The sequence below is a fragment of the Jaculus jaculus genome, chromosome 14 (assembly GCF_020740685.1).
Source record: "Jaculus jaculus isolate mJacJac1 chromosome 14, mJacJac1.mat.Y.cur, whole genome shotgun sequence".
Lineage (NCBI taxonomy): Eukaryota > Metazoa > Chordata > Mammalia > Rodentia > Dipodidae > Jaculus > Jaculus jaculus.
Genome location: NC_059115.1, coordinates 48,165,474 through 48,237,562, shown reverse-complemented (window position 1 = coordinate 48,237,562; position 72,089 = coordinate 48,165,474). Strand labels below are relative to the sequence as shown.

Below are 72,089 nucleotides of genomic sequence, written 5' to 3'. Positions count from 1 at the left end.
TAGATATTCTGTGCATTTCAAAATGGCAGCTGGGAGAAATAAATGCTGTGAAAATTATAATAAACCATTTCCTGAGGTCTAAATATTCATGTTTTTTCTTTTTCTTTCTTTCTTTCTTTTTTTTTTTTTTTTTTTTTGAGGTAGGGACTTGCTTTAGCCCAGTCTGACCTAGAATTCACGAGTCTCAGGCTGACCTCAAACTCACACAATCCTTCTACCTCTGCCTCCCAATAAATATTCACTTTCTATTAGGTTTCTTTTCCAGACAGTCACATGAAATTAAAGCTACTAGTTTGTTTGTTTTTAATGCAGGTGTGTGCATGTGTGTGTGCATGCCCATGTGTTCATGAGAAAGTCAGATAATCTCCAGTGTTGTTTCTCGAGAATGTCATCTACCTTGTTTTGAGACAGGGTCTCCAATTGGTCTGGAAGCTACCAAATAGACTAGTGATCCCCAGGGACTCACTTATCTCTGCCTCCCCAACACTGTGGTTACAAGCGTTTGACACCCAGCACTTTTATATGGGTTCTGAGAATCAAACTCAAGTCCTCATGATTGAAAGGTAAGCACTTTACCAGCTGAGGTGTCTCCCCAGCCTGAGGTCCCCGTTTTATGATGCTCAGAAATGTGTGCATGTGGAAACATATCTTTCCCTTGAGTTTTCCAACTTCATGTACCACAGTCTATTTTCCACCACCACAGCGCATGGTGCTGTGGACCTGTGAACTCGTGTGTACTCTCTACCTAGTCTTTGAACTTCCACTGAGCATCACCTGAGATCACTGTGGACCAGAGAGCAAAGGTTGAGTACTAGATGGGGTCCATTGCAATTTCTTGTTTAAGAAAATAAATCATCCTGGAAACTTTTATTATGTTGAAGGTAAAATGGAGGCACATCAGCACTTGTTACCTTTTCCTCTCCTGAGCTGGTTTGGCAGGGCGCCTTGAGCTGCAGAGAACAGCAAGGGGCTGCCAAGCAAGGACTGCTTGGTTCTGTGCCCATTCCTCTAGGGGATGTAAACATCCTGTCCTGGAAGCCTTCGCCAACCTGTAGCTAGAGAACTCCCATGTGCATGGGCATGGGCATTGGAAACCATGAGTCACTACAGAGCAGGGCCTGTCAGGTCCTGAGAGGGTCAGGTGCTGAGGCCTCAGGTAGTTACCCAGTCCTGCTGGGGACAGCACTGATGCTCAGGGAGAAAGAACTGCATAGCATTCAACTGAAAGGCAGGGCAACAGTATCAGAGGTTTACTGAGTGTCCAGCAAGCCAAGGCTGAGTACACTCAGGTATTGCCACACATAATGCCCCAATTCACTGAGTTCGACTGTTCAGTGGCTCATGACATCTTCTCCAGTGGGAGATACATCTGGGTCCTACTAGGTACTCGAGCAATTTGCTTAATTCTTGGTTATGTCAATAGCAAACTATGGATATACTAGTTGAAATTTTAAAATCCTACAGACCAAGTATAGTGACACACACTTGTTATACCAGTATGTAAGATTAGAGTCTGGGTTAATAGAGAGATCCTGTCTCAAAACATTTAAAAGTAGGGCAGGAGAGATGGCTTAGTGGTTAAGGCACTTGCCTGCAAAACCTAAGTACTCATGTTCAACTTTCCAGGTCCCATGTAAGCCAGAGTAATGGTGCTGCAAACACACAAGGTCACACATGCTCACAAGAGGGCACACTTGTATGGAGTTCATTTGCAGTGGATAAAGGACCTGGTGTGCCAATTCTCTCTCTTTCTCAATTTCACATTAAAAAAGGCAATCCAGGCTGGAGAGACGGCTTAGCAGTTAAGCGCTTGCCTGTGAAGCTTAAGTACCCCAATTCGATGCTCGATTCCCCAGGTCCTATGTTAGCCAGATGCACAACAGGGCACATGCATCTGGAGTTCGTTTGCAGTGGCTGGAGGCCCTGGCATGCCCATTCTCTCTCTCTATCTGCCTCTTTCTGTCTGTCTCTCAAATAAATAAAAATTAAAAACAAAACAAAGAGGCAACCTATTGGGCTTGCCTAAGTAAATAAATAATACCAGTGCTTGCAAGATGGCTCAGTGGGCAAAAAGACTTGCTGTGCAAGCCTGATGACTTAAGTTCAGATCCCAAGGACCACATAGAGCCAGAAGGCAGAGACAGGAAAATGCCAGAAACTCACAAACCAGCTACCCTAGTACATGCGGCCGTGAACAAGACACCCTGCCTCTAACAAGGCGATGGATGATGACTGACCCCCTAAATTATTATTGGACCTCCACAGGTACACTGTGATGCATGTGTGACCCCCCAACACACAAGATAAAAACAAAACTAAAAAGCATGTAAGGGTTTGGGTAATAACTCAGTGAAGAAAGTGCTTGACTTGCAAGCATGAACAGTGAATTGGATCCCCAGTATCCATTTAAAATGCCGGATCTGGAGGCATGTACCTGTAATCCCAGCACTGAGGAGGCAGAAACAAGAGGATCCCTGGAGCACACTGGTCAGCCAGTCTAGCCTAACTGGTGAGCTCCAGACCAATGAGAGACCCCCATCTCAGAAAGGGGTTGGCAGCTGAGGTTGTCCTCTGACCTCATACACACAGGCACAAGCACATTGAATCCACATATACACACTTGCACCCACCTATGGATGAACTGGCAAGAGAGAGAGAGAGAGAGAGATTTAAAAACTGAAACATATATTCTTTCATATCACATAGGAAGAGCAGGTATCCTGAGAATAGACTCTTCCTGCAGTCTGGACTGAGCCAGCTCCTCCCTCACAGCCACCCCATCCTTTGTGGATCCTGCCACAATCCAAGGGCATAGGATTGTCCAGCCCAGATAACCCCCAAAGACTCACCTAGGGCAGGAGCTAGGGTGCTCTCTTTGACGGGTTCCCAGGCTGCACCAGCTTTGTGGGGGCTGATGTAGGCATAGGAGAGGGCTGTGATGCCTACCATGCGACAGATCCCAACTACCACTACACAGGTGGGCAAAGGAAACTGCAGGTGATTAAGCATCAAGGTGAAGCCATGTTAGGCTACAGGCACCTTGGACACACCAACACCTATCTGTCAACCACGATGTGATGAGGAACGGGTGACAGCACACTTAATGACAATACAAAGACCATCAACCCTCTCACAGGGTGCCACTTCATCACACAGATGTCACAGCTGGGCTCAGCTTGAATGCCACCCACAAGGTTTTGTGATGAGGCAAGCACAGACCCCATGTTGGAAACAAAAGTTCTAATCATGTTATTGGAGCCATTGCATGGACGTGACCTTGCTCAGCTCTCAATGGAACCAGTCTGGTCTCAACTGCAGGACTGAGTGAGAAAGGGGCACAGCTCACCTTCTTGGAGGTAAGCTGACATGATGCTATTCTTAGGTCTGGGCAGTCTGTGAACTCTGAAGGTAGGGAAGGAAATGAGTGAAAAGCTGCAATACCTAATTTCACAGGACCAGCAACATCTTTAAAATCTCTTCTTGGGATGGACTACTGCCAAGGATAGATTACAAACAATGGCCCAACCACTAGACATGTAATTCTCATGTTGAGATCACAGCCCAGATCCTGTGCCTAAGCCTCTCAGATGGTCCTCTGATTGCATTGCTTCTCTGTCAGCTACAGGCACTTGGGGCAAGAAAGGCTTGTATAGGAATATAGCCTAAGGCAGTTGTGTGAGGAGAAATGGGAAGAGATGAGAGACTTTACTGGGGGAGGACAGACTGTAGGTGATGCCAAAAGTTAACCTAGCACTTTGCATCGGCTGTGTGGCTCACAGACCAACATCAGCATGCACGGTGGAACCTGCCAGAAATCCGACACCGAGGCCTGCTCAATGCTGAAGATCAGACATTATATTTTAAAGAGATTTTCAGGCAATTTGTATGCACACTGCCCTTGGAGAAACTCATGTGCTCACACCTGGGGGTGGGTAGGGGCTGATGGGGATGGTGTGAGCAGAAAATGACATTGCAAGACACAGGAATGGACCCAAACATTTGCCTAAGAGGCTGTCCTATCTGAATTGGCTAGGGGACGAAAATACTGTCTCAAAAGATAAGCCAGATGTGATTCCAGATGCATACCCTGTACTGACCATCTGTGGCTAGACAGTGAAGTTGAAAAAACAAAAACCACAAGAAAGTAACGCAACACTATGCAGGTGATGACTGCGGGGGGGGGGGGAGGGGCAGTAGGGGGAGCTTGTGGCCAGGTGTGTGAGGGGTCAAGTGCAAGAGACAATATCTTGCCCCCCAAAATCTCTGAGTAGAAGAGCGTGCCTTCTAACAGAACAGACCAGATCACACAAGGAAGCCCTGGCCTAAATGATTCTCTGACACACAAACTCTTCATCTCTCAGGCCCACTCCGAACACGAATGCCCTGCCATGCAGAATTGAAAGAAACCTGCTGAGACTGTAGGAATCTTCTGTCCCTGGGGTCAAATAACTATCAGGCAGGTGCTGATGTCCCCAAAGTGAGGTCTGTACCAGGAGTTGTGGGTTTTGGAAAGTCTTGTGTGAGTGCTTCCTGGTGATTAGTCCTGGGTAGTGACCCTTGCAGGCGCCACAGGGTTCTTTTTCCTTTTTTTTTTTTTTTTTTTTCCATGCAAAGCAAAGGGTCCTCTAGCTTGAAGCTTCTATGGGCTCCACACCTGTAGCACCTGTGCTTTCTTCCGGGACACCATCACTGCCACTCCGCCCGCCACCCAGTAGAGTTGGATACAGTTGCCTCTCCAACTTGTGCATTTTCCACAAGTACAAGCTGGTCTTCTTTTAATTGCCCCCACAGAGATTTTCATAAATACTTTTAAATGTAATAATTGTTATTGTTGCTTTCCTTTGTTCTTCTAGACGCCATGTCTCCTGCAAGCAGCTCAAAGAACTATTCTGAAATTATCCAATTAATCTTTACAAAATTGCTGTCAGGAAGATGGGTGGTATTTTTTCAAAGTTCCTGAAGGAGAGGGAAAGGAAGGGTGAGGCTAGGGGAACTGTAATAACATGAGGATGGCCTCATGTAATACCATGAGGAAGTTGTCATCCCAGGTTCATGACCACATGGACCTGTGCCCTAAGTATAGCACTGCTCACCTCTAGGAGACACAGGACTTAGTACAGTGATTTAGCCTCCCTGGGCCTCCAGTTTCCAATCTGACAAGAGCTAAATATACTCTATATGTACTAAATATACTAACATATACTAAATATAAACGAGAGGTGGTGGCTCCACAGGCAGGTTCTAAGCAGTAGAGAGACTTCTTTACCAAGCCCTTCTGTACTGGGCAGTGCCATCTCTGATCCAGTCCCCAGTGGGCTCTTAGGCAATTTATTGCAAGGCAGTTTCATGTATTGCATTAGAAACGGCACATTTTGGCATGATACAGAACAAGAGGGTTTAAGGACAGGCAAGGCAGCTAGGTTCAGGTCTGGGGTTCAACCCTCTTTAGGTCTTCTAGGGTTGGGTATGTCCCCCAAACTCGCTGAGCCTCTCTCCTCACCTGTAAAACTACCATAGCAATTACAAATGAGATAGTGCACAACAGGGTCTGGCATCAGGTCGGTGAGTAACCAGAGATCAGCTCAAGGGAGGAAGCTGGGGTTGGGATATCTGCATTTGAATCCTGCCTCGCTGCTTCTCAGATATGTCACCTCCTCTCACTTCTTTACAGAAGGTTCCTATGAGGATACTGCAGAGAAATACAAATAATTCATAGTGGGATTTGACACCGAATCTGTGCTTGGTAAATGTTACCATTAATTGCATTTTTTTTTGTTTATATGTAGTATAAGAGGGATGGTGTATGCACGTGTGTATGCAGATGCATGCGCCCCAATATGCAGGCACAGAAGCCAGAGGAGAACACTGGGCATCCTTCTGTCATTCATTTGCATGTGTCCTCGATACCAAGTCTCTCACGGCCCCACTATTGCCTCTGCAGGTGATCCTTGCATCTCCACCCCCCACAGGACTAGGGTTGCAGACATGTGTGGCCATGACCAGCTGTTCACATGGGAGCTGGGGTGTCAAACTGAAACGCGCCCTCTCAGGTCCTTGCGCTCTTACTCACTGAGCTATCTCCCCAGCCCTCTACGAGCTGAATTTCAACCAGCGCATAATTTCTTGCTTCCATTTTGTCTGGTACAGCTATGGAAAGTAGCCCATGTACACTGAAGCTGTGCAATAACTACTGCCCAGCGTGAGGGTGATGAGGTGAAACAGCTCAGCACAGGCCCACCGTGCCCCAGGAAATCGGAAGTGTCTTATAGCTAAAAAGCACCTCAAATCAGACCCGAGATCATTCACTCAAAAGCTCAGTGAGGAATGGAGAGATGGCTCAGCAGTTAAGATACTTGCCTGTGAAGTCTAACTACCTGGATTTAATTGCCCAGTGCCCACGGAAAGTTACGTACAAAATGGCACATGTGTCTGGAGTTCATTCTTAGTGGCTAGAGGCCCTGGCATATATATTTTTTCTCTCTCTCTCTCCCTTTTGCTCTCTCTCTCTCTCTCTCTCCCTTTCGCTCTCTTTCTCTTTCTCTCTCTCTGCTCACAAATAAATAAATAAATATTTTTTTAAACCTCAAGATTCAGTGGATACAGTCTAGCATGGGCAGGGAGACATGGAGTCCACAGCAGCTCAGTCTGTTGGTAGGAACTTGCCTTCTTCCCATCTTGGCAGGTCAGGAAGCAGAGCGTTCCGGCCGAAGCAGGGCTGTATTATATAACTCCTCATGACTCATCTCTGCCAGCCTTGCCTCCCACAACACACGTTCCTCAGCCTCGCAAAACGGCGCCCCCAGCTGCGTTCCACGGTCAAACACGTGAGCGTATGCGGAGTGTTTCACGTTTAAGCCACTGCAAAAAGAAAACCAAGTTCTCTGCTTTGTTGGAAAGGCCACATGGGCCAGCGCACATTGAGACACGATGTGAGCGCCCAGCACTGTGAGTGTGCAAGTGCTGTGTGTCTGGAAACACACACGTGTGCTGGGAGAACAAGGGAGAACAAGACATTTATTTTTTATGCTTACGTCTATTTTTCCTTCCTTTGGATTACAGGAAAAACATCAAAAGCCCCTGTTTTCCAGGTAGGAGACAAATGAAGGCACTTTAATTTCCGGTGGTGCTGGTACCCGGAGGTTCCTTCTGGATCTACCACCAGCTGCTGTAACAAGAAACCGAGCAAACAATGTATCCATCTGCCCAGAAACAGTGGATTTCTCTTCGCTGGAGTTTCCTGTGGACACTTCAAAGCCTGGAAACTCCGCAGATGTCCTGGTGATTTCCCTCCAGCAAACACATGTGAAGTCCTTCAATGAGAGAGACAGCAGCCCCGGGAAAGGAAGATTGGGAACAGAAAGAGGGGAAAGATGGCTTGAAAGCTAAGCCAGGTGGGCACAGCAACTCAGTCTTTATTTCTCAGGAGCTAGGCACTCATTTGCGCACTGGACTCTGAGATCCTGAACTCCCTCCGGCATTGACACTTAAAAGGTGCATCACCAGCTCTGGGCCAGTGATGCCACCACGCCACAGCAGATGATGATAGAACTGTCACGGTGGCCTAGACTTCCTTGCTAGCCACTGCTCGCAGGCCAGTCGAGCAGGACTGTTTCTGCTTGTGGTAAGGGCAGAAGTGAGCTAAGGCTGACCCAACAACCCAGTTTCCCAACTTAACACTGCTTTTACAGCTTTGATGCTCCTCCCACAGCAAACTTCCTTGATGATGTAGTTGGGGAAATTTTTACTTTGAGCAACTTCTGGGGCTCAAACATAAGACAGGAAATCTCTGCTTGTAGGCAAGTTCATTCGTGGATTAAAATCTGTTTCACAGAATTAAAAAAAAACAAACAAACAAAAAAACAGCCCAGCCTTGCAGAATAAGGATTTATAACAAGTATCCACAAACCTACACTGAAGAAGGGCCAGGAGACTAGGTAGTTGGCAAAGCATGCCCAAAGGAAGGGCCTGGGGGCTTGTGCTAGTGATGAGGATGGTGTCTTGGACATTCGCCCAGGACCAGCTCCTTCAGCATCGGAAGGGTCTGCAAGGCAGTGGCCTCAACCTAGGGCATGACAGCCCCAGGGACTCCGGAGTTGAGCACTTTCATCCACAGATGGCATGCCCCTTGGTTTTTCTTATGAGAATCTTCCTTGCTTTCTTTGGGAGGGGGTCGCTTGCAATAAAAGGCTATTGTAATAGTGCTCCCAGTGACCCACACTTACTTTATACCTAATATCACAAGCTAGTAAAATTGATATGATGTTTTGTTAAATTCTTCTATTAAAAAAATCCATCTCAGTGACGATATCAACCATAGACTATGTTGAGTTCTGAAAATAAAAGCAGAATCCCACATTCAGAGATGACTTCTTAGGCAGTGATAAAAGTACAGCTGTGTAGGGAGAAGGGAGGCGGCAGAGAAGTGAGAGACAGAGGTCCTGTGCTGCGCTGGGGCTCACCTAACATTGTGACTTTAGATAAGGGTCCTTTCTTCTCTAGTCCTAAACTACAAAAGAAGGGACCCTGATCAGGGTCCATGACCCCTTCCCAGGCTGATTTTGAATAAGTCAAAGGTGGGTCATAGTGTCTGAAAGCCCCATATAGATGAAGGTGAATAGACAGTTAGCTTAGAGCTGCAGGTGTTCTGAGAAAGACTCACTGGGCCTGCGCCAGGATAATGGAATCACATAAAAGACACTCAGAGGGCCAACTTAGGCTGGGTCATAGATATCTCTTATGGTAACCCCTGGAGAGGATGGCAGGGAGGGGGGGAAAGTCTCCTGCTGAGACCCACACAGAGAGAAAGAGAGAGCAAGTGAGAGAGAACTAACTTCAGATCACTCAGCTCAGAACTGTAATATGCAAATTCTTAGCACAAGTCTCCAGGGCTAGGCTGGGCTTGAGTCTCCCTTGACCAAGTCAATGAATACGCTGGAAAACAGCCCTGGATGACCTGTATACCACACTGCTGAGGTCATCTATGTGGACCCTAAGAATAGGCACATAAGGGCTGAGGGTGTTATTTACTTCTTCTGCTAAAAATGAATCTGAGCATTGCTACAACTTTAAAAATAGGCATATTTCACCCACTGTGAACTCTTTACAAAGAAGAATCAGAGATAGGAAATCTGTCACTGTGATACACATTCAATGGGATCTGCTTTACAAAACCTGCATTGTCACAGAGAAATCAATTCTGTTCTCCAACAGTTCAGTCTTTCAAAAAATTCGGTGTTTTTTGCCTGCAACACATGAGATTTTGAACTGTGTTAAAATTAAAATATATACCATGTCTACATGAAGTGGTTACCAAGACTTCCTCGAATCTAGGGTGTTAAAATCAAAAGTCAATAATCAAAAGGTCAATAATGCTGCAGGACATCAATCCCACTGACTCAGACTTGAGGAAGTTCTGACACAGGTCAGTTTTTGTTCTTTCATGCTGACTGACACTCTTGGGAACCTCTGCCCACCCTCCCCCACACGTGCTTCCAGGCAAAGATTCACAGCAGATTACTTAGCAGAACAAAACTGGGGAAGATCAACATCATGAACCTTGTGTGTGCTATAGTGTTGGATTCCGAAACATTCAAAACCAAGCAAATTTTTGAGTGAAAACTATGAATCATGTGCATACAACTCTTGCGCACTGACGACCATTCTGCTATACCAGCACAAGCCACACATGCAGCTTGCAGGAAAAGACCCGACACTGACAAGGAATTGGATTTAAACCCACAAACCCCCACTGACCTACAACTCCTGCCTCTTGGTGACATGAGGAATAGCCATTGATCATGGTGACTGGTGACTGACTTCCTCACTCATAGGGAGTTTTTCTCTCTACAAACCTCCGTGCCCAGAGCCCAGGAAGCCCAACTGGTGCAGAACAGAGCCCCTCCCCCACCACTGCAGGAACTACAACGGCTGCCTTTCTGGTAAAGCACGACTTAAATGCAGGGAAAAGAAAGGTGTTGCTAATAAATTATTTTTGAAGTCTCACCTGGGATAAAGCAGCTGCCTTGTCACCACCTTACCCTAATTCTTTTGTTCCTCCTGCTTGTCTTTATCATCCTTCCTCAGTCTCTTTTGCCTTGTTCCCCGCCCTCACCCCTACCCTGGCCCCAAGCAGCTCATTTTGTTTTCTTCCAAGTCTTTGCAAACCCACAAACCTTGTCATTCCCGACAAGTATCACTTAAGAATTTTTTTTTTAAATGAACTTTATTTTAATTTTTGAGACAGGGTTTTGTTATATAGAGCAGGCTGCCTCAAGTTCTCAAGCCTCCAGTCACAGTCTCCTTAGTCTGGGATTCCAGACATGTACCATCACAACAGCCTAGGAATGATTTTTTTTTTTTTTAAGTGTTTGGGAATAAAATGGAGAAGGTGTTAGCTCTTATGATCGTTTTCATTAGCTAAAATGAGCATGTATTACTTATTATTCCAAAGGGGGGAAAAAGATATTTGTGAACATAAAAAAAGGGTTCTGAACTCTGCTTTAGAATATGAGTTTTAAACAACTAGCCAAGTCTTTAGCATTCAAGTGGACAGATGACTGCAGTGCCAGGAAGGAGTGATACCGAAAGCAGCTATGAACAGCTGCTCAAAGGCCATCACTAGTTTTCTCTCTTCCCTTTCCACACTCACTGACGACAGTGTCCCTTGCCTCTGTTACCCAGAAATACAAGCTCAGCTCACTAAGTTGGTCAGTCCACTTGAGGTCTTAGCACTAACAAGTTATGATGCCAGGGGGAGGAAGCTAGAGTCCTCACTGAGAACTTGGGGCTCCTCCTGCCCCCAGAAGCACATAGTAGGTTTCTTAAGGTGGATCTAGAGGAGTGGGTGGAAAACCCTGTTCCCCACCAGCCAGACTCAGGGGAAGTGCTGTGAGGCAGGGGTGTAAGAAGGCCTGAGAACTGTCCCTTAGTGTCACACTGAAAAGTGACCCTACATGTTGTGTAGAATCAGCCCCAAGGCCGCAGGGACGACCACAGGGAAACCTCCCACACCGCACTGAAAGCAAGGACAGCTGTTTCCCCGCCACCACAGTGCAGCACAGACTTCAGGCAGGACAGGTCACGGCTTGCCCCAGGGCTGCCTAAGAGGGTGCAGGAGGGAATCCGGGCTGGGGATTATAGAAAGATGCAGGGCTCAGGGGACACAGCATGGAGCATCCATGCGAGAGAGAATGGAGTGAGATGGCTCTGGAGCCAGTTCACGGGGGAGGGAGGACGAACTTAAGTGTATTTTGCTCATTGACTCAAATTTAAAATACAGCTTGAAATGACTGAACATCCTGGAAGGCCACAAACATCTTGAACACTGCCCACCAGGCTGAGAACGATACTTGGGAAATGGATCTTCAACCCAAGTGTCAGCAATGACAGTTGGGCCCTTGTGACCCCATTGCCCTGGGAGAGATCATCAACCATCCCTGAAGCATGACCCAAGCTTCATTGCAAAATTGTGCCATGCAGGTAAGAACCCCCTTTATGGGAAAGTCTTTTGAAGGGTCAGAAGCAGCCTGAGCAGAGTCAGGGGACCATATTTTGTGCAACTGCGATTCTTCTAAATATAGAGCACGGAGGAGCCACCACAAGGATGCAGGCGATGTCCTCGGATGCTCCACAGAGCAGCCGAAGCCAAAGCTGCTAAGGGGGTACTGCGGTGAGATCCTGCACTCCCCGACTTGGCAGAAGGCTTCTTCCCTCGGCTTGCACGTGAGTGGGCTGTGCGGCAGGCCCACAGCGGCTGCGTTTCCAGGCGCGTTCCTTCACCTTGTCCTAGACCTCACTCCACAGGTACATAAATCCTCTGAACTCTGGGAATATCTCCTTCTTCTTTTTTTTTGAAACTGCATGGAAGTAAATTTACTTATCCAAACTGTGGTTACCTCTAACATTTGCCAGATCTCACAGGCCCATGGTGTGTCCTTTCTAAACTCATCTTTTGCAGCAGGCACATAAAAGGGGAGAGCTCTATAAACATTTCAGGCTCATAATCTACGGCTTCCTCCAGGTTGTTCTAAGCGGAAATGCTGGACTTAGAGAAGGTGGGCATCTCGCAGTCATTCAGGAGGGTTCTTGGTGCACTTGGCCACAGCTGAAATGTGTTTTAATTAAGCCCCACTCCTTTACAAGCTCTCTGGCTTTCAGCTCCAACCCTCAGCCCCAAGCAGGGGAGGAAGATGGCGTCCAGATATCCTTTTGTTATTCTAATCAGGGCCAGAAGGGACGTATTGACTTTCTGGCCTTGTGGAGTTAACAGTCCTTTTGTCTCCATCTCATCCAAGAAATCAACTTTGATTAAATTGTTATCAAGGAAAATGTGTGATCTGCTCAGAGCCAGGTGTCTGAAGTGGAAGGGTGAGCTTGGGCTACAGAAGTTCATGTGGGCAAGGAGAGGCAGTGCGGGGTAACCCACCCCCATGGAACAAGTTCTTCCTCCACAGAACCTCCTGCTCTTACTCAAATTTTACAAACCCTTTCTACACAAGGGTCCTGAGCTGTGTCCTCCCTGGCGAGGAGCCCCTTTTGTTTTCTTTAATTGTTACAACGGAGCTTTCAGGGCCACAAAGCAAGAAAGAGCTGGGGATCATTGAGCCACTCACTCCACATAGCACGGGGGGGGGGGGGGGGGGGGGGAGGAAGTGCCCTCTCGCCAATCTTAAAAGACCACTGTGAGTGGGAGAGCAGGGGAGGCCTGAACCGGGTGTCACACGTGCTTCTGGAATGAATAATCCGAAGGGGTCTCCAGCTGGGTCACGGGACAGATGCTCATTTATGATGCTCTGGTCTTGTTAACCTGCACTTAGTGGAGTTCCCAAACCGATGAAAATGCATGCGGCAGTGCCCCAAGATATTATTTAATCCTAGTCTTAGTGTCGTATTTCTTGTTCAGGTGCTATACATACTTTATAAGGAGTTACAGGGCTTTTAAAAATTACAGAGTAAGCAACGTTTAGACATTCCACAGTGTACGAATCCCCACAGTCAACATGCTGGTGCATGGGTTGTTTTATGATTGTTGCCCCTCAGGTGGAGACATAAAGACACAGTGAATTAAGGAGCGAAAGTCAGGGGCTTGCATGGCTTTTAAAGATGTCTGGAAAGTGCCAACAAATTATAAACAGCCTTTGTGGTTGCTGAACTCAGTGTCTAAACTATTATTAAAGAATTTAAAAATAATAATGAGATTAGTGCAAACACTCAACCTCAGAAATTTAAATTTTACTAAAAAGGAAAAAAAAAAAAAGCTCTGCTTATGACAGCATTCCTCATTCCAAGTGGAGTGGAGTTCATACTGTACACCAAATATGTGAGACTCAAAGATGCTGAAGATCTACTTCTTGCTCTTCGTAGGGTCTACCTGTTCATTGAATCCTCGTGCTTTTCTGAATCCTCGAAATTGTCTACTCTGTGAAGTAGAACCAATATTTATATCTCCAGGGCCTGGCTGAATGAGTCAATTCAGTATGTGGTCCACATCTCAGCTATACAAATGCCCATAAGCTTTTTCTTTTTAAAAAGATATCAGTGATTAAAATAATATGCATGTAATACAGGGAACTCTTAGGGGATTCCAACAGTTATCTCGTGATGACGACTTTGCATGCCTACATTCTACAGTACAGGATATGGGATTTAAGTTTTACCAAGAATTTTGTTCAGCATGGAAAACATTCTTATCCACTGAACATCCTCCTTGTATTCCTTAGGAAGGGTGACTGTGAGGTCCTTAGAAAATAACTAATTGGGGGCTGGAGAGAATGGTTTAGTGGTTAAGGCACTTGCCTGCAAAGCCAAAGGACCCAGGTTCTATTTCCCAGGACCCATGTAAGCCAAATGCACAAGGTGGCGCATGTGTCTGAAGTTCGTTTGCAGTGGCTGGAGGCCCAGGCACACCCGTTGTCTCTCTGTGTCTGCCTCTTTCTCTCTATCCATCTTCTCTTAAATAAATAAATAAGTAAGTAAATAATAAAGAAAGACAGTAACTAATTGGAAACTTCATCCCAGTCTTAACTTGGCTCCTAACAAATGGATACAGAAACCAAATATGCAGAATTGAATAAAAGGGACAATTTGCTTTTCCAAGGATGGCATAAAGAGCACAAGAGTCTGTCAATAAGCAGTCAGGAGACTAGTAGGTTTGACTAGAATATTGCCACCAAAGACCCTTGGTGCCCCAAACAAGGCAAACTGAGTCAATCAATACCTTAGTTAGCATCAATAAAGCGCATTTCCTTGGGCCAGTCCACTCTCTCTACCACAGGGACAAACCACTGGAAGGGGCGGGGGTCAGCTCTCTGCCAGGTGCAGAGAACTGCGCGGGAGGCTTCCTGTGAAACTTGGACTACCTCTGCTTCTCAAGGAAGCTGAGTGCCTTGCTCTAGGCACCAGCTAAAAGGATTTCAACCCAGTAATTAAGCTTGCTGCATCATTTTCTGGATGTTTCCATCCACGGCCAAGGTGGGTATCCCAGGTGGGGTTCAGTTCAGATAGAATTCTCGAGTCTTTCTGTATCTTAGGTAACAGAACCACTAAAACCTTTTACCAGGATACCCGAAGTTTTGGTCAAGAAACCAAGTCCCGTCTTCTCCGCTCTTCTTCCCAATCTCTGGTAAAAAGCATTTGCAAACACAAATAGTTAAAGGTCACTAGTTAGAAGTAGAAGAGGGATTTTTGCATGATCCATCTGTGCTGGGATAATCCAGGATTGGCCGTGAATACGTTACAGGGCCTACACACTACACCAGGAATGCTTTTTCACCTGCCATCCACACCAGTCAAATGTGTTATCTTGTACATTCTTCAGAGAAGAGTGGTAGGCATGTGTGTCTACAGATTGGGCACTCAATAAGAGAGGCATAAAGTAAGCTTCAAATATGAGGGATTTTTTTTTTTTTAATTGCCCACTAAAACCTTGAGGAAATAAGCACATGGGTGTCTTAGCTGGGAGCTGTGTTCAAGACATCTGCTCACAGGGAGCTGCAGCAAAGACGCAGGTTAGAAAACATATATTTGTTTGAAGAAAAGTAGGAGCGAAGACCCTCACTGATGTTAACAGTCAGGGGATTTGGGATTTGGTTGCAACTTTTCCACAAACTGCCCCTGTGACCTTAAACAAATGCTTTTATATTCTCTGGGTCATTAATTCATCTGGAAAAGAAGATGTATTTGGGCTCTGGGTGGTGATCAGCGCCTGAAGTTGGAGTTTATGATGAGGACAGCAGCTTTTCCAACTTTTCTTCGTGCTATAGATCCCTTTCTTTTAAAAAGAGCTCACAAGAAATCTCTACGTTCTTGTCTTTTTGAATCTTCAATTTCCATTTAAGCAGCCTAACATTAGGTCAAGTTAAGGTCACAGAAACTGAATTGTATCTCAGCAGCTGAAAATGACTTCTTGTGTGACATTGGGCAAGTCCTTTCACCTATTTATCCCCAATTCCCCCATCCCCTCCCCACACACCACACATACACATACCACACACACAAATTGGGAACAATACTAGCATTACTCACAAGGTTTGGTGGAGGAATAATCTACATGCTGTGATAACATGTTATTCAATATATGTTAGTGTTATTATTGATATCACAATCATGAATGAACCCTGCCCACACAGTGATTTGTGGAGGGAATGAGTATTAACAGTTCAGCACTGCGTTTATAGGGCTTACAACTTAAAATATATATTTAAGAGAGTCAGAGAGTGTAAGCATGGGGTGCACCAGGGCCTCCTGCCACTGCAAATGAGCCCCTAGACAAAAGCACCGATTTTTGCATCTGGGGAATTGAACCCAGGCCTTTAGGTTTTGCAAGAAAGTGGATTTAACCTCTGAGCCATCTCTCCAGCCCCAGGGCTTACAACTGTTATGAAGCCAATGTTGGCAGGAACTTCTATACATAAAATGGTAAGACAGGTGATTGTTACGTGGTAATACTCGAGGGAAGAACAAGTAGGCAAGTGGTCTCTCCAGGTCAGGATAATGGTTATATGAGGGAGAGGATGTGTGAAGTGGGCTCATAGGGAGTCCGGCAGAGTTTTGTTCCATGACCTTCATATAAAAATTCACTAAGTTATACATTTCTTTTGTGACTTCTGTACCATTAGTTTTCAATTAAAAGGTTTCATTTAGAAAATGTTCCATAAGGTTGTCGAGCATGGCAATGAAATTTACTGGCTACTCGAATGATGGATATAGGTGTGAGGGAGTAGGTGGGAGTGGTCACCATGCTTTTTATTTTTATTAATTTATTTTGTTGTTGTTTTGGGGCTTTTTTTTTTTTTTTTTTCTTTTTGGTAAGGTCTTGCTCTAGGCCAGGCTGACCTGGATTTCACTATGTAGTCTCAGGGTGACCTTGAACTCTCGGCGATCCTCCCACCTCTGCCTCCGGAGTGCTGGGATTAAAGGCGTGCGCCACCATACCCAGCTTGCTTTTGATTTTTAACATGCTTGTCAAAACATGCTACAAGAAGACTTTGCTTGCAGTACCTGAGTATTTCTGTTCTGCCAACCTTCTAGAGAGTGCTTTTTGAAGTCAAGGAAGCTCTGCTAATGATTTGGTTCTATGATGCTGGCTTTGAAAAGCAGATACATGCAGAAGGGCAGTGTCTTGTTCTCTGTAACTTGGCTGCCCACAAGAAGCACCCGGAAGGGAGCGAACACTCACTCTCATCATTATTCAACAGGCAGAAATGGTCACAAAAGCGAAAATGCTGCCTAAGACCTGTAACCTCCCACCAGTCCCATACCTCATCAAATCCTATACGTGCCAAGTGGTTTAGGGCTCCTGAGCTGCAGAGGGGATTGGGGGGTACAAGCCTGTCTGCATCCTTTCTGCCGGGAGGGGCGCACACTCAGCCATACCATCTGTACAAACGGTGCAGAGTTCAACATGCCTACGATTAGAAAAGCTGATGATTTATGCTTGCAAGTTAAATGTACTTACGATTTAAACTTATCTTCTCTAGCAAGAAATGAGCTAGTCAGCACCACAGCCTACCCAGATGATGAAAACAGAGAACATATTCCAACGATACACACTGGAGCTTGCCGCGCCTTGTAAGTGCTACTGTTTTCTTCCTATAACAAAAGCCCTATCAGGCTATAGGAGTCCAGAGATTTAAATTCACTCATTAGTATAATAAAGCAGTTAAAGTTTTGCCGTTGTCTTTAACGGCAACCATGGTCCTGGAAGAAACTACTGAGAAAGAAAAGATACAGGGTTTTAGTCTCTAAAACGTGAAGTGAGAAGGCAGACTGTGGCTCTAGACACCTCATGACATGATCCCCCAAGTCCAGCAGTAACTGCCGGTGATAAAGCACACAGGGAGGCAGTAACAGGACTCAAGCATGAGAAGATGGGCTTATGAAACTTTAAAGCCTTCCCTGCCCCTCGCAGTTTTCATTAAATTTGCCATGTTGAAGTGAATTGATCAGCACGCACATCATCTTGAACTGCTTGTTTCTACAGTGAGAGACGAGAAACAGTACAGATGAACAGGAAGACATCAGAGTTTGCGGGGCTGTTTTTGTTTGCTCTTAAAGGGGTACATTCTACAACTGAAGCAGAATCAACTCACTTTACTTGACTAAATGGGGGACAACTGAATGGCCAAAGTGTAGCACCAAAGGAGCAAGCAGAGAAATTGATTAATTATAAAACAGCCATTTGGGATAAAAGGTTAAATCATTTTTTGAATAAGCAAGCTATGTGCTGTATGAGACAAAAATGAGTGTTACAATCAGCTGAATTCCAGAAAACAGAAACCGAACCACAGAGACCCAACTACATGCCCGATATTAAGTAAGAGCTCCTCTCATTCCCAATAGAGCTGTGTGACAGAAAGTTCCAATACGTGTTACACGGAATAAACAAGGCTCTATGAATCACCACACAGATACCTGGAGCCTAGTTGAGATCAAGGTTCTGCCATATGCTGATACAACTGCATGACATTTTAAACGCAGATGAAAAGGATATTTCTATACTGTAAGACCAATGCTACAGTGAAAATGAGTTACAACAGATGAGCAAAGAGCTCAACATCCTAAACACTAAGAACTCAAACACGATCTGCAGACAGTTTAGCTTGAAAAAGGCAAGGCTACAAATTTATTGCATGAGTCCCAAATTCAAAATGGTAAGAACATTGGCACAAACAGACATTTTTACTAAGCATATAAATTATGGCATTTTCAAGTAAGAAGAGTATAGGCAAGCCTTACCTTATTGCTGCAAAAAAAAAAAAAAAAAAAAAAGGCTGGAATAAAAATTACCAACTTATAGAAGCAACTTTCACATGAATCTCAACATCAAACACAACACATGATATAAAATCAAAAATAACTAGAACAAGAAAGTTTGCAGTCTGACCTTAAAAATCCTGAGCAAATCACTAGATGAAACCAGATCAAAAGGAAGGGCATTTACACCAGCTTGTAGCCAGATGTGAAGGGGTCCCAGACTGCACAGGGCACAGATGGTATAAAATGGGGGTAGTGGGTGGATGGTATGGGGGGAGGGTATAAGCAGATCCAAACATAAGGCAAATAAACCTGGCTCAACTTACACAGGTGAAACTGTTCTAAAGAATGCATAACCTTCAAGGCCACTGATAAGACTTTAAATTTGGGACAAATGGTGCTAGATGTCTCAAGCTGCAGTGTGGCAGTAGTTTGAATTTAAAATTATCTTGTGTAATAATTCAAAGTAAACCAAATCCTCCACGAGGACACATGCAAGGTCATGGTGACTTGGTGTAAGCAAATACTAAGCACAGCATCAACACTTTTCAAAAATACATACAACAGTTGAAACCTCCATTATATGAGTAAGATCTAAAGAATTTGTAGAGAATTTAATGTATGCTCACAAAATCAATCGCCTCACTTGAAAATGGAAAGTCTATATGTTTACTAAAATATTCAAAGTCCTTCATTCATTCTATAAAATGCTAAGACTAAAACGTCTCCCTTCTTACACTTTTGGTAAAAATTGCTTCTTTGTATGCAAAAAGAAAATAGGTACCATTCATTTTTTTTAGCAAACTCTGAAATTTATATTTACTTCATGCTCAATTCTATAGTGCAAAGTTGTCAGCTTAATAAATTTCAAATAAACACTTCTTCCAAAACAAAAGTTCAAGAGAAGTCCTGACTTCAATATTAAGTTGAAACTGCATATTTTCTATGAGTTTCTATGAGTTGATAACTTCTAGGTAGCAACCAAAACAAAAACATTTAGTAGGTTCCTGTAACCTCATGACTTCTGAAAGACATAAAAGCACAGAATATCCAAATGGCAATTAACTGGATATTCTAGTAAACCACATGCAACACACAAATACAATGAGACTCAAAATTTCAGTAGCGATGATGAAAAAAAAGTACTGACTACACATTGACTTCTGCTTACCATTCACATGGTTTGGGGAAAGGCATATTTGATTTTTTTTTGACACTTTGATGTATTAAAGACTCCCTCCAGTTTAGTAACAGCTTGGCTAAGCTACGTTTAGAAAGTGACAATTAATTTTAGTGCAAATTCATTCCCAGGCTACTCTGATAGTCATCTGAACAGTTCTGCGTTATTTTACATGCATTTTTATAGCTCCATAACATTCATTTAATCTTGTTCAATGATGCTCAACCCCAGATGCCATAAGACATTATAGAAAAGCAGTCACTGCCCATATGGAGCAACCACTTCTTCCGAACATTAACGTCCTTTCTCTTAAGAGGGCTGAAATAGTAGTTACAAAAGAGAAAAGCCACTGCTCTGTGTTATCGGTCTGTACTACAGACTTCCAGGGATGGGCTGCTTAAAATTGCTGTGTATCCACCATGTGAGTCTTAGTAATAATGGTTTTCTCCAGCTTTTATACAATTTTGTTGTTGTTATACCCTTCATTAGGGTGTTTGTGAGAGCTTAATGTTGGGGAGGAGGAGGGAGCTTTCCTCACCTGTCACGCTGAGGTTGGATAAAATCAGAAGTCCTCCAAGTGAGGTCTGAGGATCTTAGTGTCAGAGGAGCACTAGCTAAAAATGCAGACCCTTAGGCTGCCCAGAGCTCCACAGTGCAGGTGGGGAAACCTGCTTGATCAACCAGCACCCCAGTGATTCATCTGCCCACTAAGCAGCGAGAAGCCCTGGTAGATGATCTTGAAGGTCCCGTCCACTCCAAAATTCTATGTCTCTGAGTTTGCTTGTCAATTTGGGGTCATGTCACACCACAAAGAATGGTGACTTTGGGCCTCGAAGAATTAACTAAATAAAGTCTTCTTAGATTTTGATGTAATTTGTATATACAAAGGGTAGGAAACCAACTCAGACCAATTCAGGCAGATGTATAGGGAATCTATTTGGGTCTTTTTTTTTCCCCCTTAAAACTGTAGTGAGGAACCTATCTAGCTGTGGCCCCAGAGGTCAGGGTAAATGTGACTCTTTGTCTGCATTTGCTCCTGTCTTCTTTTTTCTTTACCCTCTGACTTCTGACAGTTGAGGCAAACATTCAGGCTTCCCACAGGCCCAAGCCTCCACACTCTACAGTAGGTTTTCAGTGATCTCAATATTAACAAACAATATGCAGGCAGTCCTCTACTTTCATGTGCATTAAGGGAAAATCTTAGAGAAACATACACTACAGGGGCAGAGGAGTCCATTTGCATTGTTAAAGGAGTTCTACATTCAGAAAGTTGACCAGAAAAAAACAATACCCTCATCTTTTATTATCACTGGCCACACACACCACAGAAGACATCTTTCCTGCACTTCTGTGTTGGGCTTATTTCTTTCTCTTCACAGTTACTTAAAGGACTGGTGGCAGCTTGGAAGTTGACATGTTTACCAGCACATCTGGAGAGTTCTACCTTTGTTACATGTTGACGAGATGGATGAGAATAAAATGCCCGTCACTAAGTATGAGTTTTTACAGTCTGTAATCAAAGTTTTTAGAAAGCCCTGTGAGCATACAGCAGGATCTTAGAGTAATCCCCCCCCCCCACCCCATACATGGCAGGACATATTCCACTGTGGTCCAAGGCTGTTGGCAGGAAGGCAGCAGCGCCACCATGTGATGGCTGCAGATGTTGTCAGCTTTGTGTCCATGGAAAAGTTGGGATCCTCAGGACCTGGGGCATCTGACAGCACAGGCTCACCTCCTGCCAAACTAGTGATCTCTAGAGTCTAAAACTGACATGGTTCCACCAGTGATGGTGAGCTGGACAGAATGAAGAAATGGACTTACGTGATATCTAATTAGGTGGCAAATTCATGGCAAGCATCAGTTAGATGCCTAGTGCCAAGCAAGGTAATTTGATGGAGACGTTAAGTCAGGTTGACAGATGTTAAGAGTCTTCCTACCCGGGAAGATGCAGCTCACTGATGTCAATGCCCAGCTCTGCTGCTTGCAAGACTTCCATCCTTCCATGAGGGACAGTCAAGGCTCAGCCAGTAGATTGAATACTGTCTACTGGATCCAATTATAGCTAAAATTCCTCCCAACTGCAAAGTCTTGTGACTGTGTACAGTGAGAACACGGAGTAAATCGAGGCCAGGGTAGAAATGGGTGGAGTGAATTGAACCTTTGGTTCACGAGACTTGTGTTTTCCTTTTCACGTGTGCCCCATGATTTCAATAGCAGCATTACATGCTTGTTACATATTCTAATGTCATTTTGGAAACAAGATTAAGTTGGGGTGAGAAAGGAAATCTTGAAATTGAGGAATCCAGCACTCAGAAAGTTGTTAGAAAATACTTCAGGGACAAGTCTCTAGTGGGTGCTACTTGTTCTTACTTAACGGGTACAATATTCCCAATATGAACAGGCACCTGTGAAATGACAATTGGGAATAATGGGATGGGAGAGAAAGCATACAGTGCTTTCAGGCACCTTCCCTGGATGGGTCTCACAGACTGGGGCATTACAAGACACGAAAATGAGCCCCTTGGCTCGTGGGTGGCAGAGAGTACTGGCTGCCTGCAGGAGTTGGCTGAAGGTCCAAGACTCTACTGACCTTCACTTTCTCAGCTTTGGCAAGATGGGCAAACCGCCCATTGACACAGTCACATGCCCCCCCAAATATGTCCTTCCGTCTCAATAGAGTATTAGCTCCTTTAATCTAAGGGGGTAACGAAGGGTTTTTAAACTGATTAAATCAGCTTAGTTCACACAAAGTCAACTGTGACTAAATATTCAATTAAAACAATTTCCAAAGCAAAATCTGACAAAATCCACTGTTAACGTGACTTAGATGATAGGTTCTGAACATTAGGCAAATTAAATCCTTCTCATGGTTGGTGTTGTCCAAAGGGTCATAAATAGTTGCAAGTTCCTAGGGACTAAAATCTACATTGTGTGTTTGCCATGTTTCAGGGTTGTAAACAACAGAAACTCAAAAGCATTAACGTGAGCCTAACATTCCTATTTATTTTACTTTAATTTTACTTCAAAGGCTACATACATGCAAAATTTGAACATGTCATCACAAATGCTTTAAATAAAGTTCAAAAATAAAAATTCCTCAAAATCAAAATTCATTTATTTATGGAAATAGATATCACAATCATAATGAAGTCAGCTATATCCTTTCCCCCTATTCTATAAGAAAAATACTTATATTATAAAAAGGAATTTCAATTCATGTCCAGGATAACTGTTTTAAATCCTTTAGGAATAATCTGAAAACAAGTTTAAAAACTGTTTAGAAAATTGCACACCATTTAGACAAACATGTCCCAGGATTTTGCTAGAAGGATCCAATAGCCTGATATGTGAACTTGCTGAAGAGACTTAAGTTTAGGGGAAAAAAAGCAACTTGTAAGCTATGATTGATTATTATTATGGTTGATGTGTTTAGCTATGTAAGTGGAGGCTACAGTTTTTATAAATAGATGTTAACGAGAGTCCTTCAAAATATCTGAATGGGGAATTGTATTTACAAACACAAGTAGGAGGCACAGACTAGCCCCATCTCTCTGCCGGCCAGTGTTGCAAGAGAAATGGAAAATCCTGAGTGTGAAAGTCCACATGCACTACTCTTTTGAGAAGTGTGTAAGCCTGCACTGTTCCTGTGGTTCCAAAAGTAAGCCAACAGGAGTGAGTATCATCAAATGGCCTGTCCGTTCTCAGTAAAATGTACTAACAGGCCAGGCTAAGTGGAGTGGGAAACGGAAACGCTGTGAGGGGGTTAGAATCCTCTGCAAGGTTTCCACCTTCTGAAAGCAGTATTTCTTTGGTAGCAAGGATCCTGTAGTCAATAGCAGCAGAATTCACTCGAAGCTCAACTTAGTGAGTGATCACCTGCATCCTACAGCATTGTGAAAATGAAGGGAAGTAAGCCAGCCTTGCAGGCCATGGATTACGAGGAACAACACACAATATGAACGGGAAAGGGGGAGTCGCTGAACTAAAGGGGTTAGAATCAGTTTGGTAAGAATCTATTTGGTAAGCGGGTCAACAGCTGAATTTGAGAAGAAGCTCAACTCATACAATTAAAAATTATCATTTTCTCTCAGAAATGCCAAGTTTCCTTCTGGGGCAAATCCCCTGCTGCTTGAAGCCTCCCACTGAAAAGGGTAGGTTGAGATGCTGGCCAGAAAGCCTGATACAGAGGGCTCAGGACCCAGAGTTTTGTTTTCATCCTGGTACTGAATTGTGATTAAAGTTTTCATGTTTAGGCCAACTGACTATTATTATTATTTTTGCATATTGCTTTTAAGAAAGTTTTAAGGTATGTGTCCTCTCAGTGGAAAAAAAACACATTAAATACAATTTTTTTCTTTCTTTGGGATGGGAAAAAAATAATGGCCAGGTCACAGTCTGTAGGAAAATGTCACAACCAATAGTCAGAAGACAGGTTTGACCTGGCTAGTCTTCCCCCAGAACAGTGTGCTTTGGAAGGCTTTGCTGTCATGACTGCATAAGACTCGTATTAACTAGGTACATCAGGGATTCTCAAAGGGAAACCGAGCGCTGTACCTCAGTGAAAGGTAGTGTAGAAAACAATAATTAGCCGGAATAAGGAATTTTTTTTTTTTAAATGGAGTGAGAAGAACAGAGAATTTAGAAAGCTAAAAATAAAATAGTTTTTCTTTTCTTTCTTCCTTTTTGGCAAAAAAAAAGCAAGTGTAAGATGTGTAGAAACCCACACAATCTCCCCCCAACCCCACCTGCCACTTTGAGTACTAACTGCCCAGTCTGCAAGGACAGAAACCCACTCTAAATTGACCAGCATCGGGCTTCGGCAAGTCTTCTCTTCACTCTCCCTCCTGTTAAGACCGTTTCCAAAACCAATCAGCAAAGGACAAAGAATTCTTTACAGAGAGCAATTAGTGTTTTCCACGTCCACCTTCAAAAGCATGATGCTCTTCATGGGCTAAAGGACAGAAAAAAAACAAAAAAAAGAAAAAAAGGAAAGAAAACTTTAAGCAAAGGATGGGCCAACCCTCCTCTAGGTACCTCATTCAGCTTCCCCAAATGTTGGCAAGAACTCAAATACCTCATCTGCCAGTAACTGTTAGCTAAGGCGTGCATTTCCTGAGAAACGTAATAATGAAAATTAAGACAAGGAATAAACAAGCAATGGGAATGTTGCCTGTTTCTTCTTGCTGGGCCTCGGGAGATGACTCATCCCCAGAAGCCGATGAAGAGAGTACGCTGGGCTCCCAGCAAATGCGGCGGGGGAAGCGTGCCTCCTCACGACCTGCCTGCGCAGGGGGCCGATCTCATCCAAGACGGCCACCAGCAAGCCTACCCTCGGGAATAAAAATAACACAAAAAGGAAACAAAGAACCACACAAGGGTGACAGGAATAATGCTATGCTCCTGCCCTCCTTCTCAACACTTTCTGTGGGAATTGTAGTTTCATAAAATTTGGATGGGTCTGCTGTTTTTCACAAACCCTCCCCGCCATGGGGATTTTCAGGCCTACTGTTTGTTTCATGGAATTACTAATTATAATTAAGAACCTAACAATTAAAAAAATTATGCCTTCAAACACATTTCCAGAGACTTAAACTTTTTTTTTTTTTTAAGTGGAAGACAGGAAATGGAAGACCTATGAAATGCATAACATTTGCTCTAAGGTAAAAGGCCACTTTTGAAAACTACTTCCTGAGCAGGGGAGGCCATCACTGTGAGGCAGGGTTGGATGTGGCCAGAAGTGACGCAAGGCCCTGAGTGCTTCATGCCACCTCTCCCTCTTCCAGCAGCAGATGTGTCCCAGGAGGACACACTAATCTGGCCCACTTCACCTTCCTCTCCCCTCCCCTCCTCTCTGGATGCTTCTAATATAGGCTACACTCTTCCTCCTGGTGTTGGGGGCAGGATGGAAAATTAGTACTCCACAACCACGCTGGTGTTCACTCCAGCCTGCTCTCCATTTGGATATGGCATTGGGAAAGGGGTACTTTGTTAAGGGCCAGGGTTGGTTAAACCCCTCAGAGGAGAGTGTGGAGAAGTATCTGCTCTGGTCTAACGGAACATTCTTGTAGCTCTAACTTCATTGTTCACTTTTTAAAATGTATATGTTCAAGGAAGATACTATAGGGTAGACACCAAATAAAATGTGGTTTGGTCTGCATGAAACACACTATGTGTCTAGGTCAAGCTTGATTGTAGTGCTAACTTGGAAGTTTTAAATGCAAAGGCAAGAGATCCTGGGAGGCTCTTCCTTACTGCAAGGTATGGAGGACAGTTGGGGGTGGCCAGAGCTGGATCTCAATGGGTCAAGGGCTTAGTGGACCAAACATTCATAATTGTTAGTGTTGGGGTACCAGGGTCGCCTGTCACCCTTCCAGCATGGAGGAAGAATGGGCTCCAGGAATGCTCTCTAAGCCAGGAGTCAACAAACTTTTCCATGGTGGTAGCACTTGGATTACTAATGCAGCATAGAAAATATGGACACAAATGAGGTTTTTTTTTTTTTTGCCAGAACCTATCCACGGGCCTGAAACTTGACATTTGTATAATTTCTTTGCATCACAAAATACAGTGTTGACTTTGATTTTCCCCAATCATTTAAAAATGTGGAAAATGTTCTCTGTTACATTCATATGCAAACAGGTGAGCTGAGAGGGGAGCAGAGGGCCTGGCTTGGCTGGGGCTTCCTGGTTTACTAAGCCCTACTCTATGCAATAATCAGAAAACAATATACTCAGCTGCTCTAAAGAATATAGCAGAAGTGGGGAGGAAGGATATATGTACATTGTGAGCTTCTCAATTAATGTGCATGACAAGTACACTTAACATGTCCACGTCCTGTTCCTTACCCACCCACTGAGGCCAGGACCAAATAGGCTTGGGGTCTTCCCCCAGTGGTCACCTAGCTTCTGTCAACTTGTGAACACCAAGCTCCCGTGAGCAAGACAGAGTAGAAGCATGGACTGGCCACTTCAGGCCTAGCTCACCCAGGGACCGTTATCACACTGGGAATGAGATTTTTGCACAGACCTCATTTTTCCAAATGCGCTCTGTAACCCTGCTGAGTAAAGGACTGCCTGCTTTATATAAAATACCAAAAATGTCTTGTTTTTTTTTTTTCCGGTTCCAGTTTTTATTTGCATAATCTTCCAGTTTTTAAATGTTAGTGTGTGCCATTAAAATAGGCTTTCTGCTGAGACCTGCAGTCAGTTCTGTATGACTCATAACCTTGACAGTGGCAGCTACCTTTGGGTGTCTGTCTGCTCAGCCTAATACAGCTGGCCCTGGTGCAAGCGTTTTTTCTTCCTCCTAGCTTCCCCAGCAGCTAAGGGGTAAATCAGCCTGCTCTTGCTCATTCTTACCTGTTTATGGCCATGGCCCTGAGGCTAGCCCAATAGCTCTGTGGCCTAGTTATCTAAAAAAACTCACTAATTCTGGGTTGAGGTGCTGACCTGGCAATTTGTTCATAGAATTGTGAAGTAGAAGGAACCTTGGAGATCATCAGAGACCAACCTCCTAGACACTCAGGTGAGAAAACATGGGAAGTTGTGAATTGCTCAAGGTCACACTGTTGAAATGGGACAAGAATTCAGGGTGCCTGACTTAATGGCTCCAAAAATGCTTTTTTTCCTCCTTTGAGTCAAGTGTGGAGCTGGCTCAGATGTAGGACAAGTTGTAGGCCCATTCACACATGGCAATGACGCACAACTCTTTTCTAGTTTCTGCTAATTATTTGTATAAAAAAAAACCTTTGGAGACCTTTCAATTCATATCTGGGATGAATTAATGTGCCCCTAAGATATAAGAATGGCATCAATAAATTTGCCATTTGCATATTGTAAAGCAAATAGCAACTTCTGCTGTGGTTTTTCTCCTTTTAAATTTTCTACAAGATTTCAGAGGATGTGAAGGCCAAAGGTTGACATGAGGTATCTTTGTCAGTTTTGAGACAGGGCATTAAACCTGGAGCTCACTGATTTGAGTAGACTACGTGGCCCCAGAGATCCTCTTTCTCTACCTCCTCAGCACTGGGATTACAGGAGAGCGTTACCTCCCCTGGGTGCTGGGGACACAGACTCAGGACTTCATGCTTGTGCGGCAAACACTTTGCCAATGAAGCCATCTCCACAGCCACCCCCCTTTTCATTTATTATATTGTAATTATTTATGTGTGCACACATATGCGTTTGGAAGGCAGAAGTATCTTCCTAAATTAATTTCCACATTCTTGAGACAGCGTCTCTCACTGAATCTGGAGCTGATTGCTGAGTTATCAACTGTCATACCAAGACAATCACAAAATTCTATTTATTTGAACTTTTTTCACAAAAAGTTGGGAAAAGTGAGACAAGAAAGAAATGTACGTCAGTAATTCCAGGATGCTTCATACCCCTTCCCTGTGAATCTGAAGACCTCTGGAGTCAATAATGTGTCATACTTTAGTTGGGAACCTTTCATTTCTCTTTCTGGGTAATACTAACACAATAGGGCATCTTAGATTCAATGAAATATAATGGTTTTAAAAGGATCAGTGACTCAAGGAAGAGTTTTGGACGCAGGAAATTTATCACAACTGTGTATAGGCTGATGGTCCTTTCCTTTAACTCACTGTTAAAAGTACAAGCTGCAGTTTGACCTATCAAACATTGGTTTAACAACTCTAAATTGTCCTATTATGAAAAAAGATGACTTTCTAAAAAGCACACACAGAACAATGAACATGAGTCATGATGGAAACAATGGGTCCACAGACCTATTCACACTGTTAACTTTTACCACTTGCATGAATTCCTTTCCACTCTCTACCATAGGTACGTAATGAGGAAGTGTACAACATTCCATCATGCCTGGGCTCAGAATGAGTTTCCTCCAAAAATACATGTCAGACATTACAAATTCCTGTATAGGAATGTCTACCTGCCAGCTCATAGAATGCCATTTATTTTGTTATTGTTGTTTCCAATAAAATATAATCTCTGAACATGACAAAGTTTCAGCTCAGACTTAAACTTTTGAAATAACAAATACAGTGGGCACTTGCTTTTCTGATCCATAGTTATTAGACAAGAATAAAAATCTCATGTTAATTTCTCCAACTAAATTTGATGTAATAAAAAACCACTGAAGGGTTTTTTGTTGAATTATTTCTTGAATTACAAAGTTTTGAATTGTTCTGGCTTCACCTCATTTTTGAGTTTCTACCTATGCAAGTATGATAGAAGAATCTAGAAGGTAATAATTGAAAATGAAGCACTTACGTTTATAAAATACCGCTTTAAAAGATATGTGGGGCAGAAGTTCATAGATCTTTTCTGGAACAGTTGCTTCACCCACTGAAGAGGCATTTACATTCCAGACTTGGACAACATCCTCCCGGTCACGAACACTAACGCTAACTCCTATGACTTCATCATCTGAGGGGAAAAACAAAACAAGAAACAATTTCTGAGTATTTCTTTACTCGAGATTGAGATAGAAAGAGAGAGAGAGTGTGTGTGAGAGAGAGACAGAGCATGAGTGAGCGTCCACGCCAAGGTTTCCAGCCTTTGCAAACAAACTCCAGACATATGCACCACCATCTTGTGCATCTGGCTTACATGGGTACTGGGGAATCAAACCTTGGCCCTTAGGCTTTGTAGGCAAGTGCCTTAAGTACTAAGCCATCTCTCTAGCCCCAAATTTCCAAGTATTTCTAAGTACCTTTTCATTTTATCTGTAAGTTATGGCTAAAACAGCCCACAGAGGGTGTCCTGGGAACTTGTAATAAGGGGCTGTTTCTATGGGGAGCTGCTAGGAGTTATGGCACATTTATCCAGGGACTCAGATAAACAGTGTGTTCCAGCCAAACAATTTTCCAGATAAGTAATTTTACCCTTTTAGTATGTTACTCGAAGCTTTCTGTCGATTTCTGACTGTTTTGATGAGATTTTTTCTAAAATGAGTTACATTATTCTCTGCCTTCTGAAAGCCAAGTGAACTCAAATGAACTTTTCCCACATGCCTGGCTGTCTTTGTTAAGAACAGCAAGAGCGTCCCTGACATCCTGCCAAGCCTGTGGAGACCTTGGGGCAGTTAGTGTTATCTGCCTGACACTCACTGGGGGACCAAACTGTGTGTTCAGCTGCTATTCTGCTGTCTGCTCCATGGCTGCCATTCATTCTTCTGGCCTAGCTACCTCGTGGCAATCACCCTTCTGAATAGATGAACTGCAGGCTAGAGGTGGCCCCTAGTTAGAACTGTACAAACATGAAGAACAGGAATCTTAGGGCTTAGTGGCTAAGAAACCTAAGACCCAGGTTCAATTACCCAGTACTCACATAAGCCAGATGCACAAGGTGGCACATGCATCTGGAGCTCGTTTGCAGGGGCTAGAGGCCCTGGCATGTCCCTGTTCTCTCTCTCTTTATCTGCCCCCCCCCCAATAAATAAATATTTTTTAAAAAGTTAAAAAAGTAAAGAAAAGAAAAAGAACAGGAATCTTCTGAGCCAGGCTCTGCTATGATAGTCCTTCGATGAGTGCTTATGAAAACATCAACCTACACTGATAGGTTTTTAAATGAAATTCCCAAAGTGGGGTAACAGTATAGACCCTGGAGTGTGGCAGCTAGATGGTAAGTCATATTGGTCATGCTCCTGCAGCCACTTTCTTTACACTAATTGCCAAGAGTGTAGACATTCTGATGCCAGGTTTTACACATTCATGACACATTCACAAAACATGGTCGGCTCTCTGCATTTGCATAATCTGCACCACTAATTAATATGTAAAAGAGAAGCATTAGCAAATTTAGGAAGTTAGTATTAGCTGGTATGTGCTGCCTGACATACCAGCATCTGTAAGTTGAAATATCTGGGCTGTCAGTTTTTCTAATTGTTTCCTGGATGTTTAAACATCTGAACATGATGTACATAGTGGTATAGCCAGTCTACTCAAAAGAAACCATCTTCTTTGAAAGGATTCCTTGTGTCCCTCTCTATCCACTTTCCTTTATGAATGAATTGCATTCTGGCTACATGTGTATGACTCCATTCACACAAGGGTTCAGAACTAGGCAAACGTAAACTATACTGTTAGAGGTTGAACTGGTGGCACCTTTTGAAGAAAAGAATGAGGAGGGGAGGCTGGGGGCTTGGTGATGTCCTGCTCCTCGATCTACATGCTGGTGACAGAGATTACTTTGGGAACAGTTATCACAATATATCCATCTATATATCAATGTCTATCTCTATGTATCTATGTATCTATCTATGTATCTATGTATCTATGTATCTATCTATCTATGTATCTATCTATCTATCTATCTATCTATCTATCTATCTATCTCAATAGTGTAATAACTTTTTTCACACATGCCACATTCAAACAAAAGTTCCAAAAATAAAAGTGTATCTGATCATAGCTAAGCTCATTCATTTATCATTCCATCAAGTAAAGACAATTTTTGGCTGGTGAGATGCTTCAGTGGTTAAAGACTCTCGCTTGGAAAGCCTGCCCACCTGGGTTGGTCTGGGTTCATTTCCCCAGTATCTACATAAAGTAAGGTGCACAAAGTGTCACATGCAACTGGAGTTTGTTTGCAATGACAAGGAGGTCCAGGTGCATCTGCTCATTCACGCACTCACATTTTTTTTAATTTTTAATTTTATTTATTTGAAAGAGAGAGAAAGAGGCAGCTAGAGAGAGACAGAGAATGGGTGTGCCAGGGCCTCCAGTGGCTGCAAATAAACACCAGACACATGTGCCACCTTGTGCATCTGGCTTACACGGGTACTAGAGAATCAAACCTGGGTCCTTCGGCTTTGTAGGCAAGTACCCTAACTGCTAAGCCATTTCTCCAGTCCAACACACACACACACACACACACACACACACACACACACACACACACATATATTTAAATCACAAAACAGCCAGGTGTGGTGGCACATGCCTTTAATTCCAGCACTCAGGAGGCAGAGGTGGGAGGATGGCTGTGAGTTCAAGGATACCCTGAGACTACACAGTGAATTCCAGGTCACCCTGGGCTAGAATGAGACCCTACCTTGAAAAATGAAACTACCATAGTTTATTGTCTAGAATTATGGAAGCTGTCAATTAAAAAAAAAAAAAATTCACCCTCTTAAAAAAAAAAACACAAAATAGGGCTGGAGAAATGGCTTAGCGGTTAAGACGCTTGCCTGCAAAGCCAAAGGACCTAGGTTTGATTCCCCAGGACCCATGTAAGCCAGATGCACAGGGTGGTGCATGTGTCTGGAGTTTGTTTGCAGGGGCTGGAGGCCCTGGTTCTTTCTATATCTGCCTCTCTCAATCTCTCTCTCAAATAAATAAATTTTAAAAAAGAAAAAAACACAAAATAGGCAGAAGTTTAAAAAAGAAGAAAAGCAACCAGAAAAGACATTTCAAGTGCTGGTTTCTTACTTTTTAAATTTATTCAGAAATATATAGTTAAAAGTCAATGATCAACTTTATTTAAAATCAAATCATTACATTTAAGAAAGGAGGCATTACAGTTTTTCATTCCCAGGAATGGTGGTCCTGTTCTGACTCAGGATTTTGGAGAAATATTAGTATCAACTGTTCCTCTGGGACTGCTTCTTTCTACACTACTGGTCACCGGGTATGACCACTAAGAACTGCCAAATAGGAGAAACGGTCATTATTTCAGCCTGGCTTGGCGTTTGGCAACCAGACATGGCTGAGTGTGGCACTGTCATAGGGCTGCAGCTCCTCAGTGACGGCAAGTGCATCAGCAAACAAAACCTGGGCTGGCCGAGGAGTTTGGCAGCAGATGACCACAGAGGCAGACGAGCCGCTGGTGAAGATGATAGGAGGAGGCTCAGAAAGATTAGCTGATTTGCTTCAAGTGGCAGAGCTGGTTAATGGAAGTGTTGATGGCCAATAGTTTATGGTACATTTGTTTATAAGTCAGCCACAGAACGGTTGGATTTCTGTGTACAATACTGGGTATTTACTGTTATATCGACTATTTTCTCTGGTTCTAGAAAGAAAATGCCTTCTCTTCCAGGAATTTATGTGCTCAGAGCTGTACCCAGGACACATTTTTGGTCCTGTATTACAAAGTTGCTACATTTTCCCCCCTGGAACAGAGGGGATCTATACCTTTGTTACGATATATGTAAGCGCACAGTACTGCTACATGAGGAGAATATCAAGCGTCCCCTCCATCACTCATCCTTGTTTTCCTTGAGATGGAGTCTGTCACTATTCCAGAACCTGTCCTTTTTACAAATCCAATGAGGAACCTATTCTTTTAAAAATATTATTCATTTATTTGAGAGACAGGCCGAAAGGGAGGGAGGGAGGGAGAGGGGGAGAGAGAGAAAGGCGGGGGAGTAGGGGTATCCCACTACAAACTCCAAATGTAATGCCGAACTTTGTGAATCTAGCTTTATGTGGGTACTGGGGAATCAAACTCTGGCCATCAGGCCATCTCTCTAGCCCCCAGAATCTATACTTTTATGACAATTTTATCTTTCACCTAAGCTCTGTCTTAAGAAAATAAAAAGTGGTGCAATCAGGCAACAGAACACGAGTAGAATAAAAACGTGCCCAGAAGATGACTTTGAAACTTGCCATGGGGCAAGGCCCACAGGGCCTCTCAAAGACAGCCTGTGTAAGGAGTCTGGGGCCGGCTAATCCAAGCCACTTCTCCCTCACACACACACAATGCCCAAATGACAAATGAAAATAGAGTAAACACTCTAACTGAAAGCTAAACAGAAAAGAAAAAGCTATAATGTGTCCTGAGAAGCACTGGGAAGGGTAAAAACTGACTGACAAAACTAGCTTACTTCTCTCACAGTGGTTTAATGATAAATGCAAAACAAAAGTGCTCCAGAGATGAGGCATGGCTCAGGGTAGAGCTACAATTAGATGTGCAAAGTCCTGGGTTCCATCCCTACCATGTGCATGTATGTGTACGTGCATGCATGCACACACACACACACACACACACACATTGCCTGCAGAAGTTCCCCAAAATTAATCTAGCATCTGAAAGTGGTATCTGAAGGCCCCTTGTTCCAACGTAAGCTGTGAGCCAGGAGCAGAGAGGCATCCCTGCCTCCCTGTGGCTAGCCTCTGCGCAGAGCAGGAGTTGAGGGACTGTAGGGCCCATGCCTGTTAACTTACTCCACTAGATCTAAGACACAGGCAGCCTTGGTAACCTGCGTATCAGTGAGGGTTACTTCTAGGCCATGCATGCGGTGATGTTCAAGGCCCTTATTTAAAAGACCATAGTATTGGCATATAACCTCCCATTTTTTTAAATTGATCAATTCATTCCTTTTATTTACTTTGCAGTGCTGGCTATTTTTATTATTTTGTTGTTTATCTTTATTTATTTATTTGAGAGCAACAGACAGAGAGAGAAAGAGGCAGTTGGAGAGAAAGAGAGAGAGAGAGAAAGAGAGAGAAAATGGATTCACCAAGGCTTCTAGCCATTGCAAATGAACTCCAGATGTGTGCGCCCCCTTGTGCATCTGGCTAATGTGGGTCCTGAGGAATTGAGCCTCGAACCAGGGGTCCTGAGGCTTCAAGGGCAAACACTTAACTGCTAAGCTTTCTTTCCAGCCCCCTATTTTTATTATTTTATTTTGCCTCCTAAGTATGTTTCTAGCACTGAGCCCAACCTTAGAATCATCTGTCTTACTTGAAATACTTGATACAATGTAAATATTATATAAACAGTTGTTATCCTACCTTGTTTCTGGGATAAGAACAAAAGGAAAAAAATATATATATATGTGTTTTACCCGGGCACTATTTATGTTTTCTACTATTTTCAGCCTGTGCTTGGGTGAATCTATAGATTCAAGACCCAAGAGCAGGAAGGGCAGGTGTAAACACATGTAAACAGGCACATGCACTTTTACACGGCTCAGGCTAAATACTACAAATGCGGGGAAAAGTCTGAATTTCTTCACAGCTACAAAATCAGCATGGTGCGGACATGCAGAAAGCCTTCACAGGAAACACAGGTCTGCGAGCAAGAAGCACGAGCTGACCACACTGCGTGGGGCGTGCAATCGGCCGGGGCTGCCTACCTGCTGCTGCGCAGTCTGTGAACTGCTCCCCGATGGTGGCTAGCAACAGCTCTTTCCAAACTGTGGACTGGCATGGGAAAGAACAAACATCAAAGCAGATGAGTTTCAGATCATTATCACCAGGTGCTACAGAATCACATGCTCTGAACCCTCACTTGGAGGCCACAGTCGCCTCCAACTCATAGGCAGAAGTATCTGTGATCATGGCATGTATGTTAGTGACTTCCAAATGTTACCCAGATGTAAACAAGTGAGCCAATGCCCCCTGAAGGCTACGCTAGCAAAGGCCCTGATGAGGGAACATGCACTCAAGCGACATTATCTTTTTCTGTCTTAAGCACTGCCAATTCAAAATACATCAACTGTTAACATGAATGCTATTAGTAAAATCCTCTTCATCTTTCCCAGTTGATGAAGTGCTTACAAGCAAGGCTCCCTATGTCAAGGATGCTAGGGAACTTTCTTGTTTACTGAACACTAGAGACTCATAGTTTCATTCACTGCACACAGGCTGTTTTCTGCTGAGTGGGAGATTTATGGCGGCTGCACGCAGTTTCCCTGGAAGGACTAGCGCATGCTCCGCTCTGCCCCCTGCCAGCGAGCAGCACTGAGCCCTTTCATCGGAACATGGACTCGGGCCATCAGGCAAACAGCTACAATCCACTCTCAGGTCCCAGGAGGCTTAATAGTTATCCCGGATCTTCTTCTGGAAAAGGTCTTTGTCCCATACATCCCACTTATCATGGTTCACAGGCAGCAAAGCCTCCCAAAGCCAAGCCTGAACCCTGGAAGCTTGCTGACTTTATGCTTTGTGACCTCCGCAGGTCACCTGCCTTCCTGAGCAGTGGTCTCCTGAGGCAGACAAGGTATAATAACAGGGATGACCTCCTGGGCTTGTCGTGACAATGACCTTGTTACAGATGAATGCCCTCAGAGAGCTTTCACAGAGTGATTGCAACAAGAGAGCTTAAGGTTTCTGGTCACCCCATAAATAGCTTCATACGTGTCATATGCCAGGCACTCAGCACACACTGACTATGACAACGATGCGTACTGTGTTCTAATGGCTCTTAACCAAGCTAACAGCACTTAACCAGGAGCTGACATGTGACCCTTCCTCCCAATAAGCTGAGCTTCTCTTTCTTAGACCCTCCCTTCTCTGCCGTCAGTCCCCAGATAGGAACCATCACTTTCATTTCTGTCCAACTTTGGAGTTGAACTCTGAGGGTCAAGTTGAGGCTGGGAGACTTCACACTGTTTTAAATGTAGGCAGCGCTCACGGTAATCACTTTTCTTGGACTGAGATTAGAACCGAATGAATTTCTTAGGTGTGGGCACCTAAGCATCTATGACTAAATATGGCCGTGTGAGTTAACACTGTGGCCTTACACCCTCTTTTCAATGGATACAATATCAGACTGCTTCATTCTTTAAGATTCAAATGTGCAAGGTCTTGGGCTGGCTCCCCAGAACCCTTTACTTGATAAAAAATAAATAAATGACATAAAGCACATGAAGACACAAGAAGCATCTTGAGTGAAATTTAGGAACGTTCTTTCATTTTATTCTATTCTGTGCTATTGGGTAGGGGGAGAAAAGTTTTGGGTATCTTTGCTGTGGTGGTGTTCATATATTCTGAGTAACCATCCCATCCTGAAGTGGCACATGTTAAGTAACAGTTTGTAGCTCTGCCCTATAAAGCTGACCATATACTTAAGTATGCACTCACAGAAAAATGGCTCTAGCCCAAGTGTATAGCTTCTCGGAGACATTTTAGCTTCTTGAGCATATCTACATGAAAGAAACCAATGGGGGTGGGGGGACAGGAGCAAGACTGGGTAGCATTTGCCCTTTTGCCCATCTTATTTTTTGGTGTTTGGAGACAGGGTCTCTTGTGTAGCACAGGCTGGACTCAAACTTAGAATCCTCCTGTTTCCACCACCCAGTGCTGGGATCACAGGTGTGTGTCACCATGCCAGGCTCCTTTGCTCTAATTTCAAAAGATCTTTGTGGTATCCCAGATTCCAGGGTGGAATACAGCCAAATTTTAAGGAACATGTTCAATTTTAATTAGTGGTGAGAGCTTGCTCCTGGAAAGACTGATATTCTGAGGGTTGGCTACTCTTTCATGAACCACAAAGAATGAGTGCCAGACTAGAGAAATGGCCCAGTGGTTAAAGGCACTTGCTTACAAAGCCTGAGAGGCTGGGTTTGATTCCCCAGTACCCACTTAAAGCAAGAGGCACAAAGCGGTACGTGTGGTGTGCTCATTCTCACCTCTCTCTAGCTCTTAAATAATAAGCAATACATATTTAAATAAACAAACAAACAAAAAAGAACAGAGAGCCACTAAATCTCCCCACACTCCATGTCATGGTCTTTCTGGAGTTGTTTCTGCCTTCGGCAAGGAGGGCTGAGCTTTTGGTGGAAAGGATCCTGTTCTCATAGAAGACCAGCTTCCATGTGTCAGACGCACCTAGTGAGGCAATGTCTGCCATGAAGACCCTTGGCTTTTCTATAGTGTTTGTAGGGTTTGGTTCTTAATGGGTATCTGGGACAGGGACACCATTATACCATCTCATCTTTTTTTTTTAGTTTTTTTTTTTTGTTGTTGTTAATTTTTATTTATTTATTTGAGAGCAACAGACAGAGAGAGAAAGAGGAGAGTGGGCATGCCAGGGCTTCTAGCCACTGCACACGAACTCCAGATGTGTGTGCCCCCTTATGCATCTGGCTAACGTGGGTCCTGGGGAATTGAGCCTTGAGCGGGGTTCTTGGGCTTCACAGGCAAGTGCTTAACCGCTAAGCCATCTCTCCAGCCCTCATCTTTTTTTTTTTTTTTAACTTTACTTTTCTAATTCTTCCTCCCTCCCTGAAATTAGTCACTGGTGACCTAGAACTTCTGATCCTTCTTTCTCCACCTCCTTAGTATTGAGATTACAGAGATGCACCACACATCTGGCTTATGCAGCGTAAAGGATTGAGCCCAAGGCTTTGCACATGCTTGGCAAGCACTCTACCAACTGACCCACATCCCCAGACCATTACTCCTTGTACAGACTCACTACTATACATTTCCAAAGTGGTGGCAGACCATCACCATTGTCTTCAGGGAGACTTTTGGGCAGGCCACCAGAAAAAAAAAAAAAATCACAAAATACTCGCTGCATGCATTCCCAACAAGCCCACACCTAGTCAATTCTGGAAGAAACCTACCGTGCTGTCCTTGGGAACTTTCATCTTCCAGACGCCACCCTTTGCATTACTCTCTTCTTCCCTGGATCAAAGGCCAACATTTAAAGTTATACTCAATGGCTAAATAGCTATATGAATATTAACAGTAAGTGTTTTGATCTGCAGTTTGTTTAATAATAGATGACCTTGGGTTGGAGAGATGGCTCAGCAGTCAAAGGCACCTACTTGCAAAGGTGAACAGCCTGGGTTTGAATCCCCAGTACCCACGTAAAGCCAGATGCACGAAGTGGCGCATGCGCCTGGAATTCCTTTGCAAGCGGCAGTAGGCCGTGGATCACCCACTCATTCTCATTCTCTCTCTCTTTCTCTCAAATAAATAAATAACAAAAATATTAAAAAGAATAGGTGACCTTAGAAATCAAGGTGATTAGGTATTTTTCAGTACGCTCTCCCTAGTCCTGTGACTGAGATAGGAAAGAAAAACGAAGGGAATAAAGATGGGGAGAGAAGATACTATACTTAGCTGCAGGGTGGTTAGTGGATGCTGAGGAGATAGTAGTACCAAGGGCCCAACTCTCTTTGCGTGGACAGTGGATGGCACTTACTCACGTGGGGAAAGACCTTTATGTTTCAAAGCATAATCAGGGCACCATCTCATTTGTTTTGCTTATGACCAACTGCATAGCATCACAGATCTGACAGGTGTCCCCATGGTGGATACCTTCTGGATCTCCTAGCTTAGTATCTGTTCCCCAACTAGCAAGAGCAGTTTCCCTGGAAGGAGCCATCTGTGCTCTGTTCTTAAGTCAGACTCATCCTGAGAGTGTTGGTTCCACACTTAAGACAGGCTTGTTTGCCTGTGAGAGGACTGACTGCCTCTTCCTGAGCTTTGTGATAGGCCTGGGAAAGAAAAGTGACCCACAGTAAGCCAATGACAGTGAGCAGAGGAGTTTGTTTGACCGGAGAATGCTGATGTTGGCACATCTGGCTGTGGTGGTGTTGGCCTGTTATCTCAGTGACTTGGGAGGCTGAGGTAGGAAAAATGTCAGTTTAAAGCTTGAAAGGGCTGTACAGTGAGTTCAAGACCAGTCTGGGAAGGTTAGTGAGACTCTGTCACAAAACTTAAAAATAAGACTGGAACTTATGAAGTCTATTTTCCCACAGTTGGGAAAGCTTGCCTAGAAATTCAGCAAGTGAAAGCAAAAGAAATAGGATGTAGTGTGCCAGAGTGCCGTGTGCCAGAGTGCTGACAATACTCAAGAAGCCCAGTGTGTGGCAGAGTGACCCTTCCCTTTTCATTAGGAACAGGTTACAACAAAATCCTTCACCTGGGCTGGAGAGATGGCTTAGCAGTTAAGCACTTGCCTGTGAAGTCTAAGGACCTTGGTTCAAGGCTCTATTCCCCAGGGGACATGTAAGCCACATGCACAAGGGGACACATGCGTCTGGAGTTCATTTGCAGTGGTTGGAGGCCCTGGTGCACTCATTCTCTCTCTACCTATCTGCATCTTTCTCTCTCTGTCTGTCTCTCTCAAATAAATAAACAAAAAAATTATTTTAAAAAATCCTTCACCTGTACCCAACTCTATTTAGGCTTCTTCAATTTGCTATGAGCTAAGATGAAATTTCTTTCTCCTTGTAAGTAACTGAAAGATTGAAAGATACGCCGGGGGTAGGCAGGATAAGATATAAAGATTTATTGCTAAATCAGACTCCATCCTGAGCAAACTAACTTATTGTCCAATACCCTCATCACTATATCAACCCATTAAGGAAGTTGCACAAGCACCAACGAGACTCTGGGCCTTGACCAGTGAGATGATCTCTCGGGGGTCCCATGTGAGATCTAGATATGCTGCAGTTAAAAAGGGCTTTCGTGACAGTCACAACCATTTCCCTCCCACCTCAACCGCTTACCCTCCCATCACAGACACTTACCAAAGTGGTCGCCTCTCTCCTCTCATTAAGTGATAACTACATCTCAAAGGCAGGCTAGTCACAGGAGGGATATTATTGTACACACTCCAGAATATCTTTAAAAGAAAAACACTTTGTTTAATATACCCAGTATTGATTATCTATAACAGTACATAATAAAATTAATACACTAAGAAAAAATATTTTTCTCATTAAGCCCCAGCCATTCAAAGAGGAGTCTTTACAGTATGTCTTTGAATTTTTTAGTATAACATTAAAACGGTTCCTCCCTGATGTTGGACTTCTTTTTGGGAAGCTGTTTGCTATCCAGCAAGCATTCCTGTGCAAACTTTCTATTCACAAGACCAGGAAGGTATGTACAAGGCCAGGGCTAAAGTTAATAAAAAATGTTTTGTATTAGGGGTTTTTATTAAATATGTAGATTGTCTAACTTGACCATGTGAAGTGGGTTGGCATCTAATTTGCCTCACTAACAGTGGAGCTTTACTGTCTGTCAGTGTGGAGGTTTGAACATAAAAGCTCCCCCAGCCCCACGCTCATGCAGCTGAATGCTTAATCCCCAGTAAACAGGTGTTTGTTGGGGAAGGTTGTGGAACCTTTATAAGGCAGAGCCTTGCAGGAGGAAGTGAGTCACTGGAGGCGGCCCTTGAGGTTTGGGAGCCTGGCCTTACTTGCTCCCTCTGCCAGGGTGGCACAGCTTCCAGCTCTAGCCTCCCCTACCATGATGGCCACTATGCCCTGGAAGAGTGAGTAAAGTTAAATCTTTTCCCTCCTTCTTCATTTTATTTGTCTATTTATTTTAGAGAAAGAGAGAATGGGCACACCAGGGTCTCCTGCCTCTGCAAACAAACTCCAGACGCAGGCACCACCACGTGCATCTGGCTTACGAGGGTCCTGGGGAGTCAAACCTAGGTCCTTAGGTTCTACAGGCAAGTGCCTTAATGGCTAAGCCATCTCTAGAGCCCAAATCCTTTTCCTTCTGGGAGCTGCTTCCGGCCCAGGTATTTGTTCCCAGCAATGAGAAAGTAACTGATATAACATGTATCCCCCCATAACATAATGTTGCAATCCTCAGGTGCATACAATAGCATGCATTTTTAAATAAGAAATTATAAAATGGCACAGAAAAATGTATGAAATATTTTCTAGCGTGCTAATGTATATCTGGTTAATCTTAATTTATATGAAAGGTGTCTCTTTTACTTTTTGAACTTTTTTTTTTTTTTTTTTTTTTTTTTGTTTTTCGAGGTAGGTTCTCACACTAGTCCAGGCTGACCTGGAATTCACTCTGTCACCTCAGGGTGGCCTTGAATTTACAGCGATCCTCCTACCTCTGCCTCCCGAGTGCTGGGATTAAAGGCGTGTGCCACCACACCCGGCATTTTTTGAACTTTTGATTAGAACAATTATAGAGGGAGTATGTTTATTCTATACCTTTCAATACAATTTTATGACACATAAAGATCCTCACAAGTTCTAACTTCATTGTCAAGGGTATCCTGCTGCATGCACATAAACAGACCTTGTTCTGAAGCCCAGCTTCTTTCAACTGTGGGTCATGATCTTTTATGGGGTTGTAAAAAAATATGGCAACAGTAAAAGGTTTCTGAATGTGTGTCCAAACATTAACTCAAAGTCAGCTGCATGATAAATTGAGGCATTTCTGGCAGCGCTCACCTGTGTTGTTGCATGGCCTTACTGTAGCCTTGGTTCTCAACATACAACATGTGGACTTCACACTCTACATGCCATCACAGCATGCAATACCCATGAACACTACCCAAAACACTCAGCTTACATATAGGGAGACTATATTATGGCAATGACTTTTTAGTACGTATAAAGTTTTCTGTTCATGTAGATAGAAGCATAATGGCTTCACTATGGAAAACAAAGACATTTATCTGTTTGTTTATTTACTTATGTACTCAGAGACAGGGTCTCTTCACTCACGTTGGCCTTAAACTCCCTTTGTTGCCAAGAATAACCCTGAACTTCTGATCCTCTTGCCTCCACCTCCTGAGTGCGGGGATAACAGGTATGTGCTACCATGCCCAGTTTATAGGGTGCTGGGGATCAAAGTTGGGATCCTTGCATATTAGGCAGGTACTCCATCCACTGAGCCATACCCTCAGCCCTCCAAAGTGCTTTTTCTACCATCATTTTTCATCATGTAAGTATCAAATTAGCATGCATTTGGATTGTATTGTTAGAATGTTTGATTTTAAAAATTACTGACTTCTCATTTAAAAATGATGAATTTTGGCTTGGGATTAGACAGAATTTCTGAAATGGCTCTAAACATACTTGTGCCATTTTGTACTATGTGAGTAAATGAAACATTATTCTCAGCATTGACAGGTTAAAAAAATCTAAATATTGATCAACTGAAAACTATTGAAGTTGCCCTACATCCTGCAGAATCAAATATTCAGCTACAATTTAATTGTTCGTATGAAAATGAAAGCATAACCACCTCAATATGCAAATTTGCTTTCATATGTAATAAATGACACACTTATATGTATACCAACAAGTTACTTAAAATATGTTTTTTTATGTTTTATTATCAGTAAACTTTTGACTTATATACCTAGTTTAGATATCTATGTAATCAGGGTCACATAAATATTTCTTGGGCAAAAAGGTCACAAGAGGGAAAAGTTTAAGAAGTCCTATTCTAAAACATACACCCCAACCCAGGAAGGATCTTACTAATACTTTTTCTCACAAGCATTTAACATAGCCTTCAATACACCACAGACAAATTAAACAGCAGTTCCTTATAACAGACTTAGCCAGCAAGGAGTCCGTGATACTTTAGCTTGGGGTTAGTGGTGGAAAGGAAGAGAGAGGAAACATTTTAAGCCCCATCCTTCTTCCTTGCCCATCTTTTAAAAGAAACAAGGAATAACTCTGCTTCTTTAACACCAAGCTACCCACAATTCAGGGTACACGGACTTCATGTATGCGTCTTTGCAAAATTCATATACTAATGCCCTAACTCACTGTGGGACAGGGCTAGAAGCCAAGACCACTGTAGGACAAGAGGGTAAAGTCCTCCATGATGGATGAATATCCTTATGAAATGAAGAAAGATAGCTTTCTTCCTCCACCAAGGGAGGTGCTGTAGACAGTTCTACGATGCAGGGATGAACATCCAAATCAGATACAGTTTTATGGGAAGAAGAGATTTATTTCAAGCTTACAGAATCCAGGGGAAGTTCCATCAATTGTGGAAGAAGCTGGCTCCAATTCAGAAAGCCTTGCAGGGAGAGAAACCACCACCAGCCAGCAATCAGCAAAAAGCAGCAAGCAGGGACCCAGACAGAGCTCACATACCTCTACATAGCTTTGGGCTGGAATTCAGATCCACCCCCAAACACATGTGCTCCAGGCAGCACTTCCTCCAGGCAGGCAGCTGAAGACCTAAATTACAAGTTTAATAAAACACCAGGGTTGGAGAGATGGCAGATCTTCCTCCAATCTTGGAACTCACGGACAAGTCATGCACGGAGTCACAGAAAGAGGGATATCTGCTGACAATGGTTTCCCATCAGTCAGCCACCGAATCTAATAATAGTCTCAACTGCAGCCCGAGACCTCTGCTATGATGTGCCAGTAGCTTATTCAGAACTGGAGGACAGAATGATGCTAAAATGAAAAGGTCTGCCTGAGGGAAACCCACAAAGATTCCGGTGCTAGCAAATTCAAGTCTAAAAGTCATCCCACTCCAGAGCTCCTGTCCCCAAACCCTGCCAGGCCTCTTTAGTACTGGCTTTAAAAATCTTTTTTTAACTTTTTATTAGAGAGAGAAAGCAGCAGATAGAGAGAATGGGTGTGCCAGGACCTCCAGCCACTGCAAACCCCAGATGCATGTACCACCATGGGCAACTGGCTTACGTGGGTACTAGGAAATCAAACCTGGGTTCTTGGGCTTCACAAGCAAGTGCCTTAACCACTAAGCCAGCTCTCTGGCCATAGCACTGGCTTTTGACAACATAGTATCTGAACCATCTTCAGAGAGGCAGAAATGCTTCTCTCATTCTAAAAGTAAGAAAAAGCCCAGGAATCCTGTGCACTGTTGTAACCTAGGATGCAGGGAAACAGAAACATACAACCAGTTTTGTTTATCTTGGCAAATCTGGCAGGAAAGGATCACACCCTAACAATTAACAAGCCACAATTGGACTTAACTCTGCCTGAAGCTGTTTATTCCTGAGCATAGCCCTTGTGGGCGAACATACAGTGGGGGCAAAAACTGCAGGTCCATTTAAAAAGCACATGGCACTATAAGGCTGTGTTTCCTCAGTGTAAAGAGGAATGGTCAAGGAGCTCAAAGAGTTAGCTTTATGTGCTGCTGGGTGTGGGTGAAAGGGCTATGAGAGAATATTCTCTGCACCACTTTTTTTTTTTTTTAAATTAAAGCACCGGAAGTTTAATGTAGGTCCAACTTTGCAAAAGTCATTATGCTTATAATCAATTCTAGTTGGCCTTCAACAGAAGATTCCAGTAAAAGTAAAGCTGAGGTACAATTGTTCATGGTGGTTAAGAGCTTTAACACTTAAGTCTTAGTGATTATCCAAGGTCTAGGAGAGACATCAAAATTGTATATCATTCATCCAGTCATTTGTGGATACCAGTTGTGCACAGGGAACTGTGACATAACTATGCGATAGCCAGTGACCACAGGGGCCATTCACTGGGAGGAACATTTTCAGCAGCATCCCTCTCCTTGAGGAACTCAGACGGGGTAGACAAACTTGTCCATTGGTTCTGACTCCTGGGTTTAAGGCACTGGTTCTCAGGACAGCCCTCGCAGGTCACACAGTCCTTGAACCCTCAGTTGTACCCTGTTTATAAGGAGTATAAGATAGCTACCTTGCATGATTTAATGACAATACAGTGAAAGCACATGGGAGGCCTCCGAGGTAAGGAAGCAAAGGTGTGCTGGACATTAAACATAGCGGGCACTTGGGATTTCCCCAGTCCCTGACTCTAGTTTAGACTGTCTCCTGCCGCAGGGACTACTCATCACCATGGAAGTTAGCAAATTCCCTTGTTAGTTTTCAAATGGAAGTTCTGAAGGAAAAGGTGAGAAAGAATACACAAGAAAATTCTTGAAAAGACACTATTTGTTAACAGAAAATAAATTGGTGTTTGTTTTGTAAAACAAAACTACCCAAAAGGAAGAAAGGAAGGAAGGAAGGGAGGGAGGGAGAAGAGAGGGAAGTGGAGGGATAGAGAAGAAAGGGGACTGGGAAGGGAGTATAAATTTTCTTCCAAGTGATGTGGCCTGTGTGGAGCAAAGTGCTGCTGAGACGCTCCACAAATTCTTCTCTCCATACCTGCTCCTCCTCAGCAATGCTGGCATCTTCCTGCTTCAGAACCAATCAGGTACTTAACGGGCAGGAGGGAGCAATCAGAAGACAGAAGTAATGGAAGTGCTTCCTGCTCGTCTTTAACACCCAGCTGATCTTAAGCACTCCCGCTCCACAAAAGAATGGCTTCCTTTGCCTTACTCTGAGTTGGGGGTGACAGTCTACAGGGGAGAGCAGGGGCCCGAACCTTGATAGGCAGGCAAGAGTCCCTCCCCCAGGAAAGTCTGGAGAGACTCAGAGCACAGCAGCCTGCCTGCTTCTTGGGTCCAGTCCAGAAGGTTGGAACTCCTACAGAACCCGAGAACCGGAAGGGCTTGTCTTGCTGCAGCGTTTCGCCAGTCACAAGTCTCTCGATCTGGTGCAGTGCGGCAAAGGCTGCCAAAATCCCTAACTAGTGCTCCGGGGTACACAATTGGTAGAAGGGGTCTGGATGGGGTATCGCACCGTAGAGGCCTTCATGGCCAGGGGGCTGCCTAGATCAAAGTGTAGGCACAAGAAACCCACCAGGAAGTATTTCCACACATCCTAGGTCATATGGTGAAGGGGAGGGTGGCAAATGTGTATCCCCCAAAGAGACTTAAATCGGAAGAGGCCAGGATTTACATTTGAAGTGACGACGTTAATTTGTAAGATTAAGTTTCATTCACCTCTGCCTCTGACCCCAGCAACAAACACAATGACCTCCAGTGCTGTAAGCAATCCCAGAATCACAAGTAACTTGACTCAGTTCTACTTCTGCATAACTGGGTCCTGACTATTGATGCTGATCCCATTACTCCTGCAACGCGTGCACACTGAACGATGGGTAAAGAATCCTGGTGCACGTCACACAAGGTTTGCACCGGCACAGCTACGAGGCCAAGCTGGCTTCGGGTCCTCCTTGCTCTCTCTTTCCAGAGTTAGTTTCTCTCTCTCTCTTTCTTTCCCTGGGGGAAGGGGGGGGGTGTTCCAGGTCCTTCTGTGACAGAGTACTCACTTCCACAGGCATGCCCAGGGCAGTGAGCATCCTGAAGCCATCAATTCCTCATCCTTCATTGTCAAACTTGACCTGTAAAACCTGCCTTTTGATGAAACAGTCTTCATGCCGGAAGGGTTGGGGAAGAAATGTGTTACACTCGTTTAATGACCTACACAAGCACAATCGGGAGGAATGGCCTTCCGGTCAGGGACACGCCCAACCTGTGACAGCTGTAGTGCCAGAGTGGTTGAATTGTCTTAATTCTGGCAGACTATATATAGTGCTAAAGGCGTTCTGTTGATAAGGAATGATGTTGAAATCTTATCTAGGGAAGAAATGTGAAGTTTCTTTTCTCTGTAAATTTAAGTGAGACGTCAATTTATGGGCAGTCCCATGTAGAACACAGAACAAGTGGGTGTGGGGGTGGTGGTGGGGGGAATCAATCCTGAAAGTTGTAACACAAATCACTGAGGCTTGGAGTGAAATCCTTGCAGGAATGTTGTCAAAGGTGCATTGTTTACTTAGCAGTAAGGCCAGCACGGAAGACCACGGGGACCAATCACAGCAGGCCGGGAGCTCTTGTTTCTCTCCTAGAACAGACCAGGCATGCTCAGAGGCTGTGCTCCAGTCTTCACTGCACCCACTGAGGAGCCAGCGACGGGGAAAGGGGAAGGAATGTACAAAAGTTGCACATGTACAAGAGAGTGAGAGGAATGAATATATATACCTAGACAACACACCAAAGTGAAAACTGAAATTTTCCAAGGAAGGCAAGAAAGTAGCAGATAAAATTTCAATTGCAGACTGAAAAGATGGCTTAGCGGTTAAGGTGCTTGCTGGCCAAGCAAAAGGATGTAGGTTCGATTCCCCAGTACCCACGTAAGCCAGATGCACAAGGTGACTCATGAATCCAGAGTTCATTTGCAGTGGCTAGACCATGGCATGCCCGTTCTCCTCCCACCTCAGACAAAGAAATAAAAATAAATGAATAAAATATTTTAAATTTAAAAATTAATTGTAAGCTGGACATGGTGGTGCATGTCTTTAATCCCAGCACTCAGAAAGCAGAGGTAGGAGGATCACTGTGAGTTCAAGGCCAGCCCTGTACTACAGAGTGAATGCCAAGTTAGTCTGGACTAGCGTGAGACCCTACCTTGAAAAAACAAACAAACAAACAAAAAATAACTGTAGGGCTAAGGAGATGGCTCAATGGTTAAGAGTACTTGCTGCTTAAGCATGAGGTCTTTGAGACTACTCAAGTTAGATTTCTCAGAACCCGCATAGAAATGTAGAAGTATCAATGCATGTAACCCCAGCCCATGAGGAGAGGGCAAGAGACTGGAGGCTCTCTGGGGCTCGCTGACTGAATATAGCACCTCGGGGTTAAGGCAGAGAACCTGGCTCAAGGAAATATATGGATGAGCAATAGGAAAGGCACCTGAAGTTCTCTGGCCTAAATACACATGTGCATATATAATATACCACACATCACCTGTAACACAGCACACATAACACACACCTGCGTGCGCACACGCACATACATACTTAACTATAGGCAGAGAATTACTGTTCACTGCAATGACTGTCCTCATCAGGGGTCACTAGGTCCTTTGGAAGCAATAACTACTTACTCTTCAGACAAGGGAAAGAAAAGAGAGCTGACCTAGAAGTGGAGGAAATTCTAGCCCCCAGACATTCCAAGACTAGCTGTCTCCAGGGCACCTTTGGGCCATGTATCTCCCAGCTTTGTTTTCCCCAGCTAATCACTGTAGATAACAATTCTCCATTCCCCACCTCCATCAGCTTGAATTTGAAGAATGGCCTCCAAATAAGAGAATATGTATAGGGCTGCAAAGATGGTTCAGTGGTTAAGTGCTTGCCTGTGAAGCCTAAGGACCCCGGTTTGAGGCTCGATTCCCCAGGACCCACATTAGCCAGATGCACAAGGGGGCGCATGTGTCTGGAGTTTGTTTGCAGTGGCTGGAAGCCCTGTGTCCATTCTCTCTCTCTCTCTGTCTGTCTGTCGCTCTCAAATAAATAAGAATACACAAAAAAATTTAAAAAAACAAAAGAGAATATGTCTAGTGTTAACCCTTTATTAACAGTGCTGATTCTTACACTCCATCCAAATGTATCTGGGAGCACAGGCCTGACTAGGGAGGTGCTGTGTGCTGGTGGCAGTGAGAGGGAAAACATCAAGGCACAGCTTCATCATAAAGATACAGAACAAAAGCATGTCCTCCAACAACCTTAACGGCACCACCCCACTAGATCTTAAGTCCTATGGAACATACAACGTGGTACAGACATTCACAACTGAGCTCTAGAAAGTTATGGGCAAGTCAAATATGTTTACATAACTGGCAATGTTAGCAATGCACCATCCCTGGGAAAATGGCTTAAAATAAATAATTTTGGAGCAGGGGTCTATAGTGTTCTTGTATCAAACATGACTGAGGAATGCATGAAAAGAGGCCCCAGCAGACAAATGATGAGAGGCAAGCAAGTCATTGTCACCGGGCATTTACTACACTTTACTATGTTTTGACTTCGTGATGTCATTCCATTCTCACAGGAGCATGAGGCAAGTTTTAAAAGGATGATTCCCATTTTGCACGTGTGTAAACTGAGACTGTTCAAGCTACTGAGTGTCAGCTATGGAAGAAGCTCCAGACAGTGTGTCTGCCTTACACCTAACCAGCCCACTGCTGGAGCAAAGGAGAAGATCCCAGTTGCACTGGGAAAACCTGGCAGTATTTGAGGGCTCACTTAATACAAACCTTACACAGAACTTCACACAAGCTCACATAACCCTCTCCCAATCCTAGGCTGCAGGAACTATTGTCATAGCCGCTTTACAGATGAGGAAGTGCAAGTATTTCTCCACTGTTTTATGGTTGCCTCCCCACACTTCTCTTTCCTAATCAGCCCTGACAAATCTTCAGACCACAGGGAGACTGTATCTCTCTACAGGTTGCATATATGTCTAGGCTCCAGACATAAAGAGTAAGAGTTCCTCACTAGCTTCCCACGGAACATATTTTGCCCCACTGAGAATGTGTGGCTCACCACTGAACAGAGCTTGACGGCAACAAATGGCTGTGGTGCAGGAAAGCTGTGCCTTCTCTCATTGCTCATTCAACCCTGCACTGTTTACTGGGTGAAAAGGGCCAGACACAGCGCTGTGTGATTGCACTTAGGCTACCAGGACCTGGAACAGGGGCTGCAACTGGAAGGAGGGTTTGATGGGAAAGAAGTGTGAGGAAACTCCAGCATGAAAGGCACATTTTACCTGCATCCAGGTGATGGGTACAGTATACATACCTGCATTTACTCTATATGAGTTATATCCCAAAGAAATACAATAAGCAACAGTATTTTCTTACTTCAAAATGACTATTCAGCCTAGATCTGTACAGGGCCCCTAAAGGATCCTCACACCTTGCTACATCCAAGCCCACTGAGAGGTGCTGTGGTACCATGTAGGCTTGGGAAAATGAGCCCATCAGCTTCCCAGTGATGGCCCGGGAATCCCAAGGCCTAAAACATCGCAAAGTGGAGAAAATGCAGAGTCTAGGAGTTTCCTCAGGCCAGCAGGCCTTAAAATAAAATCTTCTGAGGCTTGCAAAGTGGCCCACAAATTCACCAAAAGGGAGATGTGAGGGAAGCCTCTCTGTGGGTATATATATTTTTGGACAGCAGCCCACGTGCTGCCCTTGACACTGTGCCTGACACTGAGCAGTCATTTATAAGAGCACTGTTACTTGACTTTTCACATGCTTATGTCACTTTCCAACTAGATGACTCTGTGGTTGGCACTATGCCATTCTACCAGCTCACTACACTCAGTGGCCCTCACAGAGCCTTCCTATCAGGCTACCGGGCCATTAAGTATGAAGGTGCAACTTGTTAGGGCACACATTGGCAGCAGGGTCTACAGAGGGCTCTTTGAGTTAGTTCTATGTGGCAGCAGCTATCTAAGGAACACAATCTAGGTGCCCATCTACTGGAATTACTAAGACATGACACGATTTAGGGGCACGGAAGGAAACATGTTATAAGCTAGGCCTTCTAGAAAATCTGAGGCAAGCAGCCACCATCACTTTGAAGATGACTCAAAATCCTTCTTCTATTAGGGGCCATGAAGGGTACCAGAAGGGGAGAGGAACTTGGTAGGGTCTACTTTAGAAGAAACTAGGAATATGATTGACCAAGTAAATCAGTTTTTAAAAACTGCTCATCTTTAGCATTGGAAAGAAAAAAGTAACTATGGACTTATACTCGTTGGAAACCTACTATGCATTAGGTATCCTTCCAAGTATGGTATAAATGGTGACATTATTACACCAGCTGTACAGACATACAAGGAGGTGATACGTCCTAATTTAGGATGGTGGTGTTGGAAAGTGAACACTTTCACGCTCCATGCCACTCTGCCTCTCTGTGTGACTTCTAAACTGTCAGTGGCATACAGGGTGGGTACCTCTGCCTCCCAAAGACAGTTAAGAGAGAAGCAGAGAGTACACGGCAAAGGAAGAATTTGAAAGAGGCACAGATGAATGCCTTCCAAACCTTCACTCTCAAACACACCTGTCTGCTTTCCCTGAATCAAAGATTAGGTGACGAAGTTTTAGCATAGCCAGGAGAAAAGCAAGGATCCTGAACAAGTCCCCAGCCAGCCCCTGAAGTGGGCTTGGTGAAGGGCAGCTGTGCAGAAATGAGGACAAAGCTAACCTGAGAGCAGAGCCCTTAGCATGGACTGTCTGTGCAACAGCAGTTGTTGGATTGAATGATTAAGTGTGCAACACATGCCACACTAACCAGGTCTTACCTGCACTGTCTGCACGGTGTAGATTTTCTTCAGGTTTGAGGCACACTCTGCTGCTGTGGCACCAGGCAGAGATCTAACATCAGCAAGAAAACAAAGAAGCAAGGCTAGTCAGTGGTCTCAAGCTATGCTAGTCAGTGCTCCTAAGATATGCCACAATATAACTACAGCCGATGCTCCTAAGATACACCACAATATAACTAACTACAGTCGATGTTCCTAAGATACACCACAATATAACTACAGTTGGAGCTCATAAGATACACCACAATATAACTAGAGTCAATGCTCATAAGATATATCACAATATAACTCTAGTCAGCGCTCCTAAGATATGCCACAATATAACTACAGCTCATGCTCATAGATAAGCCACAATGTGGCTTCAATGGAAACCAGTTCTAAGCCCACAGAATTGGACATATGCAGGATGATGATCAGAATCTTAAATATAAAATTCCTTCATTGTGAAGGCACATGTTTGCTCCTTCTAATAATCAGCTTTCTTATCCTTGGAAATTTGATAGAAAGGTAAAATATGCAATAAAGATAATGAAAATTTTAAAATCATATATATAAAAAAAAATCCTGACAGCAACCCAGCATTCTTTCTAGGACTTTAGGTAAGAAATTACCTATTGTACCAATGACAGTGAAAATCCAGTTTCCTATCCTGGAGATTCATTTGAGAACTTACAGTACTCTGGTGGCAATTATCTGTATCCTAAAAAACAGGTAACAATTTGCCCACCTTAAAAAATATTAAATTAAGGGCTGGAGAGATGGCTTAGTGGTTAAGGCACATGCCTGTGAAGCCTAAGGACCCAAGTTCGATTCTCCAGGTCCCACATAAGCCAGATGCAGGTGGTGGTGCATACATTTGCAGTGGCTAGAGGCCCTGGCATGCCCATTCCCATTCTCCCCCCCCCCCCCCGCCACGTCTCTGTCTCTAATAAATAAGTAAAAATAAAATCTTTAAAATAATTACACTAAGTCAAACTCAGTTTCACCTGAATTTTCATGTGTTAAACTTTTTTCCCTTAAAAGAAAAATGAAAGTTTTCTCCAGTAATATGCTCCAGCTCTTTGAATGAGCTCTGGTGGGCTGTATGGGCAGAATGCATTTATCTTTAGTTTGCTGTATGTTCCACTAGATGGCAACATACTACAGGCTTTTTCACCAGAAAACCTTTATGATTTGACCAAGCACCATGTCCTGGGTCTGGGGGTGAGATGTCTGTCCCATCAATCTTCATATATTCAAATCCTCTGTTCCTGTCATTGTGTCTCTCCCTACTCTCTTAGTAGTTTGATCTCAAGCATGTTAATGTCAAGCCCGAGATGATACCTCACTGTACCAACAGTGCTCAAAGCCCATGTCTAGCTGTCCCTCACAGCTGACCCACTGGAATTTAGAAGCTATAAAATGAACATCTTTTCCCAGCTACTCACCCTCCACAAAGACTCAGTTCCCAGGGCTCATCAGCTTGAATCATTTCCTGTACAGTCACTACACCACTACCTCATAGAGATGAAAAGGAAACTCAAGCCAGGCGTGGTGGCACATGCCTTTAATCCCAGCACTCGGGATGCAGAGCTAGGAGGATTGCCGTGAGTTCAAGGCCACCCTGAGACTACATAGTGAATTCCAGGTCAGCCTGGGCTAGAGTGAAACCTTACCCCACCCCCAAAAAAAAGAAGAAGAGAAAAGAAAAGAAAACAAAAGAAAAGGAAACCCACATTAGCTCTGAAGTGGAAGCTACAGGATGGCAAAGACCCAAGGTGGCAGAGATCCACAAACTATGGCAGGAAGTAAGGACCAAAAAGCACTCAAAATCAAAACATCAAAAAGGGCAAGAAAAGATAATGAAGGTTAAAAATACCTTCCATACATGTTTAAAATTATCAAAATAAATTCACAAAAAGCTGTTTCCAGAGCTAGGGAGATGGCTCAGTGGTTAAGATCACTTGCCACTGAAGCATGAGGGCCTTTCAGACCACATACCTCCAAATTCAACTGCCCAGAACCCACATAAAAAGTTGGGTGCATGGGTTGGATAGATGGCTTAGTGGTTAAGGTGCTTGTTTGTGAAGCCTAAGAATGCACATTTGAATTTCCATGTCCCACATAAGCCAGACACACCATGATACAAGTGTGCAATGTCACACATACACACAAGGGGCGCATACATCTGGAGTTCACTTGCAGTGGCTGAAGGGCCTGGTAAACCCATTCTCTCTCTCAAATAAATAACTAAAAATATGTTGGATGTGGCCACATAGTTCTGTAACACCAGTCCAAGGCAGTGGTAAGCAGCCATTCACTGCAGTCAGCTGATGGACAGCACCTCTGGATTAAGGGAGGACCCTATCTCAAGGGAACATGCAGATTAGCCATAAGAGAAGAACACCTAATGTTCTCCCCTGGCCTTAGCAAGCTCATGGATGGGGCACATGCATCTGCACACACATGTGCATACACCACATATCATACACCACACCACACCACAACTAGAAAGTTGTTGTAACAAAATACCCAACCAACACAAGCTGATGGAAGGAAAGTGTTTCTATTGTGGCTTAGAGCCTGGCGAAGATACTCCATCGCAGCAGGGAAAGCATGGTGGAGGCGAAGCTGAACATCTCATCTTGTCACATCAGATGGAAGGTAGTAGCAAGGTGAGCAACCTGGTGAACACCCAGTGAGGTAGACTAGTAAAAGCCAAGGTCTGCCCACAGAAGCACACTTCTTTTGGCAACATTCCACTTCCTAAAGGCTCTGCCAGCGAGAGACCAAATATCCAAAAACCATGAGCCTATGTGGGTCATTTCATTCCTTACTAAAATTACTTTTATTTATTTGCAAGAAGAAAAGAAGAGAGAGAAACAGGTATGCCGGGGCTTCTGGAGATGCATGTGTCATTTTGTGCACATGACTTTATGTGGGTACTGGGGAATTAGACCTGGGCCGTCAGATTTTATGAGCTAATGTCTTTAACTGCTGAGCCATCTACCTAGCCTCAAGGGTTGGGGCCATTTCATTCAAACCAACACACACACACACACACACACACACACACACACACACGTATTTTTAAACATACCTGCTTTGTCTGGAAGTCAGTAAGGAAGAAAGTATGGACTAGTTTGGCACAAGTAACCCTTCCCAAATAAGCAGATCAATTCTGACAAATAAACCTACTCTTTCTAGCTATTTACAAGTCCAATTTTTTAAAAAGCAAAACCACAACTGCATTTTCTTGTCACACTGTACCTAAGCTGACCATAGAGAGCAGTGGCCATGAGCGTGTGCAGACCAACACCTCATTGATGACAGCAGGGGCCAGGTCCCTGCTGAAATGCATCTGGCGCATGGGTGAATGGGGCTGTGATCACTAATCATTAATGTGCTACTAAAAGCAAGTTTTTAATGTTGTATTTAAATTCTAAAATGATTAGGAAAAATACTTTTAACAATTCAATTTTCTGTATATACATAAAAGTATGGCTGGGGGTGGAGAGATTGCTTAGTGGTTAAGGTGCTTGCCTGGAAGCCTAAGGACCCAGGTTCGATTCCCCAGAATACACGTAAGCCAGATGCACAAGGTAGTGCATGTATCTGGAGTTGCTTGTAGTGGTTAGAGGCCCTGGCACAACCATTCTCTCTATGTATCTGCCTCTTCCTCTCTCTCTCCCCTCTCAAATAAATAAACAATTTTTTTAAAAAAGGTATTGATTCTTACCCCATTGTTAATTTTTCTTCCTTTGCAAACTCTCAACCAAATATACTCAGAAAATGTATTCTTGGATCCTATAAAGTACACAGCAAAGTCTAGATAGGATCCCTTTCTATAGAAGAAAGGGAGTGTGTTATAGTCCAAAGGGAGGAAATGTGTTTTGTAGTTCTTCTCATCTTAAAAATTATGGATTTGAGCTGGGCATAGTGGTACACACCTTTATTCCAAGCACTTGAGAAGCAGGGGGAGGAGGATCATTGAGAGCTTGAGGCCACCCTGTGACTACACAGTGAATTCCAGATAAGCCTGGGTTAGAGCAAGACCCTACCTCAACACAGACACACTCACACAGGAAAGGTTTGGTCTTTTTAATATACTATATAGACTAGCTAGTCAGCAAGACCCAAGGAATCTCCCATCTCTGCCTCCCCAGTGCTAGGATTACAGGCATGCCCAAGTTTTATGTGGGTGCCGGGGTCCCGAACTCAGAGCCTCATACCTGTGCAGCAAGCACTTTACCTACTGAACCACCTCCTCAGCCTCTCTTGAGGGGGTCTCATCAAGTCCTTCACTTTTGCTAAATCCCATCTCATTGAACACAAGAGTGTGTCCATGTGAATTAGAGTACACAGTATTAAATTAGTCTTTTCAATGGAGTAAGGCAGAGAAGGGCCTCACAAAACCCAGCAGGATCATGCTGGGCCCAAACTCTATTTTGACAGGTTAGCAGCTTACGACAATGATGCACTGGGGTTTAGAAACGTCTGGATTTACAGAAACTCAGTTTTCCGAAACTTCTTCTTGGAGGAAGTTAGATTCTGTTATCCAAAAGGTTCCACTTAGCTGCCAGGCAGTATCAGCAACGTCTAGCTTGCAGAAGCACAACAATCAGGATTATGTTGGCCAGCCAGCAGAGGTATTCTATGCACCAAACCTGACTCCCATAGTTACCAAAACCACCAAGATGCCTCAACCTCACAGCTGAAACCTCAAGTTTCTTTAATGATCAGAATCAAGCCACAGATACAGAATGCATTTGAAAAGGGCAAACAAACTAGGCTTTGTAGAAGTTGCCTTGTCAACAGGTCAGTGTGTGCTGGCATTGCTGAGGCAAGGCTGCACCAACAGCTGCTCACCTATTGTGACCACTTTTTGTTGTGGCAATACCAGGAATCAAACCCAGGTCCTCATATATGCTAAGACAAGAATGTTTCCACTGAGCTACATCCCTAGACACTCCTTGTATGTTTTATTTTGAGATAGGTGTCTCATGAAGGTGCCCAGGCTGGCCTAATGCTTTTAAGTCCTCCTGGTTTAGTTCCTCAAGAGGAGGGCCTACACAGCCAGGTTCAGCTTGTGTCTGCTTCTTACAGGCTCCATGCAGACCATTCAACAGCAAGGCCACTGCTCCACAGGCAGCTGGAGGGCAAAGATGTAAACAGATTTCAAAGAGAGAAACATTCCCCCTGGAATCATTACACAGCACATCTGTTTTGTAAAACATAGTTTTCCCAATGTATTGGCAAGGGGGGAGAACGAGAAAGAGAGAGTGAGAGAGAAAACAGGCAAAGTGGGTGAGTATCAGCATGCTAGGGCCTCTTGGTGCTGCAAACAAACCCTGGATCCACGCAGCACTTTGTACATCTAACTTTACATCGTATTGGGGAAACGAACCCAGGCCAGCAGTCTTTGCAAGCCAGCACCTTAACTGCTGAGACATTTCTCTAGGCCCAAGCATATTCTTATATCCTAATTATACTTTCCCATTTCGTTCATATTACAAATATTATCCTCCCAACAGACGTTTAATCAAAACCATGTCTACAGACCAGAATGCTCATCTGGAGTGTGATCATGACAAACATCCCATAATATAATGATAAACATCCCACAATGACTAGGACACAATGGCCCACCACAGAGAAGCATCTGGTAAAAGTCCATAGTGAAAAGCTGAAACCCCTGGGATAGACGCGTGAAGTCTTGGAGGACTCAACATTTAATTACGCAACAAAGAGTCACTGCCACCTTTTTGGGCTGCTAGGGACACAGGGATGATAATTCTAGACAAAGCCCTCGTCCCCACGGAGCTTATATTCTACAAGGGCACCTCTGCCCTCTGAGTTCTCCAGGCCCCTATGGGCAAAACAACAACAGTGTTTGGACCTACATTCTTTGCCTCAGGGAGACATGGGAAAGGAAGCTGAGAAGGGGACATACATGCTGCTTAAGGCCATTCCCAAAACACCACAGGGCACAGCTGGGGGCTACCACATAGCCACAGAGCCAGGGCTGCCTGCGCTCCTGTTCTCTGAATCCCGCACCACCTTCCCACAGTGGACTGCTAGAACTGAGAACACAGCACCCGGGAGGCAAGCGCCGCCAGGGAGCAGGATCCAGAAGCCGAATTGTTCCCCTTTAAAATAAACATGAACGAACCATGGCTTCCCGTCACTGAATGAGCACTTGGCTCTAATCCTTAAAGCAATGCTGCTGGCTCACCATTACTACCGCCACTTCACAAAACTAGGAAACCGAGGCTCGGCAAGCTTGTTTTTTTTTTTTTTTTAATTTATTTATTTGAGAGCGACAGACACAGAGAGAAAGACAGATAGAGGGAGAGAGAGAGAATGGGTGCACCAGGTCTTCCAGCCTCTGCAAACGAACTCCAGACGCGTGCACCCCCTTGTGCATCTGGCTAACGTGAGACCTGGGGAACCGAGCCTCGAACCGGGGTCCTTAGGCTTCACGGGCAAGCGCTTAACTGCTAAGCCATCTCTCCAGCCCGGCAAGCTTGTTTTGAAGCAGCAGATCCAGGCTCTTCTTCATCTGCCTACCTCGGATGTCTGTGACCTTCTCACCCCTCCCCTCGGACTAGTGCGCTAACTGAGCCGCCACTGCCAGCACCTCCCACAGAGTGGGTCTCAGCAAATCCATCTCTCCTCCCTCTTACATTACCAACCTCCTCCCTGGGTTCATGCAAAATCACTTCTTCTGCCTGTCTTTCTTCCTCTTGCCAGGACACATCCGGCCACACTGCAGAAGCAGTGCACACAGAGAGGATGGAGAAGACAAGAGGTTCCAGAATCCCCAGCAATGTCGATAGCCTTAAGTGCAACACAAGCAGCATAGTTTGGGAAAAGCCTGTCGCTAGGTCATGGTGGTTTAGGAGGAAGAGCTGGGGTGGAGGCAACACATCAAATAAAGACACCCCCCCCCCCCAGGGGCTGGAGAGATGGTTTAGCGGTTATGGCATCTGCCTGCAAAGCCAAAGGATCCCAGTTCGACTCTCCAGGACCCATGTAAGCCAGATGCACAGGGGGTGCATGCATCTAGAGTTCGTTTGCAGTGGCTGGAGGCCCTGGCGTGCCCATTCTTTCCCTCTCTCCCTTTCTCTCTCAAAAGAAAAATAAATAAAATATATTTTTAAAAAAGGCCTCCAGCAGGGGTTTTAGCAGGAAAGCATGAAAGCACGAGGCTTAAGAGAATGTCTCTGGAATCAATAGGCAACGGCCCTGCCTGCCTGACTGCCACCAGCCTGACCCCTTGACGATCCTCTCTAGAAACCCTATCTGCACATCATTTCTTCCCTGCCAGGATCACATGGGCTCGGTCCACACAGCGGGCACGCCCACACTGCTGTCACCCTCCTCACTGCGAAGGACTGAACAAGGCACAGATGAGAAAGTTGAGTGCCTTTCCTGCTCCAGCGTGGCTATGTCCACCTTCAGAGAGAGCTCCCGCCAGACACAGGTCCCTTGGGGCTTAGGGCCATAGGCACAGTGGAGGTTGTTTCCACACTGACATGACTAATTTAGAGACTGTGCTGGTTAAGGTAGAAAGGGGAGGGGGGGAACCCAAGGAGGGCCTACCTAATAGATGATGAACCTGAAGATGTCAGGGAGCTATTTATGTTACTTAAGACCAAATTCCCAACTCTCATTCTATATTACTCCTGTGTCTCTAACTTAACATGATAATAGAAAATGAATCAAACGTTTCACGATTCTCTATGTAAAATTGGTGAAAATCCTTTTCATTTGGCGAGTAAGGGAAAGGCTGGGCCAACTGTTCCATTTAAGTGGTTTCCAGGCACCAAAGCACCATTTGCACACACACAAAAATTAATACACCATAATAATCAAGTCTGCTAAAACTGGTCCCTGAGAATCTTTAAAAAAATTTTTTCTTTTGTGTTTTTTATTTATTTATTTTTATTTGAGAGAGAAATAGAAGGAAAGACTGTGTGTGTGGGGGGGAAAGAATAGAGAATGGGCGTGTCAGGGCTTCCAGTCACTACAAACGAACTCCAGACACAAGTGCTAACTTGTGCGTCTGGCTTACGTGGGTCCTGGGGTATCGAACAGAGGTCCTTTGGCTTTATAGGCAAGCATCTTAACCATTAAGCCATCTCTCTAGCCTCCGAGAATCACTTTTCAATATCATTTTTCATTGATTTACTTATTTTGGAAGAGAGAGAAAGTAAGTTAAACAGAAGAGAGAATGGAGTGGCTAAAGAGATGGCTTAGCAGTTAAGGCACTTGCCTGCAAAGTCCAAGGACCAGGTTCGATTGCCCAGGACCCACATAAGCCAGATATAAAAGGTGGCGCGTGTGTCTGGAATTTGTTTGCAGTGGCTGAACACCTTGGTTTCCCCATGCCCTCTCTACTAAAATAAATAAAAAATAAAAAGAGAGAGAGAGAGATTGGGTGCACCAGAGCCTCTAACCATGTGTCTAACTCCAGACACATGTGCCACCTTGTGCCTTGGGAATCAAACCTGGGTCCTTAGGCTTTTCAGGCAAGCACCTTAACCACTAAGTAATCTCTCCAGCCCTGATACCTGAGAATCTTCACAAGACAAAACACTTCACTTACCCTAAGTCTGAAGTGCTTGAAAGCGGTTTGCTCTTTTTTTTTTTTTTTAAAGAAATACTCAACACTGAAGGTCAAGAAACTGCATGCCCTGTTGTATGTGCACACACCAGCGTGTTTCACTCCTGCTTTGTAGATACGGACACCACATACGCGACGGTACAGTGACTTGCTGGAGAGAGGATCAGCTGTCCAGCAGAGCTGATATGTGAGCATGGTTGGCTAACATCTGGCCCTTGGTGATGAGGCTGGAATGAGTACAGCCTGCCTCAAACACGGCCCCAACCATCCTGCACCTTGCAGGCCTCAACTCACACTTTCCAGATGTGGATTCCCTCATGAAGGTGCACCCTGAAAAATGTAATGGCTGTGGTCCAAATTATTTGAGAAAGTTCTGGAAGGAAGAAGCCTTTGTAATGCTTAAGGAATGTATCTTAAACATGGCTAGATCTTGGGCCATGGCATCACTCCCCAGCAGTCTTGAGTTTTTGGTGATATTTCTGATAACACAAGAATGCTGAGAAGACTTCCTCACACTCTGCCTGCACACTGGCCCCTGAAGGACTGGTCAGCCCATGGGCAGCACCACATGGTGCTTTTAGAGATCAGAGTCTCTGGGCCCCAGACCTGCTAAATCCCTAGGTCTTCCTTTATACCTTACAGACTGACAAGAGCTGACCCCACATCATCTGAATCAAGTTGTCACAAGAAACACAAACACCTATGGGGCAGGAGATACAGTTTAGTAAAGTCCTGCCATAGATGCTTGAGGACCCAAGTTCATGGCTCTAGCATGAGGACCTGAATTCAGAACCCCACCACCTGCATGTGATGACATGGTTATAATCCCAGTTCTGGAGAGGTAGGGACAGCAGGATCCCCTGAGCTTACTGGTTAGCTAGTCTGGATCAGTGAGTTCTAGGTTTATTGAGAGAACCTGTCTCAAAAAGTAAGGTGGCAAGTGACTGAGAAAGATTCCCAATGTCAACCTCTGGCCTCAACATGCACATACATACACACACACATGCACCCACACATGTCACACCTGAACACAGACAGAAATGTAAATACGTTGGAAGGTGAAGTCTAATGAATAATGGTGTCACAAGCAAAACATAAAGCCACTCTTCTCACAGAAGCCATCACCACCACTCAAAGACATCAGTGTCCACATGAAGGCCAGACTCATACAGGGGCTTAATTGAAGGGCTTCAGACAGTACTCTGCTCTCTTCTCTACAGATCATGAAGAGGGTGTCCTTGTCTCAGTTATCTGTCATGAAACTGGACCCTGGTTTTCCCACTTGTGAAGTGAAGTGGCAGAAATGAATTGCTTATCTCTAAATCCAGTTCTATATAACATTTAATCCAGTGTTTAACACACAGGAGTTATGAAAACGCTAAGATGGGAAATGACAATATATCAAACTTTGGATAATATCAGTGGCCAGTACACACACACACACACACACACGCTTTGTGGAATAAAATATAACAACATTCCCCCTCCCATAGGAAATGCCCTCATTTCATCCCAGAGAACCAGGACTAACCTGAATGGGAAAGACCTCAAAGCCAGGGATGTGTCTGTGTCCTGAAACCCAGATGCCCTGAGCAGTTTATGTCAACATTGGGCTCAGCTGTCTGAGGGAAATGTGCACAGGCCCAGCTGCATGATTAAGCAAGCCCCTTGTACATCACTCACTTCATTAAAGATGATTCCGTTTTAATCACTTTTAGATAGATCTGTGGCTTGTGGTTATACCAGTTTCCTGTTTGAGAGTCACAGAGACAAAAAGGGTCCAAGCCCATTTCCACGCATCTGTTGAAGCTGTCCACATGACCTAAACATTTTAGTTTTACACTTTTCTCCCGGCTTCTACCTCTTGCTACACCTAATCTACCATATGGGTTCTTGACGGTAGTCATGGGCTTTTTTTCATCTGGGCTTAGACTCAGTCCTTTAGCTCACAAAGATTGTGCAGGAGAGAGGCATAGCAGTGTCCAAGCTTACCAGAATTTGAAGTGACCTCATGCCAGATGGCCACTGTTCCCTGAGGTCTGCTCAGGTCTGAAAATAAGTCAATGGCAGCTGTAATATGAAAAGCCAATACAAAAAGCAGGAAGATATATTTTTGAGCAGCTATGGCCAGTTAAGGCTGAGTAACTTTCTGAGTGAGGATGTTTAAGACTCTGGGCCATTCCGCAAGAAGGAGCCGCTGGCCCACAGCTGGAGAGGCTGGGCCTCCCCTGGGAAGAGTCTTTCCTGCCAAACACACGCAGGCGGAATGCTTCTGCACAAACAGCGTGCTCGGCCACTCAGAGAACTAAGAAATACAAGGGCAAGCATGGGGGGAGGGGAGGATGATGGGGACAGTGGTGATACCAGTTACACTGTCCCAGCCAGTAGGCCTTCCACATAGCCTCCTCTACTTACCTCATCCACCCAGGCCACTCTATGCACAAAGATGATTTGAGGTCTCTTTTGTCAAGCCCGGCCCCACCTCTGTGTTAGATTTGTTACCGTGGGCCACACCATAGCATGCACTGGGAAGCCTTACACCCCGTGAGGGAGGGGGCATCTCTGAACTCTTCCCTGATGGTACTAAAGAGCACATCACATGTTGAGGGGTCTTTCCCAGGAGGTCAAGACCCACATGGCAGTCACTGTTGCATTCTCAAAACCCACAGCAGCTATTCAGTTCACAGGATCAATATCTGAAGCAGTGGCTTTCAAAGCTTATCTGTAATGCACTTGTTACAAGTCCATTGTCTACATTCAGAGGTCTGGTTGAGTGAGTGGGCCTTGGGCAGGGGTGGGAGCTTGGATTTTAATAGCACAGTACAATGTAAGAGAAAAGATACTAACACACACACACTCTTGGTGGAACTAAACTGGACTGGGGTAGGGCTGGTGGCAGATATATGTGATGGCTCACCTTGTGATCAGAGTAGAAGTCCCCAGAAACCCACAACGCACCTGATACTTGCTAGGCCTGTAATTTGCGGTGTCTGGGGTCACAAACATGAAGACATTAGAACCTCTTAGTCAATAGTAAAGGACAGAGAAAGAAATAAGCATCCACAATACAAAAGTTAGCTCTATGGAGAGCTGGACATGGTGGCACATTCTTTTAATCCCAGCGCTTGGGAGGTAGAGGTAGGAGGATTGCCATGAGTCCGAGGCCACCCTGAGACTACATAGTGAGTTTGAATTCCAGGTCACCCTGAGCTAGGTGAAACCCTACCTCAAAAAAAGAAAGAAACAAACAAAGACAGACGGACAGACAGACTATGGAAAAAGTGGGGAACAGGGGCTGCAGGGACCATGACAGAGGAACAGCATGTTAGCAAGACCATAAATGACACATGCCAGTTTTTCAGTTAAAACAAAAGCATCCCAAGCTGTAGGAACCTCAGGAACAAATTTCACTAGCTGCCAAATCCATGGTCCATCCATGAAAATGGACAGAGGTCTGCTGGTGCTGGGAAAAGGGGGTGAGCCTGAAAAGTGGTTCAGAGCTAGTGTTTTGGACTGGGTGAATGCTAAAGATAAACAGGAGCTAGATTTCACATTCAAAAGAGAAAAATACACATGTGGACCATAATATAAAGTACATGGTTTTTCACTTGAAAAAAAAAAAAAACCAAAATTATAAATTGTTTCTGCAAATTCCCCTGGCTCATGTCTAAAGTCAGGTATGATGGCACAACCCCGTAATTCCAGTACTGGGGAGACAGAGGAAGGAAGATCACAAGCTCAAGACCAACCTGGGGTACATCACTGTTTCAGAAAACAAAACAGGAACATGCCGGGCATGGTGGTATAAGCCTTTAAGCCCAGCACTGAGGAGGCTGAGGTAGGAGGATCTATGTGAGTTTGAGGCCACCCTGAGCCTACATAATGAATTCCAGGTCAGCCCAAGCTACAAGACCCTACTTTGAAAAACCAAAATAAGTAAGTAAGTAAATAAATAAATAAATTTAAAATAACAAAAGCAAAACAAAACCCAAACACCATGGGTAGAAACATGACTAAAAACAACCTGTTATTCCGCCTCCTACAACAGAGACCCTGGATTCCATGGGGACCAACACCTCTCAATAGAAGCACCACTGAGAGACAAAGTCCACTCGGCTGCACACGGACAAGGCTGAGAAAGGGCAGAAAAGCAAAGTCTGCTGCACACTCAGAAGTACCAAGCAGAGGTGGGCAGAAGGGGAGGAGCTCGGAAACGGGAGTAGCCCAGCCACTGCGGTGCACCTGGGCTCTGGCCATGACCAGGGCCTGCGGAAAGCAGCAGAGAGAGTGGGCCTCCAGGAGGAAGAGGGGGCTCAGACCGAGAGCAAGGGTCCCTGAGAGTATGATTACCAAAAAGGACAGAGTAGGAGACTCGGAAATGAACAGTCAGGGACCAGGTGGAGACCGTAACTTTGAAATACAAGTAGGACTGTGGAGCTATGAAGAGGTGGGAATCAAAGGACAAAAACGGGTAGAAAGTGAAAGTGAAAAGATGATGAGAGGGTGAGAAGGAAAGGAAGACGAGAAATCAAATCAGCTTTGGGGTAATCTGTAACAGCATGGAGCATGGCTATTGGGACCCTCGGGCTTTCAGCTATATGCATCCAGCACCTCAGGAGAGAGCTGAGGGCTAGAGACAGAGGCGTGAAAGTGACCACCAGGGTGCAATTGAGGCACTACAGGGAAAGTGTAGTTGCTGTGGTGCGGGGTGGGGGGGATGCACAAAACCCTGAACACTGAGGGAGGCCTGATGTATGCCAGGCTCTGGTTTAGGAGAACTCTGCCCTGATGAGGCTTCCGTCCTAGTCACAGAGCAGCCAATGGTGGGAACACTAGGCAAAACAAAACGTGCCACATGTGTGCAGGCCAGTACCCTCTACATCAGTGATCAGGGAAGGTCTCCACGGAAGACAGCACACAGGCAGGGTAGGAGGACAGAAAGAACAGACTGCAGGTGGCGGGGAAGGGCACTACGGGTAGTCGCAGCACCACTGGCAAAGGCTTGTGCTCGGGATCCTGGAGAAAGTACAAGGAAACTAAGGGATGAAAGGGCGGGGGGCAGACAGGAAAGCTACAGGGTAGAAAGGGGTACGGCAGGGGGCTTGTTCCATTTACCTTCTCATTGCTGGAACCAAGCACCCCATCAAACGCTGACAGGAGGAAAGTCATTTATTTTTGCATACAGTCTGCAGGGGAAGCTCCATAATGGCAGGGGAAAGATGGTAGAACAGAGGTCGGATGTCACCTCCGTGCCACAGCAGGTGGCAAGCAGCAGCAGGAGAATGAGCTGAACTCTAGTAAAGGGGAGCTGGCTATAACACCTCGAAGGCCACCCCTAACAATACACCTCCTCCAGCAAGGCTCCACCTCCCAAATGGCCATGAGCTGGGAACCAAGCATTCAAAATACACGAGTTTATGGGACGCCTAATCCAAATCATCACAGGGGGTAGGGGGCAGAAAAGCAAGTTCTGGCTATCCTAAGCACTTGGGTTTCTTCTCTGGTTGTGGGCAACTACAGATGACTCCAGAATTCCGTGGCTGAGCAAGTAAAGGATAGAATTGCTGAGAACTGCCCTTGCCTAAGCCCAGGCTGCAGGAGGAGGCAGGTGTGGGGGACAGCTGAGGAGGTGGCTGGGGCACCAAGACGGTGCAGTGGGGAGGTGGAGGAGTGTGTGAGGAGTTTCCAGGGGGAGAGGGAGGAATGTGTGTGGCGCTTCCAGAGAGAGGGGAAGGAGTGTGTGTACAAGTTCCTGGATCCCTGGACTCAGTTGGAGCTGCCCTGGGACAGGACGGGAGCCATGTTGTGAAGCAGGAACAGGATTGAGGACTCAGAGGGAAGGAAGGTCACCACGATTACCCAGGAATAGAGACACAAGGCTGGTGGAAGGCATGAACCAAGTTAATACCCAGCATCCTGTACCCCAGCCCACAATGCTTATCTTCTGAACATGCAGACCAATATTTTCTAACCAAATAAGGACTTCCTGCGTTTGACTACTGAAAATGCAAGTGATTATGAAGGGGCCTCCAGTTTATCCAGTGGGGAAGTGACTTTAGGATGCTGCCGGCTTCCGACTCTTGAAGTCACAAAAGCTGCTCCAGAGGGGGGTGTGGGGCAGCGGGAGGGGCGTGTTACCTGGGAGCATGGTGATAAGGACGGCAACAGTTGAAGCTTATTAAGCACTTATTCCACGTCAGGCACCTGCTAGATGTTTTACATCTAAGGCTCTTGTTTAGTCCTCAGAACATTCCTGAGACAAATCCTACTATTGTGATTAGTTTACAAACAATGAACGTGCAGGCTGGCAAAGCTGGGTGAGTTGTTCACAATCAGATGGAAGGTGGGTCAGGTCAAGAGGCAGGGGATAGAGAGGAGCCCTAGGTAACAGGAGCCTTAGGGTGCTGGGGAAATCCATATTAAGGGGACACCACCTGGCGGGACTCTCGTGAGAACCAGGCCACTCTGTACCATGTTTTCCTCCAAGGGAAAAATGACAAGTCACCTTCTAAAACATGTGGCCTTACCACCCTGAGGAGGAAAAGGCATAGCCTCTATAAATAAATATAGATTTCCAGAGAAGTATAAATATAAAGTCAATAAAAAAATATGAGATGTTTGATCTGACAAAATGAATTCACATATGCAATGTTGAGACTAATTATAACATCTGAATGAATGCAGCCATTGCAAACGAAGTGTGGATAATGTGGCAGTGCTGTGTTTCACTTACTGCCTATTCGGGAGGGGGGGTCAGGGAGTGCAAATCCATAGCAAGAAAGACATAAGAGTTTGGGCCTTTACTAAAACTCCATATTTATTCTTGTCCCTGTCACCTCTATTGCTAGGTATGGAGCACAGGGCCTTGGGTAATGCCAGCCAGTGATCTGTACCACTGCCCACGTACCCTTAAAAACTACAAAATACAATGTAATGTGTGTTTTATTATGCAGTACTGATATCGTACATAGACTCTTCCTAAGAAGGGTTACTCTCCTGTGGCGACTAAATGTTGACCTGTTGGAAAAGAAACTAACCCTGCATTGTTTCCACCTGTCAGTTTATCCAGAGTCTGGACTGCAGGTCTGGGAGTAATGACACCTTCTGAATCGATGCTCGGTACCTACCACATAGTCAGAACGCATCTTTGAAAACAAACACATGATTTCCATCTGCTAAAGCTTGCCAAAACCTCTCCTGTTTAGGACAGGGAAACATTGAAGACTCCCATAACGAAAGTGAAAACGTTCTGCAAACCAGCCTCCACTCCATCTCTTCCACCCCCAACTTCTTTGGGACCCCTGCAAAGAAATGGCTCCAAGTGTCCATTCTTAGAGATGGGGGCTAATCCCAACAGGAAGAAAGTAACGAGCTTGCCTTATCTTTAAAAGATGAGTATCATTTTTTAAAATCTCTTGCAGGCATTTCCTGCAAGGTTAAAAAAAAAAAAAAGCATTAGTGTCTACTAAGTAAATTTCTCCGGAAACTGTCACATACATTTCCTTCTAACTGTTAACTATAGCAGACACAGTTTTATAAAAATTCCCAGAAGCTTTGGGAGACCTCCTTGAAGTATCTCCACTGGGTACTGACTGACTGATACGAAGACAAGGCTGCGCAATCATGCATCTATTCCTGTGCCAAACAGCACAGTTCTTGGTGCTGGGATTTAGTCACTCTTGCAAACCAGCTCTGCTCTGGCGTCCTCAGCTCAAGGCCTGGGGCCACACTGCAAGCGAGCACGTTCCTGATGAAAGAATGTGGTCACAATGAGCAAAGTGAAGGAAAACAAGACAGGGTGGGGACACAGGATGAGGAAGGGTTTCTATTTTAGACAGCGTCCGTCCTCTTTGGGGGTTTGAGAGGACACCTGAGCTGTCCCCAAGCCAGCAGTGGCTGCCTTTGGTCGCTGACTGGGTGTGCTGCTCGCTGGTGCCTACGGTGGGCTGTAGCTCCACTCGGGTGCCCCAGAGCCCCCTATCCCGGGTTCAGGAGGGGGGAATTCTATCCGAGAAGGTTCCCGCCAGCCTTCGTGGGCGCTGGATGCAGGTGCCCGTGGGGTCCGTCCCACCCCACCGTTGACGCCTCCCGACGGGTTGGCCAACTTTCCTGACTCTTTCTTGTCCCTGCGCGAAGGTCGTGTTCCCAAGAGCAAGCCCAGAGCCCCGAGGGGCTCACACAAGGCAGCCTTCCCTGCTCTGGGGACCCGGGCCAACGCGGGGTTCTCGCTGTGCCCTCGACCAGTGCGGCCCTACCCGCCTCCAAGGCAGGCTTGCTCGGCTTTGAAGGGGACTCGGGAAGTGCGCGGAAACTTTGGGTGTGCGCGCTGCTCTCCAGGCGGAGACGCGAGGCCCGAAGCTCGGGCCACCGCGGTGGAGGAGCGGTGCGCGCGGCGGGGCCCGGGGAGAGCGGCGGCTGGCGCTCGGGCGTCAGGCCCCGGCGGCGCGGAGACAAAGCGGCCGCAGGGCCCGGCGCCCCTCACCTGTCCAGCCAGAAGGTCCAGGGCGAGTGCAGCGGGACCCCGCCCGGCTCGGGCCGCAGTGCCGACAGCTGCTGCAGGCCGATCTGCGGCTCCGGGGCGGCGGCGGCGGCGGCATCCGAGGCGCACGGTCCCGGCGGCTCTTGGGCCCCGGCGGGGGGCGCGGCGGCCGGGGGCAGCGCCATCTTCTCCGCCCCGCCTGCCTGCCAGGCCGGCGGACGCGCGGACCGCGGGGCCAGCGGCGGCTGAGTCACCCCCGCCCCGCCCCGCCCCGGGCCCCGCCCCGGCCCCAGCCCAGGCCCCGGCCGCACTCTTGGGCCGCGGGGCACCGCGGGGGCATCGCCGCCCAGGCGCCCAACAAAGGCAGGGCCGTCCCTAGGCACAGCCACTCTGCCCCGCGCGCACAGGCCTCGGGTGGGGTGGGAGTGGGGGTGGTGACGGCCATGAGCCAGAAGGACAGAAGAACCGTCACCCAGCCGCGCCTATGCAATCAGGCAGGAGGTCTTGTGGCAAGATGGAAAGGCCGGCCCATGGAGAGCTGGTGATGGAGCCCTGGATGGATTTGCACTGTGCAAGAGAAGAAGGGATGGATGGACATACCAGCAATCTGAAGGATGGTTGGAAAGTCTGGCAGATGGTTGGAGGAGGGATGGAAGGGCAGATGGAAACACAGTTGGGTGTGACTGACAGATACCGAGAGGACCAATGGCCAAACAGATGAAGAGACTCAGATACCAGAGAGTGCAGAAACCCAGGGTGAGACAGACAGGCAGAAGGTGGAACTGGAGAACCAGAGGAGGAGGAGGACACGAGCTTTGCGTAACTTGAGGTAGCAAGTACCTAAACAGCGGCTTTGAAGGAATCAGAACGCTCTACCCCCAGCTCCCGAGAGCCACCAGGTGCCCATGAGAAGAGGCCCAGGGCTGGTCCCCTGCGTGGACAGCTTCCAGGAGGAAACTCCTCAAAGTTCTCCCAAAGCATGGCGGAGGAAGGAGGGGAAGGCCATAGTTTCGTTCCCAGGGGCACCTGTGAACATTCTGGAAGTCACCAAGGCCATGAGAGTCCCCAGCTGGCAGGCAGTAAGAAGAACCCTCCTAGCACAGCCCCTACCCAGGCCTCTGTTAACTCTCATCTTCAAAATGCAGGCAGAGGCCCTGTTTAACATGAATTTTTATAGTCCCTCTCCAGCCTCTAACAGTTGAGTATGTGGAGGTGGCCTCCTCAAGCATTTTCATTTTCTGTCTGGTCTAGCATTTGTTCTGCTGTTGGCCAGAGGAGCACCTGGGGGAAGCCCAGATGGACTCAGGGACTTCATGTCATGAATTAAGGTGGGTGTCCACCCAAGGTGACCTCGGTCAGATGAAATGATAATGGAAACAAGACACCTTTGGGATCCCTGCTTTGAATGGAACCACCAGGCAATGTAAGATGCTGGAAACAGTGACGTATTTTCTAACACTGACATACTGGGATCTATATGGTTAGTTGCATTTACTTTGTTTGACCCCACTCCACCCTCTATCCCCGGTTTAAGTTTGTCAAGAAACACATGGCATGGTTCCGAATTTTCTCAGCACTTTACCCTATCAACGTTGTCTACCCCTTACAGTAATCCAGTGTGGAAGGTACTAGTCACCCTTCTTATGGGCAAGGAGCAGAGAAGTCAGGTTACCCCCCCCCCACACCCCGCCCAGGTCACACAGCTAGTAAAGGAAGAGCTGAGTGGAAAGGGAACAGGCCCACCGATACAAGTAAGCCACGAGTAGGAATCCCAAGACCATCAGTCTTGCCTGGAGGAAACCGTGGTTCACAGCTTCCTTCCAGAAAATCGCGGTATGTGCGTACAAACTTATGTGTGGATTAATTAAGTGCATCTCTCTATCTTTCTTGGATTTGACACCAATGCTGCACCTTATCGTATTTACTGTACTTTGTGTCTTTGAAGATTTTTCTGGATCTAAACCGATGGGTCTATTTTAATACAGAGGTTGCAAATCAATTAACTACAGAGAACTTAATTCACTAGCCTTTAACATTATGTGGTTTCTAGCCATTGTTGATTTTATAAATAAAGCTACACAGACATCTTTATATTTTCCCTCATCTGTCTAGGCTTACCACAGAGGCAGTTTGGAGAATGGCTGTCTGCATCTAAAAATCAAACACAAACTACCATGCTGTGCAAAATAGGTACTCAGTTTATATGTAACTTATTTACAAACAATGACTGATTCTGGAAATTACACTTAAAACTAACATTTATTTGTTTAAAATTCTAAGCTGTCACTAGAGATGTTTTTCTTTCTAATGATTAAAACTAGACAAATTAACAGGTTGATTCTTTCTTACATCTTATAACAAAACGCTCAGCAAGGAAGGACTAGTTCTCATTTTTTATCTGCAGTTTCTACAAAGGGAAGTGTATACAATGTAATAGATGCCTCCTAGAATTTAGAATTGGGAACAGTGTAGAAGTCTCTCAACATTGAAAAGCAATTATATGCCACTTTTCTTTTTCTTTTGCTTTCACTTCCAGAATATGCAAGATTACACTTGTTGCTCAATCACAACATGACATTAACCAATGAGAAAGTATCACTGCTTTCATATTTATTTCCATTTTCATTTAAATGGCCAATTGTATGTATGTAGATATCTTATACCACGAAGCCCTGAACTCTGGGACGTTGATGGCATGTAGAAAATAAAATGTAAAGATAAGTTCGGGCAACTTGGCTGAGGGAGAGAGCAGAAGGACCAAGGTGACAATGTTCCTGTCCTGACTGACGTGTGTAAGAGGTTACTCTCACTGCTATTCACAATCTCCTCTGGAAAACAAATCAGGAAGATCACCCATGTCTTCCCCATTTTGCAAGGGGGTGGCAGAGATTAGAACCTCTAGGTAGAAAGAACCTGTGGAGTTCACCCGAGTAAGTCTATGCCTACGTCAATGAGGAAACTGAGGACCAGAGAGGTGAGATGACTTACCTGAGGCCATAGCTCTAGGACATGACAAAGGCGGAACTAGAACGTAGGCAGCTTGAGGTCCAGGCCAAGGTGCTTTCCTATTGCATAACTCTCAAGGCAGATGACTTGGGATGGCCAGAGACAGGAAGAGACGGTGACCCCACAGCCCCTAGCAACAAAAACAACAAGAAGGGACTTGATGCACTCATAAATAATTAAGCAATTAGCTGCAGCAGTAAGTCCCCTCCCCTCCAGCATCCAGTCACCAAGGCAACTTGGGCAGGGTGCCTGCTGGTTGCCTAGTAACAGTGTGGTCTGTTCCCTTGACATGCTCCCTAGGCATCAAAGGATTTGTGGGCTGGGAAGAACCTTAGACAGAGATCACTGTTCCAACACCTCAGGTTTCCAGATGAGGAACTGTAGGCCCAGAGAAGCTGGGTAACTGGTTCAAGGTCACACAGCTGCTCAGAGGCACAGCCAAGCCTCCATTTCAAGTTGCTTTCCATTGTGCCAGGAGTGTCCCAGGCAGGCTACAGATAGACAGATTTCTTGACAGCTCCTAAAAGAATTAGAGGCAAAGCCAGTGAGCAAGCAAGGAAGAGACAGAGACCTTGAGCACTCGTGCACAATTTAGCAGGAGCTGGTAATCCCATCAGCCCAACTTTCATCATTGCCATGGCAACATGGGTGAGGCGAGTGCTGGTTGCCTAGTAACAAGTGGTCCTCTCTCTTCCACTCACATCCTGCACCCTGAGAGTCACTGAGCAGTAGAGTGCTGGAGTGGAAAGGGAGGCAGAGATCCCAGCACCATGCAGGATACCAGAGCTTGGAGGCGCCGTGTAAATCACACAGGTAGCTAGTGTCAATCCCTCCACTGACACCCTCTGTCATGGCCATTAGGGAAGGGAGTCTTTGACTCCAAAAAGTCAGAAAATGGGTGGGAAAGTCCTGGTGGTTTCCTGAGGAGGAGACAGTTCTACCACTTGTCTACATGGTGATGATGCCACAGCCAAACCTTGGCACAGGGTAGATCTACATAGAAGGCACCATGCCCAGCGGTGGCACTCCGTGTATCTAAGGTCAGAAAGCCTGAGTCACATGGGCTTGTCTTTCCATGTGTGGGAAGCAGGCATCCTTATAGTATGGGTCTCACAAGTCATTAGGATCAAGTAAGAAAGTGTGCACGTTGCTGGTCTTGTATAGAGTAAAGAAACTG

General features: G+C 45.0%; 1 protein-coding gene across 1 annotated transcript; it reads right to left on the bottom strand.

Annotated features, from left to right (window-relative positions):
* Nucleotides 1-22,546: 22,546 nt before the first annotated feature.
* Nucleotides 22,547-68,091, bottom strand: Eif4e3 (eukaryotic translation initiation factor 4E family member 3). Its single transcript, XM_045134143.1, has 7 exons — nucleotides 67,910-68,091; nucleotides 50,799-50,871; nucleotides 39,629-39,723; nucleotides 37,712-37,772; nucleotides 34,496-34,562; nucleotides 28,687-28,842; nucleotides 22,547-24,383 (listed from the first exon to the last, which is right to left on the bottom strand). The coding sequence occupies exons 1-7, from the start codon at nucleotides 68,089-68,091 to the stop codon at nucleotides 24,337-24,339; spliced, it is 681 nt and encodes a 226-aa protein (XP_044990078.1). The 3' UTR covers nucleotides 22,547-24,336.
* Nucleotides 68,092-72,089: the final 3,998 nt, after the last annotated feature.

Excerpts from the sequence above, each read along its gene's own strand:
- Eif4e3 (XM_045134143.1), bottom strand. The coding sequence starts at position 68,091 with ATGGCGCTGCCCCCGGCCGCCGCGCCCCCCGCCGGGGCCCAAGAGCCG. Across the intron at positions 39,724-50,798 it reads ACACCGTGCAGACAGTGCAG|ATATTCTGGAGTGTGTACAA; the intron begins GTAAGACCTGGT and ends TTTCTTTTAAAG. Across the intron at positions 24,384-28,686 it reads TAAAGCGGTATTTTATAAAC|CCCATGAAGAGCATCATGCT; the intron begins GTAAGTGCTTCA and ends TCTGTCCTTTAG.